The 69,714-nt window shown below is 52.4% G+C and overlaps 3 protein-coding genes across 5 annotated transcripts in view; 1 reads left to right on the top strand and 2 right to left on the bottom strand.

Moving 5' to 3' along the window:
• Positions 1–30,355: 30,355 nt before the first annotated feature.
• TNKS1BP1 (tankyrase 1 binding protein 1) lies at positions 30,356–54,779 on the bottom strand. Of its 2 annotated transcripts, none has more exons than XM_049646758.1 (12): positions 54,676–54,779; positions 51,570–51,678; positions 49,890–50,523; positions 48,430–48,499; positions 43,107–44,510; positions 39,052–41,135; positions 33,196–33,562; positions 32,788–32,938; positions 32,540–32,676; positions 31,634–31,791; positions 31,317–31,389; positions 30,356–30,807 (listed from the first exon to the last, which is right to left on the bottom strand). In XM_049646758.1, exons 2-11 carry the CDS (start codon positions 51,661–51,663, stop codon positions 31,329–31,331), a joined length of 5,160 nt encoding a protein of 1,719 aa, XP_049502715.1. In that variant the 5' UTR covers positions 51,664–51,678; positions 54,676–54,779; the 3' UTR covers positions 30,356–30,807; positions 31,317–31,328. The 2 variants fall into 2 exon arrangements, with proteins under 2 accessions (XP_049502715.1, XP_049502723.1); XM_049646766.1 differs by lacking the exon at positions 54,676–54,779 and adding an exon at positions 52,004–52,178.
• Positions 54,780–55,834: 1,055 nt separating this feature from the next.
• Positions 55,835–65,462, bottom strand: SSRP1 (structure specific recognition protein 1). 2 transcript variants are annotated; one of them, XM_049646736.1, is made up of 17 exons: positions 65,341–65,462; positions 64,715–64,850; positions 63,602–63,787; positions 62,964–63,069; positions 62,241–62,431; positions 61,906–62,136; positions 61,675–61,778; positions 61,444–61,572; positions 60,979–61,200; positions 60,206–60,278; positions 59,659–59,797; positions 59,446–59,491; positions 58,163–58,292; positions 57,565–57,735; positions 57,292–57,380; positions 56,574–56,760; positions 55,835–56,334 (listed from the first exon to the last, which is right to left on the bottom strand). In XM_049646736.1, the coding sequence occupies exons 2-17, from the start codon at positions 64,766–64,768 to the stop codon at positions 56,263–56,265; spliced, it is 2,130 nt and encodes a 709-aa protein (XP_049502693.1). In that variant the 5' UTR covers positions 64,769–64,850; positions 65,341–65,462; the 3' UTR covers positions 55,835–56,262. The 2 variants fall into 2 exon arrangements, with proteins under 2 accessions (XP_049502693.1, XP_049502685.1); XM_049646728.1 differs by lacking the exon at positions 65,341–65,462 and having other exon boundaries at positions 64,715–65,196.
• Positions 65,463–66,117: 655 nt separating this feature from the next.
• The window catches only part of P2RX3 (purinergic receptor P2X 3), a 28,055-nt gene continuing 24,458 nt past the window's right edge, over positions 66,118–69,714 (top strand). The window contains exon 1 of the mRNA XM_049646749.1: positions 66,118–67,502. Within this exon, the coding sequence (XP_049502706.1) occupies positions 67,384–67,502 (119 nt within the window). The 5' untranslated portion in view covers positions 66,118–67,383. The remainder of the gene's footprint in view (positions 67,503–69,714) is intronic.

Genomic DNA, 69,714 nt, shown 5'->3' with positions numbered 1-69,714 from the left:
TTGAGGAGAAGGCTGGAAAGGAAGAAATATAGAACTTTTACTAGAACTTTGACAGTGAAACCAAAAAGAAATAGAGCAGGACAAAAAGAAGTTAGAGCAGGACAGAACTTTTTTAATGGCAAAGATTTGAGCTTCTGCAGAAGCCAATGGAGGCCTCTGGGATGGCAGGGTGAGGAGTGCCACAGACCCACTCCCCAGGAAAGAACCATCACTGGTGACAATGATTACACTCAACCACTTAAGGTCTCTAGAAATTGTCGTAAGGGAGTATAGCACACGAATAAAGATTTCAGAACTAAATCTCAGTAGGTACAGTGAGAGTCTGTGAAACTTGGGTCTCCTTCACCCACTCTTCATCTCAACAAGACAATGGAAGCTCCAATTTGGGCAGGTTGTCTGAATAAAATGAGCCTCCCTCTCCCCTAAGTTCCCAGCCAAGGGATAGAGTATTTCATGGGTAAAGGCAGACCACTAGCATTTCTCATTTCCTCAAACTCTAAGGTGCAGAGGCTAACCTCCTGGCAAAGGTGGTCAAACTATCAGGGGCTCACTCCCTCCACTTAGTCCTCACTCATAGATCAGGGGCTTAACCTCAGGCATAGCAGACTGAGAACATGGAGGCTCTGATTGCCCTTACCCCAGTTTAGTCGTAGGGTGGAGGTTCCATACAAGGAGAAGCAAGCCAAGAAAACTACAGGCTACCATCATCATTCAGTGCTCTGCTCGTTGTCACTCCTAAAGTAACACTGTCCCAGCCCTCATCTCTGAAGAAATGGTTCAAAGATTTTGTCCAGGAGGGGAAGCAGTTAATACAAATGGAAACCTCCAAAGTTCTTCCCAGAAAGACTGAATATATTTGAAATGGAATGTGGGGAATTTCAAACCTAAGAGTGCTCACAAAAACAATGAGGATTTTGGTGGTAAGTAATTAAGAAGCTAGTAGATCCATTAAAGCAACAAGCTAAACCATAGGCCAATAGCTTACCAGAAAGAATCAGGGTAAGAGACAGCCAAGAAGGGCTCTCCTGGGTCAGAACAAACCTCAAAGACTTGCCTTTAAATCTACCTCTGCAAAGATGCCCAAACCTAATTGGATCAGACTGGAGAGCAATGTATGCCCCAAGGCATTGTCAGCAACAATAGAGCAATCAGAAGAAAATGAGTGGAGGCTAAGAGTGGGATGTGATAATAACAGAGGCAAGCAGCTTAATAGAGATACCAGAGAAAGAGACCAGAGAAGAGAATCCTGCTAAAACTAGTCATCCTAGGGCAACTATGTGCACGCCCAAAGCTATACTCTGTGAAGAGCAACATAAGAAGCTTCATGTTAAGGGTGAAATATAATTTGCTAAAATAGTTCAACCATGTCACTAAACAAACACATGAACAACAACAGAAATAAACCAGGGAGGGAGAGGGTATCAGTCTCCAGAGTTTCTACAATATATTACCTAAAATGTCCAGATTTCAAGAAAAAATTACAAGACATGCAAAGTAAAAAGTGTATGCACTTTTTCCATTCCTCCATGCAATGGGGGAAGGGAAAGAAGCAGCAACAGAAACCATCTGTGAGACAGCCCAGATGTCAGATGTAACAGACTCCAAAGCAGCCATTATAAATATGTTCAAGGAAGTAAAAAGAATCATGCTTAAAGAAGTAAAAGAGATATGATGGCAATGTTCCATCAAAAAGAGACTATCAAGGGGCGCCTGGGTGGCTCAGTCGGTTAAGTGTCCAACTTCAGCTCAGGTCATGATCTCGCAGTCCGTGAGTTTGAGCCCTGTGTCGGGCCTTGTGCTAACAGCTCAGAGCCTGGAGCCTGTTTCAGATTCTGGGTCTCCCTCTCTCTTGGCCTCTCCTGAGCTCGCACTCTGTCCCTCTCTTTCTCAAAAATAAATAAACATTTTTAAAAATTTTAATATTGCATAATGGAATTACTAGAAGAGGATATAAAGAAGAAAAAAATGCAAAGACATAATGCCTGAAAACTTCCCAAATTTGATGAAAACCCTCCAGGAATCTCAACAAACTCCAAGTAAGGTAAATGCAAGGAGTTCTACACCCAGACACATCATAATAAAAATGTTGAAAGCCAAAGGTAAAGAGAAAAAATGAAAAACAGCAAAAGAAAAACAAATAATACTAATTCTCCATAGAAATTTCAAAAAGAAAGAAAGAAAGAAAGAAAGAAAGAAAAGAAGAAGAAGAAAAAAGACAGTCCCAACTCTATGAGGTCATTATTACTCTGATACCAAAACCAAACAAAAACATTACAAGAAAAGAAAACTACAAGCCAGTATCTCTTACAAATACAGACAACAAAACCCTCGCAAAAAAAAAACAGCAAACAAAATACAACAACATACAAACGTTAGCCAAAACTGGGATTTATCCCAGGAATGCAAGGTCAGTTTAACTTCAATTAATGTAATGCACTATTTCAATAGAGTGAAGAAGCAATACTGCACAATCATTCCAATATATGCAGAGAGACCATCAGACAAAATTCAACACCTCAGCATGATCAAAACATTTCAAAAACTAGTAATAGAAGGGAACTTCCTTAACCTGAACAAGCATCTACAAAATAAAATCCACAGTTAACATCATATTTAATGGTAAGACTGAATGTTTTTCCCCTAAGACCAGGAACAAGACAAAGATGTCCGGTTTTGCTATTTCTACTCCAAATTACACTATAGACTCTATACAGAGCAATTAGTCAAGAAAATGAAATTTTAAAAGAAAGAAAATGAAATAAAAAGCACCTATATTGTAAAGGTAGAATAAAACTATCCTTGTTTGCAGATGGCATGATCTTTTATTTAAAAAATCCAGTGGCTCAATCGGTTAAGCCTCTGACTTCAGCTCAGGTCATGATCTCACTGGGTTTGTGAGTTCGAGCCCCGCGTCGGGCCCTGTGCTAACAGCTCGAGCCTGGAACCTCCTTCAGATTCTGTGTCTCCTCCTCTCTCTGCCCCTTCCATGCTCATGCTCTGTCTCTCTCTGTCTCTCAATAATAAATAAACATTAAAAAAATAAATTAATTAAATAAATAAAAAATCCTAAGGAATCCATTTTAAAACTATTAGTCCTAACAAAAGACTTTAGCAAAGTTGTGGGATACAAGATAATATACAAAAATCAATTATATTTTCCAAATGCTAACAATTAACAATCTGAAAATAAAATTAAGAAAACCATTTACAATAGTATCAAAAGGAATAAACACTTGAGAACAAATTTAACAAAGACATACAAAACTTACACTCTGAAAATAACACATTGTTGAAAGAAATTAAAGAATATCTAAATAAATGGAAAAGCATCCCATGTTCATGAATTGGAAGACTTCATATTGTTAACACAGCACTACTCTCCAAACTGATCTACAGATTCACTACAATCATAATCAAAATTCCAGTTGGCTTCTTTTCAGTAATTGGCAAGATGATCCCAAAATTCTTATGGAAATTCCAGAATAACAAAAGTTGAACAACTCACACTTCTTGATTTCAAAACTTACTACCAAACCACAGTAATAAAGACTGCATGGTACTAACATAAAGACAGGATGGATATACATCTCAGTGGATTAGAATAGAGTCTCTAAAAATAAACCCTCACATTTATGGCTAATTGGTTTTTGGCAAGAGTGCTAAGACAATTCAATGGGGGAAGAAAAATCTTTTCAACAAATGCAAGGACAACTGAATATCCATATGCAAAGGAATGATGTTGAATCCCTACCTCATACCACAGAGAAAAATTAACTCACAGTGGACAACACTTAAATGTAAGAGCTAAAACTATGAAACTGTTCAAAGAAAACACAGGTATAAGTCTTCATGACCTTGGATTAAGCAATAGTTTCCTGAGTATGACACCAAAAACCACAAGCAGCAACAACAAAAAATAGATCATTTGGACTTCATTAAAATTGAAAACTGTGCTGCAAAGAACACCATCAAAAAGGTAAGAATACAACCCATAGAACAGGAGAAAATGTTTGCAACCATATACCTGATAAGATACTTTTATCTAGAATATGTAGATTATAACTTAATAATAAAAAGACAACCCAATTAAAAATTGGCAAAGGATCTTAATGAACATTTTTCCGAAGAAGATATACAAACGGCCAATAAGCTTGTGAAAAGATGATGATCATTAGCCATCAGGGAAATGCAAAGCAAAATCACAGTGAGATACCATTTCACACCCACAAGGAGGGCTGTAATAAAAAAGCTGATAACAAGTGTTGGTGAGGATGTGGAGAAATCAGAAAACTCACACACTGCTGGTGGGATGTAAAATGGTGCGGCCACCTTGGAAAACGGTCTGGCAATTCCTCAAAAGATTAAACACAGAATTACCATATAACCAGGCAATTCCACTGCTAGGTATATACCCAACAGAAATGGAGACATGTCCATACAAAACACTTGCACACGAATGTCCATATAAACATTATTCCTAATAGCCAAAAAGTGGAAACAACCCAAAGTCTATCAAGTAAAATGACGTGTCACCAGAATATTATTTGGCAATAAAAAAGAATGAAGTGCTGATATATGCTACAATCCGGATGATTCTTGAAAACACGATGCTAAATGAAAACAGTAACAAAGAATCACACATTGTATGATTCCACTTATTTTAAACATGTAGAATAGGAAAATCTATAGAGATAGAAAGTGTATTAGGGCTGGGAGGGGAGGTGGGAAGGGGTACAATTATTGAGTGGGGGGGAGGTGGTCAGAGAGTTTTAACTATGTTCTAAAATTGGGAGCACCTGGGTGGCTCAGTCCGTTGAGCGTCTGACTCTTGATTTCAGCTCAGGACATGATCTCACAGTTCATGGGATCAAGCCCCAAGTCAGGCTCTGTGCTGACTGCACGGAGCCTGCTTGGGATTCTCTCTCTCTCCTCGCTCTCTGCCCCTCCCCCCGCTGATGTGCACATGCTCTCTAGCTCCCTCTCAAAATAAATAAACATTTAAAGACTCTGAAAATAAGCATTTAAAAGACACAAATATATATTATGTTTTAAAACTGATTGTAGTGATGACTGCATAACTCTGGATACATTCAGAACCATTAAATTGCACACTTACGTAGGTAGGTGAATTGTATGTGTGGGATGGGATGTATATCTCAATAGAGCTGTTATTCAAAAAATAGAAGCCAACAGAAAGGATCCTGTTGAAAGAAGGAGTGAAACAGATGAAGGCAGAAAGGGATAAATGACAGTGTAGGGCAAGGGAGGGATCCTAAGCAGAGGTGGGAGGACTCACTTTCTGCAGCAGGACAGCAGCCCTGTCTCCCTGGGGGGTTTGGGGTCAGTACCGGTGTTGGAAGGTCTGAAGACGTGGGTTTGGGAAGATGTATCTTCTCATCTGATGGACAAACAGGAAGACAGAGGGGAGCAGGTCGGGGGTTTGAAGGGAATGGAGAAGGTACGAAGCAGTTGCGGTGGAGAGCGAGAGTGAAGGCTGTTGGAAATGCCATAGCCCTGATGTCGCCTCACAGTCTTGCCCCTAGCTCCCCTGTTTCCTGCTTCTCCCTTTGGTCCTGCACCCAATTCATGGAGGACTTCTCAAGCATAAGCATTTATGGGGGATGGGAGGGAAATGGTCGTCAAGCCCATGAGAAATGGACGGCCTTGCACAACAGAGAAGAGAAAGGCTGAGTGAAAGGCAGAAGAGAGGGAAGCTCAAGCCAGCCGGGACTTGATGGAACCAGAGGTCACCTATATGCAGGGCCAGCTTCATGAGTGTGCAACTGGTACAGTGGCCCAGTGCCTACACTTAAAAATTCTCCACGCGTGGTTTTCTGCTTTGCTGTCACTGTCTTGAAATTTTTAATCATTTCCAAACAAGGGGCCCCACATTTTCATTTGGCACTGGGTCCCACAAATGAGGTAACCTGTCCCACCCTACAAAGAACTATCCAGAACATGGCTAAGAATGGCTACACAAGCAAAAGTGGTTTCTGTACTGCTGGGGTTGGGGGCAGGGTTACAAAGCTCAGACTTAGATTAACCCAAGAATGTCTCCCCAGACCATCTCTCCCCCTACTGTCTATCTCCCCGGTCTGCTGCGTCTTACTTTACACAAAATTTCAGTAAGACACTGTGGTAGTTCTATCGTTCGAATAAATTTACTGGGAAGGGGGAATTATGCTGCCCCACCCCACTGACATCTGGCTTGGCCGTGTGATTTGCTTTAGCCAGGAAATGTGTCACTTCTAAGCAGAAGCTGTGAGTCCCAGCATGTACTTTACCAGGGTTTTTTTTTTTTTTCCCCTCCGTTCCAAAAGCAGTCATGCCCCAGATATAGGCTGCCCTATCGGCCAGATCCTGGGGCGAAGATACCACGGGGTCATGCTACAGCCGAGCTGGGGTGGGACTTCAGTGTGAGCAACAGACAGATCTCCATTGCTTTAAGCCCCTGGAATCCGGGGCTGTTTGTGACTGCAACGTAATCTAACCTATGCCGACTAATCAGAGTGGCCTCTGCTTTCCACGACCACATCAACTTAAAATCAGCAACTTAGGAGATCTCCCAGGGCTTTTCTCTCACCTCTAGAACTCACTTGACACATGATATGTATTTGTCGAATTCATACTAGGGAACCCCTGTGTCCTCTGAGTGATATCCGAACTCCTCTGTGTTCAGAACTCCCCGCAACCAAACTTTACTGCTTCATCTCCCACTGACCACCCCCGCCCCCCCCAGATAACATCTGTTTGCTCATCTTCACACACATTTCATCTACTCATTCATTCATTCCGTTATCGCATATATACTGGTACCCACTCTGTGTTAGGTGCAGAAGTGTTTACCAGACCCGGTCTCCCTGCCCCGGTGAGTCCCCAGGCCTTGGTCATGCTGTTTCTCTCTGCCAGGAGCCTCAGTCTGACCCCTCTCTACCTACTGAAGCTGCTAACCATCCTTCCAGACACAACTGAAACCCCACCTCCTTCTGCTCAACCTGCCCGTCACCCCATTCAACTGGGGAGGAGCCTCTCCCTCTTCTCAAATCCTGCACTAATCGTTTTCTGATAAATGACTTGGCAATCAGTTATATCCTGCCTGACGGCCTCTCTCCTGTTGTGCTTTGAAGGGCTATTTAAATCTCATTAGTAAAACATTTATACCTTTTCCCCCCCAGGTCCTTAAATAGGCGCATAGAAACAGCACATTGCTTAACGCAGACTTAATTAACTGAAGTCGAGGGAAATGGCCTTATTTATTTCGCGAGTCTTGCTTACATTCAGCCAACTTGTGACCTAGAAAAATGGCCATTTCGTCTTGTCCAAGCTGATAGTTCCAGGGAAAGTAACCTGTTATCTTTGGAGGACTTTCCTTCGCTTGGGTTCCAGGGAAGAACACGCATGGCGGGTCCTCGAAAGAGGCTTCCTCGATGCCTCTTCGGCTCTCGTCCTAAACCTCAAAGGCCCCAGCACCCCTAAACTCTACACCACTCAGAAGAGTCCTGGTAGGTATTAGGGGAGAGAGCTGTTTCGGGAACATCAGCTCCTTCCAACCTCCCGACCAAGTCCTTCCCTCTCCTCCCAAACTAGGAATGTCTCCAAAGATCCAGCAGAAAGACGAGAGAAAACCAAAAACAGGAAAGTGCTATTTGCTCAGTGCCTGCTGTGCGCTGGGCACTTGGACGAAGCACTGTTGCACAGTGCTCATTCCGTCCTCCCGGACGACCTTCAGAGGTGGGTGGTCTCCACCTTCCAGAGAAGGAAACCGGCTTACGGACATGAAGTGCCATGCCCCAGGTCACTCAGCAGCAGGTGCCAGTGTCCCCCTGTCATCCACGCAGCCTGTCTGCTCTAGTTCCTTGGGAGTATTTTCCTGTTTGCAAAGCCTCTTGTTGACTCCTCGCAACCGTCTTTCTCAGTGAGTATGGTCTCCATCCCACAGATGCGGAACCAGGCCCCCCCAAAGACCTTGAACCTCATCTCTCCCATCACGCAGAGGCAGACAGCGCCTCAACGGGGCACACTGGAGTCATCCTGCTCAGCCTGGCCAACTTGTCACAGCCGAGCTGGCAACAAGATGCTCATGCCGGGCCGCTGAATGATCAGAAGCAGCGCGGCCTGGGCTTTCCCGCTATCGTTTTAAAGATTATTATTCAGTTATTTCAGCTAATTAAGCTTTGAGTGCCAGCCAGCTGGGCTTCCAGCTCAGAGAGGAAATGCAGGAGCTTGGGCTCCGCTTCTGCCTCCAGCTTCCCCCCCCCCCGCCCCCTCTCTTTCTCTCTCTCGCCGGGGCAGCTCAGGGCCTGGAAAGGTGAGAGGTAAGGAGATCCAAGAAGGGTGTTCAGCCTCCCCTGCCACCACCCACCAGGGACATGGGAGGTCTGGTCTCTGTTGCAGAAAAATCCTCTGACCCTTTCTCAGGGAGGGGCAGTCTGTTCTCTACAGCACCAGCAGGGAAGAGTCAGGACTGGCTTGAAGCCTGGGTTCAAGGCCAGGAGCAGTGCATTGCAACATGGCTCAGTAGCTGTGGGGGTCTGGAGAATCCCCTGTTTACTCACTTGCATGCCACCTGAAATGTAGCGTTAGCACCTCAATCAGGAAGCAGTATAGCCTAGTGCTGCGTCCGTCTAATACAAGAGCCAGGAGCCACGTGCAGCTATCGAAATTCTCGTTTTAATTAGTTGAAAGTTCATTAGATTACAAATTCAGTTCTTCTGTCACACTAGCCACATGTAAGGGTTCTAGGGCTCTAGGTATCGGATAGACAGCTATGGAACATCTCCGTCACCGCAGAGGGTTCTACTGGACAGCACTGCCCTGTGGTTAAGGGGTGTGAGCACCCACGTTCGATGCACGGAGGCAAATCCCAGTTTACGGGTAGTCTTAAGCAAATTACTGAACGTCCTTCTCCTCGGTTCTCCCATCTATAAAACGGGGGATTATAGGGCCAAGTTCACAGACTTCTTCAGAGACTAAATGCGAAATATACACCAGACATGCAGAAGAATGCCAGGTAATGGTAGAGACCCAAACACTGGCTCTTATCATGTTGGCATGAGGCTTCAGTCTTACCAAGCGATTTCACACCTGCTACTTTATTTGCATTTCACCATGAGTATGAGACAGGCGGGGACATGAGTCAGCTGAGCCATTTTATAGAGAGGCAAATTGAGACCCAGACAGGACGTGACTTCTCCCAGGGGTGACAGAGTCACGACTCGAGCTGAGTGACTAATTCAACAACTAACACTTGTGGATTCTCTCATGTCCAACATCTTGAAACATCTCAGGACGTCCTACTTCAGCCTTAGCCTAATCTCAAGAGGCCAGGAATGTTCCTCTCATTTTAAGAGTGAGGTTCTAAGAAGGGAGTAATCCCAGTGCTCTCTAGCCCTTAGTCTGTGCCCAGCACTGCGCTAAATATTCATTTAATCTTAACAACAACCCAGTGGGGTAGATATGCTTATTATTCCCATCTCAGTGATGGGAATCACTGAGATGAAGCACAGAGAGGGTCAGCAGCTTTCCCAAAGTCACACAGCCAGGAAGTAGTGGAGTCAGGACACGAGAACCCAGGATGTCTGACTCCAGCCTGCTTCGAGAGATGTCCCACTTTACTGACGCACGCCCCGGCACAGGTGAATGAAGCAGGAGCAGGACAAAGCCCCTTTGTTCCCGAGGCCTCTGTCTCTCTCTCTCCTGCTCTATCACTGTGTCCCAGGGGAGGAGCGTGCCGGCTCCTCTCCCAGCCTCAGGTGGAAGGTGGGAGGTGAAGCATTTAGGAGGTGGCCGCTAGGTGAGCGGCCGTGACCCGTGGGCCCAGCTGCCTTTCTGTGCCTCTCCCTCCGCCTCCGTCTCAGTCTGCTCAGGCGGCCGTGACAAACGGCTCAAACAACAGACATTTCTTTTCTCAGCCTTGAAGGCTAGGAGTCGGTGAAAATCAAGGCATCGGTTGGCTCGGCTCTTTCTGGGGCCTTTGTCCTTGGCTTGTACGCGCCTGTACGTGTCTGTGTCCCAATCCCTTCTGCTCATGAGGACACACATCCTCCGTTAGAGCCCACCCTAGTGACCTCGTTTTAAGTTAATTACCTCTTGCAGGCCCCTGTCTCCTCACATGCAGAGGTCCGGGGCGATATGGATTTGGAAGTGAGGAGACACAGTGCAGCCTGTAACACACCCTGCCTGACCCATTTCTTGGTCCCCAAAGGGCCCCTGGGCGCAAGGGCCCCTGGGGGCAGAGCTGCAGGGAGCCAGTGAATGGGGAGAAAGGCCCCCAGAAGGAAAGTAAAAACTCTGGGAACCCCAAGACCGCCTAAACCAACCTCCACCACGGTGATCTGGTCGGGCCTGAGCGGGAGGAGGACACTGGTGATCGTCCCTGTTTGGTGACTGCCTTCCCTCTGCCGGGCCCTTTAAACACTTCTCCTCAGTGAGCCCCCGCAACAAGCCTGAAAAGCGGGTGTTGTTATCCCGAGTCACAGATGAGAAAAGTGGTACTCAGCTTGATTTAGAAACCACCTGGCATGACGGGATGCCTGGGTGGTTCAGTCGGTTAAGCGTCCGACTTTGGCCCAGGTCATGATCTCATGGTTGATGAGTTCAAGCCCCGCATCCGGCTCTTTGCTGACAGCTTCAGATTCTGTGTGTGTCTCTCTCTCTGCCCCTCCCCCACGTGTTCTCTCTCTCTCTCTCTCTCTCTCCCTCTCAAAAATAAATATTAAATACATTTTTAAATAAATTTTAAAAATAATAATAATAATAAAAAACTACCTGGCATGAGAAAGCCGTTGGAGTTAAGAACCATGGGTCTTAACTTCCCAGTTACACAGCCCAACAATCTGTCCTGTTTGGTTGGTGGCCTCACCCCTTTCCCACCACAGACCTTCGCACATGTTCTTCCCTTCTTCCAAGGATGCCTCCCCCGCCCCACTTGTCCCCCTTAATTCCTGCTCCTCCTTCCTCTTTGGAGAAGCCTCCCCTATACCCCAAAGTCAAGTCTAGTTTCTTGGTTATTTGTTCTAACAGCTCCATGATCCTGCCCGGTACGCACAGGTTATTCTGAGAAGTCAGGTGCCCCCGCTGTCACCAGACTGTCGGCTCTTGAGGTCAGGCACCGTGTCCTTACGTCCCCAGTGCCTGGCAGAGTATATGGCACACAGCAGATAGCCTATAAATGCCTGTTGAACAGAATGAATATTACCTCCTCTCAACAGCCTTACTTAACACGCCTCTCCCGCCAGGAGTCAGGTTTCCTTTCTCCTCTTAGTTCCCCCGACAGCACATCTTGCACTGAACCATTCTAGCTACATTTGTCACCCTCTCCCGACTATGACTCTCTGGAGATGAGGCCCAAGTCCTATTCATGTGTCAATCCCAAGAGCCCAGCTCACAAGCAGGTGCAGAGTAAGCAGTCCACTGTGAACTGAGAGCGAGAGTGGAGAGTGGAAATGCACCCTGGTGGTGAGACCCGTCCCCCCCCACCCCACATCTGACAGTGTTCAGACAGCCAGAGATGCTTTTTGGAGAACCACTGTAACAATCACGACTCTCGAATAACTGAAAAGTTCCATCAGCCTTCAAGCATGACCGGATCCGGGGACTCACACACAATGGCATCAGGATACAGCGCTTTGCTTTGCTATATTAGCCTTAGGCAGATTTTCTCCCTGGCCTGAGTAGCTTCCAAAAGGTCCAGGCCCATATCCTTCCCCACTGTGAGTCCAGTGAAAAGAGACAGTCTAGTCCTCAAGAGTTCAAAAGAAAGTTCACAAATGGAATCCCACTGGACAAGTTTGGTCACATGCCCACCCCTGAACCAATCACAGCAGCCTGGAAGAATTAATATGGAGTGGGTGGTCAGGCCTAGACCGCTTGCCCTGCCCTGGAGCTGGACAGGGAGGCGGCCCCGCTGAACCCAGGGATTTAGAGCTGGCTCCGTAACCAGGAGACGGGAAAATGGATGCTGAGCAGACAAGACCCACCATGTCCGCTGTGACCAGCCTTTCCAATACAACTCAGTTCACCCGTGCTCCTACGAGGCTGCCAGAAATACGGTTGCAGACTCACGGTACTTATCCCCACCCCCTGTGGCTCTGAGATTGAACTTCAGTAAAGCACCACCTGGTTTCCCACCATCCTGCTCCCCTGCTCACCCAGGCCTGTGGATTGCAAGCCCGAGAGCCCTGGACCAGAATTCCCCAGGGACAGAGATTCCACCACCCTCCCCACCAAGCTCCTCACACAGCAGGGAGCCGGCCCCAAGGACAGGCACTTCGCCTTGATGTAGTTTCCTGTTGCTGCCCTTCCTACCAAGATATCACTGGCCTTGGCTCCCTTCCTGACTTTGCTATTTTTTCCAACAAAAAAAGGAGGCAGCGGGACTAGAAAAGGGTTTCCCCAAAAACCCCAGCATTTCAGCCTCTATTGTGCCGTTGGCTAGAGACTCCTTGACAGATTCAGAGAATGATGTATTTTTTTTTTAATTTTTTAGTTTGTTGGAGGGATGCAACGCAGGGTAATGAATCACTTCTAGGTGCCCGCAGGACTCCCTATGTCCTTGTCTCCTACTTTTCACCATCTTAGGCTCTAGGTTACTGTAAGAACAGAAAAAACACTTGTCTTTGCCCTGCAATCAGCTTCCCAGTGCTTCCTCGGCATAACAGTGACTGAGATTTACCATAGCTAATTTTTATCAGGCACTTACCCTAATTTAGGCACTGAGCTAAGCACTCACTCAATCTTCACAGCAGCCCCACGGCTGGTCTGGGTGCTGTTATTGTCTGCAATTTATAGTTAAGAAAACCAAGCCTCAGTAGTAATTTGCCCAAAGCACACAGCCAGTCAATGGCAGAGCCAGAACTCAAAGGCTGTGACCCTAACCGCTATGTTAGGAACCTCAACTCCATCCACACCAATGTTCTCCTTCTCCCATACACGGTATATCTTTACTCATGCTGCTCTCCCAGAATAGGGTCCTTCCTCCTCCTCTCTGTGTAGACCCATAGCAGGAAGTATATTGGTGAGGGCACTGCTAGGCTACAATTAACCCCCAAATCTCAGTGGCTTTATTACAACAAGGATTCATTTCTTGTTCATGTCATGTGGGTCAAGTGGCCTTCCTCTACCTTATAGATGGCCTCCAACAGGGGACAGGAGACACGAAAGGGGAACACTGGCTCTTAACCATCTCTGCCTAGGGGAAAACACACACACACACACACACACACACACACACACACACGTCATTTCTGCCTACATTTCACTACCCCAACCAAGAGTATGTGGACATTTGGTGAACATATTCTGTCTCTGCCACAAATTGACCACACAGCTCCTGCCAAGGGACAAGCAAAAGGTAAAGAGAGCCAGCCAATACAGATGGGAGTGGGGGTGAGGGCAAAAGGTCCAAGATCCAGGCTGGGGCTTGGGAAGTAGGGACGGGTGGGTAGGATTTGGGGACTGACCAAGTACCACCAACTCCAGACTCCAGCTCGGGGCGGGCGGTGCCATATTTCTATCATCTTGAGGATTGCCCAGAAGAATTCAGCCACCACTGAACTTGGCTAAGACTCGGAACTCTCCTTATCTAGGTCTGAGGCTGCTAATTACAGGATTTGACCTGAATCAAGGGAACAATGAAATAAGAATAACAATCCCTGACTTTCTAAGCCTTAGAGTTTACAAATCATACTCACAGCCAAAATCTCATTTGACCTTCACAATAACCCTGTGACGTGGGTATTTCATCTCCATTGTCTGGTAAGGAAACACAGAGAAAAGATGATGTAATGAACCTAAGTCACACAAAGCCTGTGCGTGCTAGAGTACTTCTCACTGCCAGCTTTCTGAGCCCACGCTCAGGACACTTTCTTCTGCAGCTCAGCTGCCTCCCATGCAAATTTCCAAGGGAACTGACCACATGGAAGTGAACATTAACAGAATTTGGACTCAAGAGCTCAGGTGCTCCGGGCGTGGAGAAATACAGGTGCTGGAGGCAGACAGCCTGGGTGTGAGTCCCAGCTCTGTCACCTGCTAGCGCTGGGCTCACTGTCCTCGCCTGAAAAATGAGGATGAACGGTACCTAACCCATAAGGTTGTGGTGGAGATTTAATGAAATAAGGAATATCAAATGCTCAGCACAATGCCTCACTCAACATTAGAGCTTAATAAACACTGAATGATGCCGTCGTCCTTCTTAGAGATGAAAGGATGCCAGTATCCTTTCCTTCCTCTCTGGGGCATGATCGTGTGTCACTACATTACACTCTTGGCTTCAGCCAGAGAACAATCTGACCCCCTAACCCAGCTTCACATGTAGCTTCCTACAAAAAGAGACTATTCCTTTTTAAAAAAAAAAAAAAAAACAAACTCTTTACTTAGGTATGATTGGCATACAAAATGCTGTACATATTCAAGGTATACAATGTGATGAGTGTGGGGGTAAGTATATACCCATGAGACCATCGCTCCAACCTGTGTAAGCCATAAACACATCCATCACGTCCAAAAGCTTTCTCCTGCCCTCGTTTTGTGTGTGTGTGTGTCCCCGTGTAATGAGGACACTTAACACAAGATCTGCCCTCTTAGCAAGTTTTAAGGATACGATAGAGTGTTACTAACTAGAGGCACACTCTGACATACAATAGATCTCTAGTACCTACTAATCTCGCATCATCTTGACTCTGTACCCCTTAATTAACACTTCCCCATTTTCCCTTCTCTCCAGCCCCCGACACACACCATTCCACTCTCCACCTCCATGTGTCTGACTACTTCAGATTCCTCTTATAAGGGATATCATGTAGCATTGCCCTTCTGTGTCTAACTTGACTCACTTAGCATAATGTCTTCCAGGTCCACCCCTGTTGTTGCAAATGGCAGGATCTCCTTCTTTTGTAAGGCTGAGTATTCCATTATACATATATACCATATTTTCTTTATCCATTCATCTATGAGTGGACATTTAAGTTGATTGCATGTCTTGGCTATGATGACTAAGGCTGCAGTGAACATAAGAGTTCTGATATCTCTTTGAGATCCTGATGTCCAGCCCTTTGGTTGCAAGCCCAGATGTGGGATTGCTGAATCAAGGAAAAGTTCTCTTTTTAACTTTTTGAGGCACCTCCATGCTGTTGTCTTTGTCTGGGGATCAGCACTGGCCATCACCACCAACCCCCTGGGTCTTCATCTCAGTTTTGCTGCCACCCAGGGGCCATTTCACGCCATGCCAGGGCTACCGTCCAAGCGTCCCTTTTAGGACAGTGGTTCTTGAAAAGGAAGTGGGGGTGGAGGAAAGAGGAAAGCACATCTGACTCTCGGGGAGCCAGGAGACTGTAAGGGTTGCAAAAGTCCCGCAGGTGATTCTGACACTTCCCCTCCATGCTGTGCCGTTAGAGACCCATGGACCGAGGCAAAGCTCCAGAAACAAGAAATGAGGGGAAAAGAGAATCGGGATGATCCGGTTTTCACCAACACCAGGAATGCATGTAAGCTGTTGCTTCCAAAGCTTTTCTGCTCTGCCTTGTGGGTGAGCTAATATTTCACTTCTGGAGCAATTCTGTAGCCAGTAAACAGGGAAGCTAAGAAATGACCTTTCCTAAAGATTCTTAAAAGTAAACCATGATAAGGGAATTGAATCAATTGAATCAAGAATATATAAAGAACTCTGACAACTCAAAATAAAAGACAAACCCGAAAAGGGTCTAAAGAGACATTCTTCCAAAGAGGATATTCAGGAGACCAATGTGCAAATAAAAAGATGTTCAGGGCACCTGGGTGACTCAGTCAGTTAAGCGTCCGACTTCGGCTCAGGTCATGGTCTCACAGTTCGTGAGTTCGAGCCCCGCGTCGGGCTCTGGGCTGACAGCTCAGAGCCTGGAGCCTGCTTCGGATTCTGTGTCTCCCTCTCTCTCTGCCCCTCCTCCTCTCTCTTTCTCTCTCTCTCTCTCTCAAAAATAAATAAACACAAAAAAAAAAAAAAAAAAGAAAAAAAAAAAAAAAGATGTTCAACGTGGGGTGCCTGGGTGGCTCAGTCGGTTAACACATTGACTCTTGATCTTGGCTCAGGTCCTGAACCATGAGATCAAGCCCTGCATTGGGCTTTGAGCTGACAGTGTGGAGCCTGCTTGGGATTCTCTCTCTGCCTCTCTCTCTGCCTCTCTCTCTCTCAAAATAAATACACTTAAAAAAAAAAAAAAAGATGTTCAACATCATTAGCCATCAGGGAAATGCCAAGGAAAACCGCAAAGATATATACCATTGCAAACCTAGTAGGATGGCTAGAATCAAGAAAACAGGTGTTGGTGAGGATGCAAAGAAATCAAAACCCTCACGACACCACTGGAAAAGGGTGCGACTGCCCAAAAAACAATCTGGAAGTTTCCCAAAAGATTAAACATCGAGTCAACATATGACCCAACAATTCCACTCTTTGACATAAACACAGCAGAAATGAAACCTATGTCCACACAAAAACATACACACGTGTTCATATAAGCATTATGGGTAACAACCAAAAAGTGAAGGCAGTCCACGTGTCTATCTAATAAAATGTAGTAAAGCCACACAAAGAGTATTATTTGACAATAAAAAGGAATGGAGTGCTGGCATATGCTATAACGTGGATGAATCTTGGAAAGATTATGCTGAGCAAAAGAAGTCAGTTCCTTGGTTTGTCTCTTTTTTCCTTGGCTCATTTGTTTTGATTCTTAAACTCCACATATGAGTGAAATCACGTGGTATTTGTCTTTCTCTGACTGACTTATTTCACTTAGCATGATACTCTCTAGCTCCATCCATGTCATTGCAAATGGCAAGATTTCATTCTTTTTTATGGCTGGGGAATATTCCATTTCCACATAGACATATACATCTTCATTCGTTCATCTGTTAGTGAGCACTTGGGCTGCCTCCATGATTTGACTATTGTAAATAATACTGTTATACACAGAGGAGTGCGTGTATCCCTTTGATTTAGTATTTTTGTACTCTTTGGGCAAATACCCAGTAGTGCAATTGCTGGATCATAAGGTAGTTCTAATTTTAACTTTTTGAGAAACCCCCATACTGTTTTCCACCGTGGCTGCACCAGTTTGTATTCCCACCAACTATGCCCGAGGGTTCCTTTGTCTCCACATCCTCGGCAACATTTATTGTTTCTTGTGTTTTTTATTTTAGCCATTCTGACGGGCGTGAGGTGGTGTATCATTGTCGTTGTGATTTGCATTTCCCTGATGACGAATGATACTGAGCATCTTTTCACGTGTCTGTTGACCATCGGGATGTCTTCTTTGGAGAAATGTCTGTTCGTGTCTTCTGCCTATTGTTTAATTGGATTATTTGTTTATGGGGTGTTGAGTTGTATCAGTTCTTTATGTATTTTGGATACTAACCTTTGATCAGATCTGTCATTTGCAAATACCTTCTCCCATGGTATAGGTTGTCTTTTAGTTTTTTGATTGTTTCCTTCACTGCGCAGAAACCCTTTATTTTGATGTCTTAATACTTTCTTTTTGCTTTTGTTTCCCTTGCCTCAGCAGACATATCTAGAAAAATGTTGCTATGGCTTATGTCAAAGAAATTCCTGCCTGTGCTCTCTTCTAGGATTTTTATGGTTTCAGGTCTCACCTTTAGGTCTTTCATCATTTTTGTGGATGGTGTAAGAAAGTGGTCCAGTTTCATTCTTTTGCATGTGACTGTCCAGTTTCCCCAACACCATCGGTTGCAGAGACTGAGTGACAGTGTTTTGTTACGAACATCTTTTGAGTGTGCTGGGGGCCAGGCTATACATTTTTCTTGCACATACGAGACTGTACTTGAAGATAGTCCATGTGCTTCCCTCTTCAGGAGGCTCTGATAGGGAGGCAAAGATGTGTGGGAGGAATCACACCCTTACAGGAGATGCCTTTTGTTTTGGGGGCGATGCGGAAGCAGAGAATTAATTAGTTGACAACTGGCCTAAAACAGATCAGAGCAGGTCTGAAGAAAGGAGCAAGGATGAGGTCACGGCAGGGCCGGGCGGCAGCAGTGAGCTCAGGAAAGGAGATTCTCTTGCCATTTCCCAACCAGTGAGAAAGCTTAACTCTGCCTTCCCAGGTCCAGGCACTTCTCACTAGTTATTATCAGGGTAACAAACGATCCCCAAACTTAGCAGCTTGCAACAGTCATTTTATTATGCACCTGTACTCCATGGGTCAGGGATTTGGACAGGGCGCAGAGTGCACAGGTGACTCGAGGGATGACTTGTCTCTGTCCCATGATGTCGGGGCTTCAACTGGGTAGATCTGGAGGTGAGGCGTGATTGGACAGCTGGAGGCTGGAATCTTCTAGGAACCATTCCCTTGCACGTCAGGTGCCCTGCCTGGGTAGGCTCAGGATGGACTAACAACAGAATGCCTACGTGTAGTCTCCCCACGCGGCTTGGCTTCCTCAGAACATGGCAGCCTCGGGGTAGGAAGCAGTCTTCTGAGGTGGCCCAATGCCCGAAGCCCCAGTGCTCCAGCACAGGAAGTAGAAGCGACACCACCATTTGTGTCTCAGCCTAGGAAGTCCCAAGTAGCCTCCTCGCATGCTCTATTGATCAATACAGCCACAAGCCCACCCAGATTAAAGATGTCCTGATGGGAGGAATATCAAGGAATTTGGGCATCACGTTTTAGGGAAAAGGCAAGTTCAGGGGCATATGTGGAACAGACTGAGGAGGATCTTCCCTGTTTCCTGAAGGATCCTTTCACCCCGTGAGGTTCTCTCCTCTCCTCCCGTGGGAGAACCTCTCAGGTGTTGTTAACAGTGAGCAAAAGAAGCAAGACACGAAAGAGTGCATACTGGGACCTGAATGGACATTTCTCCAAAGAAGATATCCAGATGGCCAACAGACACATGAAAAGATGCTCAACATCACTCATCATCAGGGAAATGCAAATCAAAACCACAATGAGATATCACCTCACACCTGTCAGAAGGGCTAAAATTAATAACTCAGGCAACAACAGATGTTGGCAAGGATGCAGAGAAAGTGGAACCCTTTTGCACTGTTGGTGGGAATGCAAACTGGTGCAGCCACTCTGGAAAACAGCATGGAGATTCCTCAAAAAATAAAATTAAAAATAGAATTACCATATGATCAGTAATTCCACTTCTGGGGATTTACCTGAAGAAAACGAGAATACTAATTTGAAAAGATAACGTACCCCCTATATTTATAGCGGTATTATTTATAATAGCCAAGATATGGAAGCAACCCAAGTGCCCATTCCTAGATGAATGGAGAAAAAGGATTTGGCGTAAGGATGCCTGGCTGGCTCAGTCAGTAAAGCATGTGACTCTTGAGCTCAGGGTTGTGAGTTCAAGCCCCATGTTGGGCGTGAAACTTCCTTTTAAAAAAAGATGTGGTGTGAGGCGCCTGGGTGGCTCAGTCGGTTAAGCGTCCGACTTTGGCTCAGGTCATGATCTCGCGGCCCGTGGGTTTGAGCCCCGCGTCGGGCTCTGTGCTGATGGCTCAGAGCCTGGAGCCTGTTTCGGATTCTGTGTCTCCCTCTTTCTCTGACCCTCCCCTGTTCATGCTCTCTCGCTCTCTGTCTCAAAAATAAATAAATGTCATTTAAAAAAAAAAAAAAAGATGTGGTGTATATGTGTAAAATGGAATACTACCCACACAAAAAAAGAATGAAGCCTTGCCATTCACAACATGGATGGATCTACAGGGTATTATACTAAGTGAAATAAATCCAACAGAGAAAGACAAATACCATATGATTTCACCTATAGGTGGAATCTGAAAAAACAAATGAACAAAACAACAACCAAATAGAAACAGACTCATAAATATTGAGAACAAACAGGTGGTTACCAGAGGGGAGGGAGGGTGGGTGGAATAGGTGAAGGGGGGAGGGTCAAGAGGTACAGACTTCCAGTTACGAAATAAATAAGTCACAGGGATAAAAAACATAGCACAAGAAATATAGTTAACAATATTGTAATACCTTTGCCTGGTGACAGGTGGTTAGGTACAGTTCTCATGGGGAGCATTTCATAATGTGTATAATTGTTGAATCGCTATGTTGTACCCCTGAAACTAATATAATAGGTCATACTTCAATTTAACATTTTTTTAATAAGCGCACACGGTGTGATTCTATGTACGTGACAGTCAAGGACAAATCTAATTGAGGGTCAGAATAGCGGTTTCCTGGAATTGGGGTTCGAAGGGATACAGGAAGGGAGCCTTCTGAGCTCTGGTATGTTCTATATCTTGATGTGACGGGTGGTTTCACAAATGTATTCCTACCTAAAACACCATCAAGCTACACACTTCGAATTCATGCCCCAGACACACGAGGTCCATAAAGGATTTTAAAAAGAATTATCCAGCAGGAGCACCCGCGCTCCATCGCGCCCCAGCCAGCTTTACACGCCCTAGAAAAGTAGATTCCCAGGCCTCCCCATCCAGGCTGGTGGGTGGAGCGAGGAGGCTCTCCCCAGGGGCCAGTCTGTTCCACCCCAGGCCCCAGACCTTCTGCCCCCTCTTCCTTCTCAGTTTCAGGATCCCCAAGTCAGTGCTGGAAGGGCCAGACCCTCAGGGAGTTTATTCCCCGGTATTTTATGGAGGAGGAAAGCAGGAAGCAGAAGGGTGGTGGGGCTTGCATGTGCACCCGGAGAGGCATCTAGGCCACAGACCTCTTGGACTCCAGCCGAGGGCGGCCACACGGGAAAAGGCCAGATAGCAGAACTCTGCTTCCTTCCCTCCCAGTGTGGAGGGTGGGGGGCAGGGGGAGGGGGAGGGGTATGGTGCTGAGCTCTCCGTGGCCCATCAGACTCGGATTAGTGGGGTCTTTGTACAACCACCCCACCCACATGGGAGTTTCTGGAAAGCAGGAAGGTTTACTACTTACTAGATATGATGCTGGAACCCACCCGGCTGGGCGGGGCTCCCACAGGGCGGGGCAGAGAGCCCCTCTTGGCCCCTCCTTGGGGCGTGGCCCCGGTGACCAGCCCTGAGGGAAGTGGGCCTGTGCAATCTCACCAATCCCAGCATTTCCTTAGGGGACAGGAAGAGGAGATGCTTTCGCTTTCCAGCTGGCCTCCGAGGCCAGAGCAGGTGCGGGCATCTTCAAGTTCTGACCTGTGAAGCCCAACCCTGAAGGTCGAGGCCTTTCTTGATCTGACTCCTCCCACCCCCACCTCCCCTCCCACCCAGGCCCATTTCTCCGCATCCCACCGCCAACTCCTGTTACTGGCTGAATTGCGTTCCGCTCCAAAATTCATTTGTCCAAGTCCTAACCTCAATACCTCAAATTCAACTACCCGTGTTTGGAGACAGGGTCTCTAAAGAGGTGATTCAGGTAAAATGAGGCCATATGGTGGGCCCTCACCCAGTAAGACTGGTGTCTTCATAAAGAAGAGTCAAGGACACACAGACTCTCACAGAGAGATCACGCGAAGACACCAGGAGATAGCGGCCATGTGCAAGCCAAGGCGAAAGGCCGCAGCGGAAACCAACCAGCCAGCTCCTTGATCTCAGACCTCTAGCCTCCAGAACGGTGACAAGTTGTTTAAGCCACCAGCGTGTTGTAATGGCGGCCTGAGCAGAGGAAGACAGTGCCCATCAGCAAGACTGTCACATAATCACACCTGGTCTTTCACTCACGCTGGCCCCCGACCCTGCCTGGGGTGCCGTTCCTTCCCTCTTCCTCCCACGCTCGGACGGACTCCACCTTCCAGACCTCCATAGATGGTCTGTGCATTTCATTTCCCTTCCAGAGCCCACATGTCAGCAAACTGCTCTCCGCAGCCTAGCTCTGTGCATATGTCATCATCATAATCTCTCTGACGCCATATTTTGGGTTCTCCTCTGTAGTCATTGCCTTTGCCAGACTTTTACCCCGAGACAGGGGCTGTACCTGACTCATCTCCACCTGCCCAGTGTGAGTAACAGATGGCTCCATAAAATGCCTGTTGGACTGAACTGAATCAGGGAGTTTGCTGAATGTCTTAGCACAGCTCTGGCAGGGTCTCCGGCAGTCAGACCCCGTGGCCTCCCCTTCAGGGCCTCTGCCCTGCTCCCTGCACAAACTCTAAGAAAGGCTTTAAGGTCAGAAGAATTAACACTTCTTTAGAGATAGAAGACAAAAACCCCAGGAGGGGGCCGGGGGGCAATGCTTAACCCCCAGATATGGGTTGTTAGTGATGACAATACAGACTGCCAGAAGCTGAAAATTGGAGACTTTCAGGAAGGGAAGTCCTTTGCCACCTTCCCAGCACCCCAAAACTTGAGTCTATGGCTCCTTCTCATGCTGGGTGAGACCAGCCCTAACCTGTATGTGAATCTGAAGGAGTGTGTGTGTCTGTGTGTGTGTGTGTGTGTGTGTGAGAGAGAGAGAGAGAGAGAGAGAGAGAAGAGATGGGGAACGGGGATGGTTATGTATGGATCTTGGGGTGGAAAAGTCCCCAAACCCACCTGTGCCGTGAAGCAGGGATACAGGCTTCTGGTCCTCTGAAGAGAACACAGCATTTGAAGTCCAGACAGGCCCGAGGCTCAAAGTCTAGCTCCTTTGCTGCCGGCTGATGCAGTGAGCCAAACCTTGAGATGAGAGGACCCAGCATAGCCGCTGGCTTTTGGTGGGTGTCCTTCATCCACGGGGTGCCACCCTCCTCCTGACATCCGCCTGGACCTAGTGCCGAGCCCGGAGCACATCCTGCGTGGGGCCAGACTAGCAGGGGTTAACAAGAGAAAGGCGGGTTGCTTCTTGAACACAAAGGGCTGGGTCAATAGATCTGCAGCAGCAGCTGCTGATCGATGAGGGCAAAGGCTCCGCGGGTTCTGCCAGCCAGTCTCTGAAACATCTAAAACAGAGCAATTCAGGAAAGCCAGGCTGAAGCTGGAAAGGCCCTGTGGCATGTCTGTCCTGGGGCCAACAGCCTCAGAGCCCAGCCCTCTCCCCACCCACCAGACCCCCGGGGATCACACTCACATTTATGAGAGCTGGAAGGAACCCCAGGCATCCTCCAACTCCGTTCTTAATCTGGGGTCCGTGTTAACAATTCAGCCATCTGCGAACTTGGTCTGAAGGAAAAAATGTTCACACATCTATAACTGAAATTTAGCGTTTTTTCCCTATCTTGAACGCAGACATCAAACCACAGTAGAATGCGGAGTACCTAAGGCTTTGTCACTAAAAACGATGACAGGTTTTCTCATCGCTCATTAGTCATCGCAGCACTAATCTAGTGTGTGGTGTGTGTGTGTGTGTGGGTGTGGGTGTGTCTGTGTCTGTGTGTGTGTGTGAACACTAGCACATCAAAATTGTAGTAGATCTTGTTTTATGCGTTACTGAATAAACACATATACCACAAATTTATTTTAATATTTTGATAGCTTTATTTCAGTATAGTTTCCTTTGTGATCCTATGTTTTGTCTTGTTTTACCAGTTTGCCAGAAGGGTCCATAGTGGTTCAACACCCACTATAGATGGGAAACTGGGGCCCAGAGCAGGCAGGGTTTTTCCAGGATGGATGGATGGATGGATGGGTGGACAAATGAAAAAAATACCACAGTGATAGCGATAATAATAGCCCTCACTGACTGCCTACCCTGGGCCAAGCTTTTTTTTTTTTTTTTTTTAAGTAATCTAAGCCTCACAACAGTCCCATCTGGAAGATGTTGTTGTCCCCACTGAACAGATAAGAAAACTGAGGCACGAAGAGACTTACCCAAGGCCACACAGCTAGTAAATGGAAGAGCTATGATTGAAACTCCTGAGCCTGCACCCGGAACCCCCCTTCTCTGTGACTGCCTGTAACCAGCTGTGCATGGTTTAGTGCTGAGTCCTGAGGTCACAGACCAAGGTCTGAATTCCAGCTCTGCCATTTGCAAGCCGTGTGACCCCGGGCAGCTTGCTTCACTTCCGCACGTCAGAGTTTTCTCATCCATAACATGAAGACAGTAACATCATCCCTGTGACGGGGTCATCTGCAGATTAATAAGGCGTGGAATGCATTTAGCACCAGGACTGGCACATAGGAAGTACTCAACAGTTTGGTTTTCATTGATGAAACTAAGGCACAGACACGTGCAAAATGGTCAGACGTGCCTACGTCTAAGATTTCCAGAAATTATGAAAATAAAAGTGTCAAGGCTAGAACCCAGATTCCAGCTTCTGACAAGACCGATAGGGGTCAGGAATTCACAAGTGCCCGTTGGGATTTTGCTTTCATGTCGTGGGAGAGGGGAAAGGCTGAGACTGGAAGGCCATCTGTGAAAATGCCAGAGCTAGGGTCTCCCTTCCAAATACAGTACGGAAAGGGGATTGAGTAACTTTACAGCAGAGACTAACACTGCCTCGGCCAACGGACAGGGATACAATGAACAAACACTAGGTCATGATGAGAGCGTGTATCTTCAAAAGGATGAGACTGATACTTTACCTCAACGTCCCAAAAACCTTAATCCCTGTCGAATCACAGGAAAAACATCAGACCCTCTCAAAACGAAGGACACGCTACAAGTTACCAGACCAGGACTCCTGGACACCATCAAGGTCACAAAAACAAGGAAAGTCTGAGAAACTGACAGTCTAGAGGAGTCTAAGGAGACATGACAACTAAATGTAAGGTGGTGTCCTAGATGGGATCCCGGAACAGAAAGGGGGACATTAGGCAAAAACAAAGGAATGTGAATAAAGTGTGGCTTTTCATAAACAATAATGTATACTATTGCTTTCATTGTTTGTAACAAATGGACCATACAAAGGTAAGCTATTAAAATTAGGATAAACTGGATGTGGATTTAGAGGAACTCTCTGTACCATTTTTGCAACTTGCCTGTAAATACAAATCTAAAATAGAAAGTATTCTTTTAAAAAAATGTCAGCAGTATATCTGGGTGGTGACATTCTAGGAAAATTTCTGAATTTTACATCTCTGTGTTTTCTAGGTGATCTACCATGAATGTTTTGCTTTTTTCCATCAGAAGAAGATTCGATAAACTTTGTTTAAAAAAAAAAATGAATGGGGGCCACTTGGGTGGTTCAGTCAGTTGAGTGTCCGACTTTGGTTCAGGTCACGATCTCACAGTTCATGAGTTCGAGCCCCATGTCGGGCTCTGTGCTGACAGCAGGGAGCCTGCTTCAGATCCTCTGTCTCCTCTCCCTCTGCTTCTCCCCAGCTTGCACACTCTCTCTCTCAAAAATAAATAAATATTAAAAATAAATAAATAAATGAATGGGGAGCCCTCTTGCACTACTGGCAGGAATGCAAACTGGTGTAGCCACTCTGGAAAATGGTATGAAGCCTCCTCAAAAAGTTAAAAATAGAACTACCCTATGATCCAGCAATTGTACTACTAGGTATTTACCCGAAGGATACAAAAATACAGATTCGTGCCCCGATAGCACAATCAAAGATAGCCAAACTATGGAAAGAAACCAAATGTCCATCAACTGATGAAGGGATAAAGATGTGGTGTGTGACCACACACTGGAATATTACTCAACCATCAGAAAGAATGAAATCCTGCCATTTGCAATGACATGGATGGAGCTAGAGTGTATTATGCTAAGCAAGTCAGTCAGAGAAAGACAAATATCATATGATTTCACTCATATGCGGAATTTAAGAAATAAAACAGATGAACATATGGGAGGGTGAGATAAGGGGGGGGAACAAACCATAAGAGACTCTTAACGATAGAGAACTGAGTGTTGATGGAGGGAGGTGGGCAGGGAATGGGCTAGATGGGTGATGGGTACTTGTTATGATGAGCACCGGGTGTTTTAAGTGATGAATCACTGAATTGTACTCCTGAAACCAATATTGCACTGTATGTTAACCGACTAGAATTTAAATAAAAATTTGAAAAGAAAAAAAAAATGCACTACCCTAGGGTCGAGAAGTAACAACACCCCAGTGACCAGCACAGCTAGCACCCAGACCTTGGTTTCTAATACCCTTCACCAATACAAAGAACCAAGACTACTTAGAAAATGGTTGATTCTTTAACTGGAGCTGGAAATACACAGGAGGAGCCTGGAGCGTTTTACAGTGCCAACAAGTAAGGAAGTACTCAAAAAAAAACCATGATGATGAGAGCACATCAAAGAAACACAGGGGCCAGGGCGCCTGGGTCGCTCAGTCAGCTAAGCATCCAACTCTTGACTTCAGCTCGGGTCATGTTCTCACGGTTCTCATGTGATGGAGCCCCACATCCGACTCTGTGCAGATAGCACAGAGCCTGCCAGGGATTCTCTCTCTCTTCCTTTCTTTCTGCCCTTCCCCTGCTCACACTCTTTCTCTTTCTCTCTCTCTCAAAATAAATAAACATTAAAAAAAAAAAATTTAAAGGGCCGACTAAAACATCTCCCAATGGCCAAAGCTAGGATATTTGCACAATAAAATAAATACGTTGAATTATAATCCAAAGTATAAAATAAATATCCATGAAGAGGTGGAAAATAACTCCCTACCACTGAAGTGTGGGCTGCTCATAGGGAAAAAGAGTAACTTTACATGGGAGAAACCCAACAAACACTACCAGGTGATCAAGACTAACTTCAACAGGATTGTCAGGCTGATAATATACACATATTCTTGGCATGATGAGAATGGCACTTCGCCTCTGTAGCCTTCTCAAAAAACCATAACCTCAATCTAATCATGAGAAAAACATCACACACATCCTGACTGACATCCCACAGGACAGCTAACCAATATTCTTCAAAATGCCCAAGTCCTCAAAAAGAAGGAAAGTCTGAGAAACTGTTACTGCTGAAGGAGCACAAGGAGAGCTAACAACTCATTGCAGTGTGGTATCTTGATGGAGTCCTGGAACAGAAAGAAAGAGTATTAGGCAGGGGCGCCTGAGTGGCTCAGTCGGTTAAGTGTCTAACTCTTGATTTGGGCTCAGGTCATGATCTCAGTTTGTAGGTTCATGGTCGCGCCGGGCTCTGCACTGGTAGTTCAGAGCCTGCTTGGGATTCTCTCTCACTCTCTCTCTGCCCCTCCTCTGTTCTCACTCTCTCTCATAACAACAACAACAAAAAACCTTAAAGAAAAAAATAGAGGACTCTCATTTTAAGAAAAGAAAGAAAAAGGGGCACCTGGGTGGCTCAGTCGGTTAAGCATCTGACTTTGACTTGGGTCATGATCTCAGTTTGTGAGTTCGAGCCCCGCATTGGGCTCTGTATTGACAGCTCAGAGCCTGGAACCTGCTTCGGATCCTGTGTCTCCCTCTCTCTCTCTGCCCCTCCCCCGCTCATACTCTGTCTCTCTCTCTCTCAAAAATAAACACTACAAATAATAAAAGAAAAAAAGGAAGAATATTAGACAAAAACTAAGAAAATATGAATAAAGTATGGAGTCAGTCCAGAGTGTCTAATGTCTAAATAGGAGTATTCCATAAAGAGAAAAGCGGGAAAATAAAAGGGAAGATATTATCAATAATTCAACAAAATTTCCCAGAAATGAAGGGCATGAATTCCCAAAACGAAAGTGGTCTCCAAAGTCCTGGCACAGTGAATGAAAATAGACTCGTACTTTAATTAATAATAATAATAATGTATCAATATTGATTCAGTCTTTGTGATGAATGCACCATATACTGTAAGATCTTACTATTAGAAGAAGCTGGGTGTGGGGGTATACATGGGAACTCCCCGTACTATCTTGACAGCTTTTCTGTAAGACTAAAACTACTCTAAAATAAAAAGTTCACTGCAAAGTTCTTAAAAACTAAAATAAAACAGCTTTAAAATAAATAAATAAAAAGGAATGAATGGGTGTTTGGCCCTTTGGAGGCAGAGTGCGATATAAATAAAAGTATAATTAGAGCCGTTTCTTGGGCAGCGATTAAGACCCACTTTATCACTCTGCGCCCAGGAGGCTCTAGCCGCAAGGGCCTGGCGCTCTCCCCAGGGCAGGGTGTTGTGCCTCTGAAACCTGCCAGCACTTTTCCTGTCTGTGATCAATCAGCACTTTCTGGCAGAGGAAGGGAGGGAGCCAGAGCGGCTGCTGCAGAGGCCAAAGGGCTTGTCCCAGGTGAACCTATGCTTCTGGGCGAATCAGCCCCCAGGAAGTCCTGTCCACCAGCTTCAGCCTTCTCTGAGCCATCGGCAAGGGAGTTACTGCTCCATCAGAACTGGCCTGTCTCCAACCCTCTCAGGACAGGCAGTGACCTCGGCAGAGGGCTGGACCACATTTGGAAGGAGGAAGAGCTAAGTGGGCAGCAAAACCCTTCAGAAGACCACCGCCCAATACCCACCGCTATCACCCAGATCCCAAGGGCACTATGGGCAAAGGCCAGCTTGTTCTCAGGCTCAGTCCCATCCCAAACGCCAATTCCAGCTTCTGGATCATAGGGAAATGTGGGACACCTCCCTGGGCTCGGCTCCTGTTCAGTTTCCAAAGGCTTCCCCCCGTCATCTGGTATCCAATTCCATCCATCCATCTGGATGGGCTCTTGGTGAGGGTCCCGGAACCAAGGAAGAGGGGAGAGACGGTATTGAGACATTTCTACCTGTAATGGGATTGAGACAAGGTTCTCTGAGAAGGGACACCTCAGCTTTCTGTTATGTAGGAATAGGGTTAAAAAAGGTTTGAGTCCTTGGTAAACACATTGAGCTGTTGCCTTCAGCCTGAAAGGCTGTACACAGATTCTAGTAACTCTTCCAGAGTTTATTCAACTCTTCAGAAAATGCCTTCAGAGCCACCTTTGATCAAAATTGATCAGCTCTCTTGATTGCCCAAAGTATTCCCCAATCCAAGCCTCCAAGTGACTTTCAGCTGTTTCCAAAAGCCAAACCCAGGTTCAAAGACCTGTCCCCCTGAGGCCACTCCCAAAGAACCCCAGGCACAGTCTGGAAACTGGCAGCATCTCAAGAATGTTACTGCCCCTGTTGTGGTGTTTATCAGACACCTGCCTTTACGGTCAAAGCTTGCGTGGGCTGCCCTCTCTCCTGGCCTCCCAACAAAGGCCCTGAACTGTCCCCCGGACAGAGAGAGAGCGTGGGACACCTGCACCCACACACCAGATCTGGCTTGGCTTCCCTGGGAGCGGGCCCATCTCTTCTCCCGCCCAGCAGAGCCCGGGCACTGGGACAGCCCAGGCTCCATTTGTCCCACTAATGAGTCTTAAGTGTTTGGCTTGGGCTCCTGCCAGTCCTACTCCTACAGGGAAAAGAGAATGGGAGAGAACAAGACAAAGCTCATGCCAGCTCGGCTCTGCTGGGCCCTGGGAGGGCTGGCGCAGGGGTTGTCCGGCATAGACCCACCCAGGGGTGCAGCCGGGCACCAATGTGAGGCCCCCTGCCTTTCTGTTCTTGTCTACTTCAGGGGTTTCTCGAAATGCAGATTCCTGGGCACAACCACTGGATTGGCAGCCTGGAGGTGGGCCCAGGAATGTGCATTTTAATAAGCACCCCAAGGAGATTGCGATGCGTGGTCAAGGTTAAGAACCACTGCTCTGGGAGGTCTACGATGGGAATTCCGGGCTGGTGTGTGAAACTGTGTACCCATGCATTTTTCTAGACAGTCCACAGCTTTGGTCAAATTCTCAAATTGGGTCAACAGCCCCCAGACACCTTAAAATAAAATAAAACAAAAAACTAAGGTGGTGAGTGGGATGATTTCTAAATTGAGGTGTAGCTCTGACCTCAGTGACTCAGTCCAGGCCCCATCAAGGCAAGCCTCTCCTCTCACCAAGCCACAGAGAAAGAGGCTGGCAAGTCTGGGGAACCCAGGATGACAGAGAACTAGGCCGAGGGACAGTAGGATGCCGGTGGCCAGGGCCCAGTGGACATTCTAGAATGCATGGTCTGAAAGGGCCCTTAGGGATCACAGAAGTCAAAGCCCTGGCAAGAAGGCCGAATCTCCACCAACGTCCAGTCCTCTCTGGCCACACAGCTGAACTACACTTCCCAGTATCCCCTGCAGTTAGCGGAGGCCGTGAGCTGAATTCTGGCCATTGGTCCTGTGGTCCTGTGGGAAGGGTCTCCCACAAGACCCTCCCCGCTCCACTGTGTGCCTCAGGGAACGCCGAGCCCCTATAGATAGCTGAGCCACAACAGCGAAGCAGCCTGGGCTCTAAATGACTATGGTGGCCCCCCGACCACCAGCCCACCCCAGGCTGTGCCATGAATGGAAAAGAACCCTTTGAGGGTTGAGTTACTGAGATTTGGGGGTTGCCTGAATCAGCAGTCAGCCTACTTGAAAGCAACCCGCCCTCCTCAGGGACACTGAGCCTACGAGCCAAGGGAAGCAAGCACCAGTATCATGGTGAGCTCCCGGTACAGGGCCGGGACCAGAACTTCCCAACTATGGCCTTGGATGGGGGACAGGGCACCATAACCACACACCACAAGCTGGGCAGCACCAATTCCCAAAAAACTTTATTGTTTCAAGTGGCAAAATGTTATTGGTCTCTGTGGGGCACCTGGCAGGACGGAGGGAGACCTGGGGTGGGGCTGGGGCAGGGCTCCGCCCATTACAAAAATCAAAGGCTTTTATAAAAAATGCTATAAATTGGTATCAAAAGAAAACCCAAGGGAGGCTGGAGGAGGAAGCAGAGAGGGAGGTGTGACGAGAGCAAGGCGGGAAGGGGGGACCAAAACCTTCAACCACTAATGCCTGAATCTGGTCAGTTGGGGAGGGGGGGGGCGGTGTCAGGAAGGGGATACAAAGTGCATAAATGTGCCTCCCCAGACGCTCCTCAGAGGTGGAGGGGGACAGAGGCTGCAGCCTGGGGCATGGTGGGGCTCCAGTCATCTCCTCGCCGGGGACCCCACAGGAATGGGCACTGCCTGAGACTGCCAGATGGGAAGGACCTGCAAAGGGGGAGGGGGGAGAGGTCAGAGCGGGAGGGACGCAAGGGGCGGGCAGAGGGGCCTCTTCAGCCCTGGCTTCCTCTCCCCACATCCATCCTGGCTCTCCCAGCTAATAGGCCCAGTTGTGAGGAGGGTCCCAGCTGGGGACTTTGAGCCTGGTGAGTGCCCCCAGGAGTCCCAGACCAGAAGGGTCCCAGACCAGAAGGGCTGGCTGACCCCACTCGGGCCAGCCGCTGGGAGGAGGAAAGACTGTCCTTGGGCCCAGGGAGGAAGGCAGGATGGGCGCCCTCCTCCCAGTCCCTCCCAGGCCAGACAACACCCTGCTCTGTGGGCAAGATCTAGGGGAAGCCAAGAGGCCCACCAGGTCCTGGAGCTTGGCTCCAGCTGCCTGCTGCCAGCCTCACAGAGAAAGCCCTAGAACAAGGTACAGGGCCTCCTGAGCCATCCAGGGCAAGCCCTACTCACCCCCAGGTCCCAGACAGGCCCCAAGCCTAGGAACCCGCCCTCACCTCGATGACTTCTCAGACCTTCTTCTTCTTCAGCTTCAGGGCTTGTAACCAGTTGGGCGATGATCCTTCGGACCTAGATGGTACAGGGCAAAGGTCACAGGCAAACCTCAGGAAAGGTGAGCAGAGGGAGGAGTGGTAGGGAGAGCAATCCTCTGGAAGAGGCAGGCTGAGGCCTCGCCGAGGAACCGGAACTCTCGTGCCAACTTAACAGTGAATTTAGGGCTTATCGACCCCTTCTAGAGCCTCAGCTTTCCTCTTCCATAAAGCAGGGTTTCCCTTTTCAGGCCAACCCAGTGAGGCCAGTCGAGGTCACCTACCCTGAGGATTTCTCTGGCTTGGGAGGTAACGCAAGGGGCTTCCCCAGCCCTGGGACCTTGCAGGACTTGGATCGCTGCACTGCGGACTCCTTCTGGCTCGGCTTGCTCTCCACAGGCTCCCCCTCTTCAGCTGAGCGGTTCCGGGGGCGCAGCTTGGCCTATGAGTTGAGCCCGAATGCAGAGACATCAGAGGAACAAGCAGGGGGATTCACGGAGGACAAGGCCTGCTCCCAAGCGGACGCAGTCCCCAGAAACGGGCATGGACCCCTCTGCAGTGCTTTCACCCAGATCGATGGGAAATCGTTTAAAGACAAGTTTCCAAGAAGGGAGCCGTGCCTTGCGCCAAGTAGGTCCTCGAGAAGATACTGCTACACTCGATTCAGACTCACCGGGCTGGACAAAGCCAGTGGTGATTTCTCACCCCTGTGCCTTTGCTCATTCTGTTCCCTCTGCCTAGAATACCTCCCCATCACCCCACCCTCCACAACCAGCTCCTATACATGCCTCAAAGCTCAAACACTTATGTGAGGCCTTCCCCAACATACCCTCTCATCCCACACAGTGTGGCCGCATGAAGTAACTCCTCTGTCTCTGAACAGGCCCAGCCCCTTATCTGTGCCTCCCCAGTCACACGTCTCCCTCTCCCTCTCCCTTCACCAGAGCTAATCAGAGCCAAGGCTTGTGTCTCCCACACCCCGGGAAGTTCTGGAACACGAATGCCCTGTGCTTCCTTCCACCACACTCAGCCCGCAGCACAGGGGCCAGCAGGGAGAGCAGGATGGCAGGAGGAACGGGAAGAAGGGGCCAGGGGAGGGATGGACGGATGGATGAACGACGGACAGAAGACAGGCTGGACGCAAGGTGGCTAGCTGGGCTGGACGTGCCGGCTGAATGATCAGATGGTACCTTCAGGGCTGACGGACTCAGGCCAGGAAAGAGGTTGACTTTCAGCCCCTTGGTGCCCAAGGACATGCGTGTCCGGCGGTTCTGTGGCTCCTCTGCCACCTCCTCGTCTGAAGACGGCACCCGAGAAGCTCGTGGCTCTACGAGGGCCCAGAGGGGGGACTCAGCACAGACAGCAAGCCCACAACACCCCTCCCTCGCACGGCTCCTGGACAGCGACACGGGCATCAGGAAACAAGACAGGGACCTACCCGTGGAGTCCTGGAACAGGCGTGCCTCCGAGTCTGCCGCCTCTGACAGGCCCAGGGTGCCCCCAGGCCGGATGGCCGGGGCCCGGTGCCCACGCTTGCGCCCCAGGTTGGCACGGCTCCGGTACATGGCGCTGTCCAGGACCTCGGTGTCCTGCTCGGGACAAGGGCAACACCACTGGCACCGCTGTCCCATCCCCAAGACACCTCAGCAACAGCTGCCTATGAGCTGCTCCCCCCAGCGGCCTAGAGCCCCTGTTCACTTGATTCACTTGCTGCCCCCTTCCTGCCTCCCAGGCTGACAGCACTCAGGGCTCTGCTCGGCTCAGGCTCCAGGGACGAGGCTCCGGCTGCGTCACCCACCTGCCCCCCAACAGCCCAACCACTGCCCTGGGCTCAGCCTACACTGACCTCAATGAAGGAGAAGTCCTGACTGGGAGAACGGGGAGGAGGGCCTGGGGGGTGCCGCCGAGGGGGCCGCGTCAGGCCCTGCTCGCCCTGCCCGACCCCTGAAGGGCTCCAGGTGCCGTCCACCTCTTCTGTCTGGCTGGCTTCACCGTCAGGCTGCGGCCTCCAGGAAGGCAGAGGGTCCCCACCAGGCTCCAGGGACTCCCCTTGGACGGCACCTGCTGTGGCTCCTTCCTCCTCCAACGGGTCCCTGGGGCCTGAGGCTGCCGACTCCCTACGGGCTGCCGCCCTGGAGCTGCTGGCAGTCAGCATCCCCTCCAGCAGGCCCTGGGAGCCAGAGGGTGGGGAGCGGGCCGGGCACCTGCCAGGACTGCAAAAGAGACAGACCAGAGGCCAAGGTCACCCATGAGGTCACACCTCTCTCCCCCAAAGCTCACTTCACAGTATCTGTGCCCCCTACCCGCACCTCTCTTTCTCCCTCCTTTCCATGCTTTCCCAGCCTCCTCCCAGAAGGACACGGTCAGAGCCTTGTACAGCACAGCACAGAGGGGACAAGCTGGGCAGCCTGGCAGGGTCAAATCCCGGGTCTGCCACTTACTAAGGCTTTCTTTCTTTCTTTCCACCATTTTATTTTTTGAGAGTCGGAAAGAAACAGCGCACGTGCAGGGGAGGGGCAGAGAGAGAGGGAGACACAGGATCCGAAGCAGGCTCCAGGCTCTGAGCCGTCAGCACAGAGCCCGACGCAGGGCCCGAACCCAGGAACACAAGCCGAAGTTCACGACCCGAAGCCCGAATGAGCCACCCAGGTGCCCCACTGAGGCTTCAGATGAGTCCCTCCACCTACAAAAGTCTCGGGGTCCTCTACCTCTGTAGTCGCTGGGGCGTGAAATGGGAACCACAGCACAAAGTGCAGCACCTGGCACTTGGGTGGCAGCGTGCACCCATCAAACAAAGCCAGCCGTCGTTACTGCTGCCGCAGCTACTGTTCATGCTGTCAACGTGCCCCTCCTGGGGGTGCCTGCCTGGACAGCCAACTCTCCCTGGGATGAGCCAGGCACTGGCTGGTCTGGCTGTGCAACATCTTCAGCCCTCAGCCCCCACTTCCTCCCTTCCTGTGCCCCAGTCTCAAGGAACAGCCAGGGACTCCCAGAACACGCCGGGCCTTCCTGGACCGCTGTGTGTGTGCGTGGACAAGCCGTTCCTCTGCCCGGAGAGCTCCCCCACTGCCTCTCCACTGGGTCTCCCTGCAGTTCCTCTTCTGAAGCTGGCTCGCTCCCCTCCCCCACGCCTCTACCTTTCCTCAGCCCTGTGAGCCCCCCAGTGACCAACTAGAGGACAAGAAGGGCCCCTTGTGGGCCCGGGGCTGGCCAGGAGGAGCAGGACAAGGCAGATGTTTGCCCAGTGATGAAGAGGCTGGGCCACCTTGCCTCTCAACTCGGCCTGTGCATCTTCTGCCTGCCACTCCTTCAAAACACAGCAGCACCAACACACGGGCACATCACACACGCTCACCGACTCGAGGAGCTGGTGTGTGGGCCAGCCGCCACCCCCTAAAATATGGACACACCCCACGCACACAACGCCCCTCCCTCAAGGTACATCTAGGGCCCAGCCCCCATAAGCACAGCCAAGCCACTCCCCAACATACACACACACACACACACACACACACACACACTGACACCACACACACACAGGGCGGGGGGCGGGCGTGGGAAAGGCTGGCAGGGGCAGTGCCTGGAAGCCAGGCCTCGGAGAGTTCCCCAAGGGGAGGGGAGTGGGGCAGGTGAGTCAGAAATGAGCCGGAAGAGGGGAGGGCAGGAGAGAGAACGTGTGTCAGTCTGTCTTTCCACAAGCTGCTGACAGATGGAAATTAAAGCGGTCTGGGCAGGAGGGAGGAGGCGGGGGTGGTGGCAGAACGGAGCAGCCCTGGACGGGGGCCAAAGCCAGCTCACCCTGCAGCTCCGAATCAGGGAGGCTGGAAGGGAGGGGGCAGCGGCGGCACCCCACCCAGCCTGAGGAGGCCCTGCCCAGAGCCTCTCCCTGGGGTGAGGCCGAGACAAGGCTGAGGGCAGGCCCTGAGTGAAGGGGATGTGAAACAGCGGATGGGTGGATGGAAAGATCCACATCCAGAGCAAGATCTGGCCCTAAGTCCCGTGGGCAGAGGGCAGGGGATGAGCTCAGTGGGTTCTGGGGGTGGCCACGAGGAGGGGAGGGTGGGAAGAGCACTGGGGAATGTGGTATGCCTCATCCCTGTGTAAACCCCCATCTCAGGAGAAGCTTTCCTGCCTCTGAGCACCCGGAACACCTATAACCTCAGCTCCTCCCTGGCAGGGAATCAGGAGAGAACGGTCAGGAGCCTGTGCTGAGCGCTTACACTGGCACAGATCCGGGCTCATCCCCCACTACGCCCGCGGTTACCTGTCCACTCTGAGCCTCGGCGTCTTCATCTGCAAAATGGGGAGATTAAAAGCGGCTACACAGGGACACCTGGCGGGGACTCAGTCCATTAAGCATCCGACTCTCGATCCTGGCTCAAGTCATGATCTCTCAGTTTGCGAATTCGAGCCCTGAGTAGGGCTCTGCCCTGATAGCACAGAGCCTGCTTGGGATTCTCTCTCTCCCTCTCCCTCTGCCCCTCCCCTGCTCCTACTCTCTTTCCACCCCACCCCCACCCCCCATCTCTCAAAATAAATAAACTTAAAAAAACAAAACGTAGCTATACTTCACTGGGTCTGCAGGCAGTACGTTGGAAACGTGTGCTCAATTTTGACGAATTTTTACGATAATCATCCTTCTCAACACAGGCTCCTGGCCTGAGGACTTATCTCATTTTGCACCATCTATAACCCTCACCCCATCTGGACTTAGGGTCTCCTGACTGCTGCTCCAGGTGCAAACCCAGGGGATGGCATGTGGTAGATGTGCACAAAATCAGCTTTCCAGGGAGCGCGTGGGGAGCGAGGTCAGTTAAGCCTCTGACTTCGGCTCAGGTCATGATCTCTTGGTTCACGGGTTCCAGCCCCGGCTCAGAGCGTAAAGCCCGTTTTGGATTCTGTGTCTCCCTCTCTCTCTCTGTCCCTCCCCCTCTTGCTCTGTCTCTCTCTCCAAAATAAATAAAACATTAGGAAATTTATTTAAAAAATAATAAAAATAAATAAAAATTAAAAAAAAAAATCAGCTTCCCAGTATTCAAGGCTCTAAGGCCCAAAATGAGGGAGGCTTAAGCCTGGAGCTAGAATGATGTGTCTAAATGGGCAGAAGCTGGCTTGGACCCGCGAGAGACAGGAAAAGTGCCCAGAGAGGACGACAAGGCTGGGGCCTGAGGGAATACAAGGGGGCCATAATCACCAGCTGTGAACCTTGTACGTGTCATGCTGCCTCCCTGGGCCTCAGTTTCCCCACCCATGAAGTGAGGGGGCTGGCCTCAATGATCTCTCAGGATCATCTCAGATTCTATGAAGACCCCAAAATGACAAAGAGGTCTCTGTACCACTTGGGGCCCCAGGGAGGGACAGCAGATGACCAGGAGGCCACAGAGAGGAGAGGACAGTGCATGAGCTCTTGGGGGACCTAAGAGAGCCACTCCCACCAGGAAATGGTGGCCCTACACACAGAGGAGAGGCCTGGGAGCTCCCCATGACCTCTCACCCCCATGCTGGTCTTGTCACAGCTGTGCTGGACAGGACCACCTGCCATCAGGGGTACCTTTTCCCCCCACAGAGATGATGACAAAAATGTCCCCAAGGGCCTCACTTTATGGACAGCTCAAATTTACAATCCAAATTTGCACATCAGATACAATTACAAGTAGCAAGCATTTTTTTTTTTTCAGTGTTCACCCACGTGTCAGGCAGGTTTCTATCACTTTACATGTGTCTTCAACTCTTAACCCTGAGAGTCTGCGGAGAAAAGCACTCCCAACGTACAGACAAGAAATGGGAGGCCCTGAGGAAGAGAAGGAACATGTCCAAGGTCACAGAGGTGGTGGCAGAATCAGTACCCAAGCCTGGCACATGGTGCCAAACCCAGACTACTCGGAACTGTCCTCAAGGACTTCCAAGGGGAACCTCCAAAATTGCCTTCCAAGAGCAATTTTCCAGGGTGGAGAATTTCCCTAAGTCAGATGCCCGGAACACAAGTTCTTTGGATATTAGTCAAATAAGCTTGGGAAACCTTGCACTAGAGAAAGGCGAACAGGTTTCCTTGTGGCTGTGCTTTCATGTGCTACCACATGCCCATACACAAACACTCGAGGTCTCCGACAGGGCCACAGAGTGCACAGCATTCCTCAAACGTACAACACAGACAGAAAACCAGAGCGTCTTAAAGGTGTGATAGAGGCTAGGCTACCTGAGTGTTAAGGACTCCCTTCCTCCTCGGCTCCTACCTTCCTCTTCCCCAACCCAGATATTCCCGCTGTCCCCTTCTCAACAGCCACCCAACCGGAGGGGAAAGGTGGAGGGCTGTGGGTCCTGCTCCTTGGTAATCTGAGAGTCTTGAACATAACCACACCTGACAGCATTTACAATGTGCAAATCAGAAGGAAGCCCTGCTGTGCGGCCGTAAGCAGGTCACACCCAGTTGGAGATGATAAAAATCCCTTTCCACGTCTTAGGGCAGCTGTGAAGGTCAACGAGGTAAGATGTGCAGTTGATACTAAGCCCTGTAGAGTGGAGTCTCGGGAAAAGAAACCAGGAGCAACCACAGGGCGTAGGAATGGTAAGGTTTCCCGAAGCTAACCTTCGAAAGCCAGGCTCAGAGACGTCCAGGAACTCATCCTGGATCCCAGGGGCCTCCGCACTCCCCACCCTGTACACCCACCCCTTCCTGCAGCCTTCATCACCAACCCATGCTCTGCCCACCTTTCTCTCTCTCTCTCTCCCTTCTCCTTAGCCGCAACTAAACCTGTCCACACCCCATGATTCCCTCTGGACCCTTCCCTGTCCCCTCCACTACCACCAGCCCCTTCCACTTACAACACAGCCCCCACCCGACTGCCCAGTGAGAAGATCCAGCTTCTTCCGAAATGTAGAACTTTCTACTCGGTCAAGAGAATAAAACCAAATCTCAATAAACAGAAATGTTAAGGAAATAGACGCGATGGCTTTTTAGTACCCTTTCTAGGGGTGAAATCACCTCCACTGGTTTCAGAACGTAAAAATCCCTGAGACAGATTGCAGCTGGCTCGTCAACAACTACCAGTCTGTTCCTCTGGAAAGCTCCCTTTCAGGAACTCCATGCATGGAGGCCAAGATCATGGGGTCAGGAACCAGGTCCCTATGACCTTCAGGTTCTTAAATTGTCTGCTCTTCTGGGCCTTAAGACAGGGCAGGCAAGATGCCCCTAATCTCTGCAAGAAACAAGCGCCACTGTGCACTCCAGTCCTGCCCTGCAGTAGCCCAGGCCACGGGGACACGCAGAATCCTCCTTCCGACACCCATAAAAGCATCCATATCCCCCGGCCTGGGAAAACCCACGGCTTTGGGCCAAGAGGCCTGGGGAATAGGTGCTGTGCACAACCTGGGCACCAGAAGACAAGACACACCCCCTGTCTTCCAGGATAGTCGCGATACGAAGCACCGAGGAAGCCTAAAGCATGGGCAGCAAATGAACACCACCTCAGACATCATAATCATCATCAAAAAAAAAAAAAAAAGAGAGAGAGAGAGAACTCACCTGTGGGTGTGTCACATTTCAATTCTTAAAAAATTTAAAACTTCACAGTCCAGACCATCTCCATTTTCCAAACCCTAAATGTCCTCAGGGGAAAGCGGTTTCTTCCCTCCTCAAAAAAACTTGCAGGGTTTCATACAGCGGCTGCACCTTCCCTCCCACACAGGGATGGGGCTCCCTTACCTGGTTCCAAAGCCAGGGGTTTCTCCCATCTCCATCCCGGGTTCTTCAGGGCAGTTCTCCAGGGAAAGGAGGGAATGGTCTTCACCCTGGGTCTCTGGCCCACTGGTCCCGCCAGGTCCCAGCTCTCTGGCCTCCAGGCCCGGGGACGAGACACCATTGTCCCTCAGCCCCAGCTCTAGGCACTGGCTGACCTCTCCTACCCCGTGCTCCCTGGCTTCGCTTGGGGCCCCTGAGAGCTCTGCGTTCCGGAGTCCCAAGTCCTGGGTCCAGTCCATCCGGCCCACTCCGCACCCCCGTGAGTCCTGAGAACCTCCAGACTCTAGGTCACATGGCACCTCCAAATTCTTCAGGCCCAGACTGCTGCCCCAGTCTACCTGGCCCGCCCCAAGCTCTCTGGGGCTGCAGCCTGCCCCCGGGGCCATGCTCCTCAGCCCAAGGTCTGGGGTCCAGTCTGCCTGTCCCACCCCACGCTCCCTAGATTTAAGGAACTCTCCGGCCTCCACACCTGACCAGTCAGTCTGCCCCACGCCACTCTCTCTGGCCTGGCTGGGGCCCCCTACATCCCCGACACCAGCCAGATCCCTGCTCCTCAGGCTGACATCGGAAGTCCAGTCCTTCTCCCCAACCCCAATGCCCCTGGGCTCCTCGGATCCCCCAGCCTCCAAACGGCTGGCCAGGTCCACGTCTCTCAGGCCCAGCTCATCTGACCAGCCCATGTGTCCCACGGCTTCCTCCCTGGCCTCACTTGCGCCCCCAGAAACCACACAGCCGGACACCTCCAAGTTCCTGAGGCCCAGCTGGTCGGTCCAGTCCACAGGCCCGGTCGGGGTCTTCTCTGGAGGCACAAAGGGGCCACCTGCCATCTGGCCAGAAGGGCTCAGGCCAACACCTCCCGCCCGATCGTCACCGATGATGCCAAACTGACGGCCCCTCTCGGCAGCCTCCACGCAGAAGTCGCCTCGCCAGTCTCGCTGCCCCGGGCTGAAGGTAGCCTCCGGCTGGGGTACGACACCAAGGCTGAAGTCGCCCGCCCAGCCTCGCAGGCCCACCTCCCTGTCACTCCGGCCAGCATCGCTCGGGCTCTGGCCCCCTGCCTGCTGCGCCCCCTGCAGCCCTCCAGCATCCTGGCCAGCCCCGCCACCGTGCCAGCTGCCCTGGTCTCTCTGTCCCAGTGGCCCGTCCTGGGACTGAGGGGTGCTGGGGCTGAACAAGCCCCCTGATTCTCTCTCTTCGGGCGGGCTTGCATCCCTGCTGGTCTGGCCCGGGCCGTCTCTGCCACTCGGAACCTTCTTTTCAAACTCCTCATCCTGCTGTTGGGCTTCCTCAGGGCTGAAGCCAGCGCTCAGGGCTCTCATTCCGAAGCCTCTATCCTGGGGGCCAGGGGCTGTGGAGCTGCCGCGGCCACTATAGTCCCTCATCCAGGCGCTCTTCCCGAAATCCTGATCTGGCTGCTCTGCAGAATCTCTCTTCCCAAACTCCTCGTCCTGCCCATCTGCCAGGTGGTCCTTCTTCCCCAATTTCTGGTTCTGCTCGTCTATATCCCGGCTGGCATAAGCACCCAGTGAATCTCTCTTCCCAAATTCCCAGTCTTGAAGGCTTACATCCCGACCGCAGTAAGTACCCAGCGAATCTCTCTTCCCAAACTCCTGGTCTTGGAGTTCTGCATCCCGGCTGGAGTAGGTGCCCTGGGAATCCCTCTTCCTGAACTCCCAGTCCTGAACATCTGCCTCCTGGCTCTGCTGAGTGCCAAGCTGGGCTGGCTTTCCAATCACCCAGTCCTGGGCCCCGGGCCCCCCTGGGGCAGACACTCCACTCCCATCCGGGCTGGAAGCCTCGATCTCCTCCTGGCCGATGCCACACCTGCTGGCCCAATCCCTGGAACTCGCTTCCCCAGCTCCTTGCCCACGCTTGCTGGTCCAGTCCCCCTCTCCAAGGCCTGTGTCCCCTCTAGGGCTTGTACCACCAAGGCCATAGTCCTGAGAAGTGTCTTGAGACCAGTGGGAAGGACTAAAACTGCTGGGAGAGGGGTCTGCTGTAATTCCAAATTCACTCTGCAGATCTTTCTGGGCCCAGCCAAGGAGTCCCTAGGAATCAGAAAAAGAGAGAGACACAAAGAAACAATGCTTAGAGTCAATCAGGGTGGGAGTCCAGAATGAGAATCAGCATTGCCTAGTCCAGAGAGCCCCATGTTAGCAAGAGAAACCCTGGGTTTAGATCCCAGCTGTGTGACCTTGACCAAATCACTTAACCACTCTGGGCCCCAGGGTCCTCACCCTTAAATGGGAAGAATTCCTACTGCCTGGGGTGGTTTGGGAGAATTAAGCAAGATCATTTTAAGCCAAATCTCAGCACAGTGGCTGGCATGCAAGGGGCACTCAATATGGACACTCAATCAATGATCCCATGGTCATGTTTACAGGCCCTTGGGTAACACTTGGCCAAGCGCCAAGAGAAAGGCTGCCAGCAGAGTGGTCTTCACAGGGGTGTGGAAGGAGTGACGTTTCCATGAAGGGTGGTCAAGACTCAAAGCCCCTCCACAACCTGCTTTCCAGGTGGAGAGTCTGACCCTGCCCCTGCCCCTACTCGCCCCTGTAAGTTCCCAGGCCCTTCTTCCCTAAGGAAAGCGCCCTTCTGCCTGGCTCCTCCCAGGAAGACCTCACAGCCCTCGCCTTGTCCCTGGAGGAGACAGGAGGGACAGGAGCTGCCACAGGCGGAAAAAGCCGGTCCAGGGCCCCCTGCACCACCCCCCCCTCAACCCCATACTCCCTGACTCACTCCTTCAGGCGGGTCAGCCCTGGGCTCAGGGCTGCGGAGCCGGCCCGCCTCGTCCCGCAGCGCCGCGTTGGCTAAAAGCCTCTCCAAGACAGACATGCTGGGCTCCTGGTCCCCGAGCCGGGCCATGGCCCCTGCCCCCAGCCCGCCCCGGGCTGCTGGGTGCGGCTGAGCTGAGTGCAGGGACGGGACTGGGCCGCTCCCCTCGCCTGGACCTGTCCAACGACTCTGGCTCCCGCTTGCCCTGGCCCGGCTCCCTCCACGGCAGCTGCAGCTCTGGCAGCCCCGCCCAGAAGCCAGTTGAGTCACCCAGCGCTGGACAGACACACCTACCAGGAGCTAGCCCGGTCTTAACTCCTTCCTGCTCCTCCTTCTCTACCCCTCCAGCCCCTGCCCCCAGAGGCCTCCCGGCTCCTCCTTCCTTCTAGCCCCGCCCCTACCAGCCCAGGCTGGCCTTGAAAACTACATTTCAAAAGCCACCTGGACCCCAGCCCTTAAATTCAGAGGCAGCCCGGTAGGAGAAAGGGCACTGGCCAGGGAGCTGGCGCTCTGATCAAGGCCCAGCCACCAACTTGCTGGGCAACCCTGCACAAGGCTCTGCCCTCTCTGGGCCCCGAGCTTCCTATCTGCAAGGCAAGTCTTGAGCTCAAGGGTAACAACGGTCATAAAGCCAACACTCAGTAAACACTCTCGATGAGCCAGGTGCTATTCTTAGTACTTTACAGGTATTACAACTTATTTAATCTTTGCCATCACACCGTGAGGGAGAGTTCATCATTGTTACCCCCATTTTACAGAGGCAGAATCCAAGGCACAGAAAAGTAACTTGTTCAAGGTCACATCTGGGCCAACCACAGAGAACGCAGGCAGTCTGGTTCCGGAGCCCAAGCTCTAAACAGCTGCACTGCGTTGCCTTCCTCGATACCGTTTGTAAGGAGGCACTTTGAACGCTCAGTATATGTCAAGCATTGTGCTCAGCACACTTCATATTCCCTGCGGTACCACCCTAAGAGGCAAATGTTCTTATGGCGAAAGGTTTCTGCAGCTTAGAGGTTAGGGTTAGCAAGACGACTCAGCCGGCGGAAGCTCGACTTGGATACGAACTCACTCTAAAGCCGAAGCATCAATCCCATACCCTCTGCTCTGTCAGCTCTGCCAGACTGCCCAGCCATGAGGAGCACATCCACAGGTGCCTTGCTCACGGCGGCATCCCGGGCTCTGGACACCGAAGCCCTTGCTTCCATCCCCTGAGGCCCCCACCCTCCCTGCGGCCCTGTCCTCACCTCGGAGCAGGCACTTGGGGCCTGCGTATCCTTCAGCTCAGACCCGGCTCCCCGCCTTGCACTGCCGGCACTAGGTGGTGGCGAGGCCAGGAGGTCATCCAGCCAGCGGGAGCTGCTTTCAGGGCCTGCGGGCTCGGGGGACGCACTACAGGGATCTTGAGCTTCTGTCCTGGGTTGGGTGGCCTCAGCCTGGGCCAAGGTCATGGCCTCCTCCTCAGCAGGCAACGCCTGCTGGGGGTCAGGGATGCCAGCAAAGAGGACGCAGGGCTGGTCGGGGGGTGCTGGCTGCTGCTGCCCCAGGACCGGCTCCAGGATGGGCAGAGCAGCCTCCCTGGTGGCCAGAGGGAGCAGGGACTCCTGTCCAGCCACGGGCTCCCGCTCCTCATATCTCTCCTCTGCCTGCAGCAAGGCCACTCCAGGTGGGCCCCCTGGTGTCGGTAAGGGCTTGAGGGGAACAACTGGGGACTGAGGTTGACTCTCGCCATCACCCTTCGGGGCTGGGGAGATGCCTGGATCATCCACCTGCACCCAGGAACCAGGAATTCCTGGCCCCTCTGGAGCCGACTGGGTCTCTCGCCCCTGCTGGGACACTCCTTTCTCTCTGCTGGATGCAGCCCAGTCACCAGCCTCAGCAGCCTCGGCAGCCTCGGTGGCTTCAGTGATGGGGGAGGGAGGTGGGGAGTCTAGCCGCCACACCCCAAGACCCGAAGGCCGAGTGGGGAAGGTCCATTCAAAGGACTGTGACAAGCTCCAGTTGGACTCTGTCCCACTCCCGAAGGGACGATCCAAGGCAGACTGGCTCCCCTGGGTTTGGGGCAGGGCAGCCAGCGAGCCCCCCAGCTTCTCCTGGTCTTGGCCAGGCGGCCGGAGCACACCCTCAGAAAATCGGCGCTGAGCCAGGCTGATGGGACGGAGATCTATGTCACCCTTGGCCGCCACATCCCCAGATGGAAACGTCCGAGGAAGATCCGGCAACTCACCCCCCTCAGTCAGGGGCTGGGCAGAGGTAGCCGGGGGCTGCCCCAGGCTGTGGTGCCCTGAGACCTTCTCAAGGGCCGGGCTGCCAGCTGCAGGGGCCTCTGCGGCTTCCACAGCAGGGAGCCCTAAGCTCGGGGCGCAGTCAGTGCTCTGACCCTCATCGGGCAGGGCTACAGTTGCGGCTGCTGGGGTCACAGGGGGGCAGGGAGAGGGCCCAGAAACTGCAGGACTCTGGGCTTCTGGAAGCTGAGAGTGGCGGGGAGAGCTCTCATCAAGTGAGTGATGTCTGGGAGACCCCTCAGCAGGTGAGTGAAGTCGGGGAGACTCTGGGGCTAGGCCTGAGACTTCAGTGGGGAGGCTTGGGCTGGCGGAGCCTCCATTCTCTGAGGCGGAGCCTGGACTCGAGGGGCCCCAGGGCTTGGAGACCTGCAAGAGAAAGGTCAAGAGCCATTACTCCCCTCCCACAGAGACCCCAGGTCGGCTGCTTCCTCACACTCTCAACTCCACAGACCAGAGGAGGAAACAGGAACTCAGAAGGCGGGCCTCTCAGGGCAGCTAAGGGAAGCCCCGAGAATTATTTTGGGGCATCTTATGCTTCTTAGGGTCTGCAGACCCCACCCCCAGGCCCTCTCCCCAGAAAATGCACACAGCCTCACTCATAGCATCTCCAGTGGTTCAGATCTTCCCTCCCCGCCAACTCCCAGAGCTCACCTAAGGATGTAAGAATCTGTGGTGCATCGGTCAAGAACCCCGGCTTGACAAACAGAGAAGGAAAATGGGGAATCTGCCACCTGGGCAGGCGGGGTGTTGCCTCGGAACAGGTCTGTAAGCCCAGGGTGGAGCCAGACCACCCACAGGAGCAGCTACAGGGGGCGCTGTGGCGCTCCCCACCCCGTTCTGTGTATCCACACGTCCCAGCGCTACCCAAGGAAGCAGGCAGGTCCTGCCTCGGGATCCAGGCAAAAGGCACCAAGGGACATGAAAGCACATGGCTTGGAGTCATCGGCACTGCCTCCTATGAGCCGTATGCCCTCCCATATGGTGGTGAGGTGGTATCTCCGAGCCTCCGCTTTCCCATCTGTACACTGGGGCTAACGGCAACAACATCCATCTCAAATAAATAAGATCTGTGCACAGGGCCTCTCGGGATAGGACTCACGGAAAAAATAGATGCTATGGGATAGGGGTCTGGGAGAGGAGGAAGGGGCAGAGCGCCTGGCATCCTGGCATTCCACTGCAACACTTGGCCTGTCCCCAGACAATGAAGGAAGCCTTGCTCCTTTTGACCTGTGCCCTCCCCAGGGGTCACGCTTCCCCTGCCACCCCCTCCAACGGGGCGGTTTCTCCCGCATCATCGCCCACTGGGTCTGGGAGAGAGAAGGTCCCACTTGCTTCTCAAGTCCCTTTCCTTTGCCCCCATCCTCCCTCCTCTCCGTACAACTCCAGTGTTCAACCGCACGCCCTAAACTACACCACCCACCACCCCTCCTGTCTGAGCACCTACAGAGCCCTCCAGCATCCTGGTTCTCCGTTCCTTGACCCCTTCTTGCATGGTCACTTTGTGAGCCACCTCTCCCAGGTCATACTCTACTCCTTGTCCTCACTGGTAACTGCAGCCCCTCTATAATCTCCACTCCAAGTGTCTGCTCCCCGCTCCCACCTCCTATGGGTCCCGCTACCTCTTTCCACCTCGCTGATCCTTCAAACGCCTCTGCCTCCAGGAAGCAGAGCCTACTAACCCTCCTCCTTCTCATGGTCCCTGTTCCCCTCCTGCCCTCACTTCTCGGTGGTGTTTAAGTCGCTTCTTTCCACAATTCCCCCACCAACCTCCATGCAACGTTTCCACCCAGCTCTCCACCTCCCCGCAGCTGTACCTGGGGCTGGACGTGGCTGCAGGACAGGAAACAAGCCAGATGCCCGATCTCCCTACCGCCTGATCAGCTCTCAAACCTCCAGGACCTCAAACGAGCCCCGAGCCCCCGGCCGTCCCCTAATGCTTCCCCTCGCGTGCCCACATTCCCAGGGGATGCTTCTGCGTCTGGTGTTCTCAAACCCCAACACCACCTGCCGCCCTCATCAGCCACCAGCCCTCACACCCTACTGCCTGCGTGTGAGCCCAAGCACCATGCTCCCCTCCTATGCTTGTGAGCGGTCCTGGCTCAGAGCTCTCTCTCTCTCCCCTGCATCATTGATTTTTCCTTCTCTACTGGCTCATTTCCACCAGCACACAAACTGCTCTTATGTCTTCTGTCTTAAAAAAAAAAAAAAAAAAAACACTCTTGACCTCACCTCTCTCTAAAGCTTACCACCAGGTTTCTTGAATGCGTTGCCTACATTCACTCTCTATCCATGGAGTTCCTCTTGTCTCGCTCTCTCCTGAACCCCCTCCAGACAGGCTTCTCCCTTCACCCGGCCAGCTAATGCTACCGTCAAGGTCACCAATGACCTCCCTGTAGCTGAATCCCATTCCCAGGGCTCACCTGCCTTGACTTGATAGCAGCATCTGACCGTGGGTCATGCCCTCCTCAAGCCCCAAAGGTGGCTGCTAGCTCTGTGTGGCCTCTAGCACCCCAACCTCCCCAGTCTCCTCCTGGTCTCCCCTGCTACACATGGGGCCTGGGCCCCCTGCCCTCCTGTGCCTCCCCGGCTCCTCTGGTGACCTTAACCCCCCTGTTGACCTGCCCTTCTTAACTGCCACGTTGTACGCTGACAACTGTCCAGCTGTCCCCTCAATATTTCCACTGGGGTATCGAAGAGGCATCTCAAACTCAGCAAATCTAGAAACAAACTCCTCATATCCCCCCGATCCTGCTTTACCCTTCCAGGTGCCCACCTGAATGAACGGTAACCTCGCCACCCTTCCACTGCACAGGCCAAAGGCCCTGCCGTCATCTGTGACTCTGCACTGGCTCGCTCTCCTATCAAGCCACCTGCAAACCCTGCCCGCCTCACCTTTAAACCCTATCCAGAGTCGACCTCCAGGGTCCAGCCACCAGGCTTATGCCCCCACTGGTCCCCGCTGCCGCTCTTGGCTCCTTGCAACCAAGATGACGCTTCGCGACCAGGCCAACACCAGGTCGTTGGTCTCCTCCAAACCCCTCAGTGGCTTCTTCCCCTCACTCAAGGCCAAGTGTTTCCAGTGGCCTGTGAGGCTCCACACCATCCAACCCTGCACCCGACCCACCAGCTGTCAGACCTCGCTGGCAGGCAACTCCTCCTCTCTCACTGCAATCCAGGCATCCTGGCTTCCTTACCAGGAAGGTACTAAGTCTCCTGTACTTAGTTCTTTCTGCCCAAAACGCTGTTCCCCAAACGCCCATGCAGCTCACTCCCTCACCTTCGCAGCAAGGCCTCTCTCATTGCCTTGGGCCCAGAGCTCCCTGCCTCGATGGGACTCCCGCACTTGTGACACACTGCAGCCTGCGGGTTCAAGGGATGCCTGTGCTTGTGTCTGCCTCCCTGCACTGGGTGAGCTCCCTGGGAGCAGGAGGCCGTGCTCTTTGTTCTCTGCTGTGTCCCTGGCACTCGACTCACGGTAAGTGCTCAGTAAGTATCTGTCGGATGGACGAGGGAATGTGGTCGGGTCTCCATCGAGGGGGAGACAGGACAACCCTTGGCCAGAAGGGCCCTATGAGCTAGAAGGGGTATCAGTTACTTGGGAGAGCAGGCTGACCATCCTCTGAGCACGCTGTGGGGAGCAGTGAGGAGGAAACAGGGAACACCCGCTTCTGACCCCCTTGTCCTCTAGGCTGCCTCCAGCCGCTCACCTCTCCTCAGGGGTCTTGCTCTGCTCTTCCTGGCACTCGTTGGGAGACATTGCTGGCCCCTCCTGGGACCATCCCCTAGAGAGGGTCCCACTGTCCTCATCTGAACCCCGAGAAGACAGCCCAACCAGGGAGAACACTGGAATCAGGCACTTCAGATCCTGCGTCAGCCCCTGGGTGCCAAACCTTCGTGAGCCGTGGCGTCCCCACACCTCACACGGGACCAGGAGGGCCCAGCAGCCAGAGTTCTCATAAGGACTAAGTTAGTCACCGCTCCTGGGACGTGCCTAACACGCCGCAGATACCTGATCAGGGCTGGTTGTTATAAATACTATAATTACTGCTTGTAACGAGTAGTTTCACAGCTTGAACCACACTTAACCACCTCGAGGACTGAAAACAGTGGCCTGGGAGTCAAGAAATCAGAGTCTCGGGGCCAGACCTGGGTGGGGCACACCACCTCCTCCACAGGCCTCAGTTTCCCCATCTACACCACAAGGAGGTCACACAAAGGATCTCAGAGATGACCCCTCCAGCTCTAAAATACTACGATTCTGATTCATAACAGGAGGCTAACTCACATCGGCAGGTGGGTCCAAGCTGGCTGGCTGAGCCAGGTCCCCGTTGAAGGCCAGGTCCAAAGGGGCATTCCTGTAAGGGAACAAGAAATGGAGGCAGAGAATAGAGCAGTCTGCCACTGATGACCAGGGGGAGACTGGATGGAGAGTCTGCCGAAGTGACTTCAATAGCCCCCAAAGTCAAACCCCCCAGGCATCTACTACTGAGCCCCACCTGGAATCACTGAGGACAGAGAAAGTGTCTCTCGTTTCCAGAGAGAAAGTGCCCCGGGAGACAGTGCCCATTCCCTACCTGCACATCAAGGGTTAAATGCCCCCCACCCACTCCTCTAGGAGAAGCACCCTGCATGCCCAGGCCCCTCAGTGGTTCCCAAAAAGCTAACTTCTCCTTCCTCTAGCCCATAAGGGGTTAACGTTCTCCTCCAGCCAGGAAGAGTGCAGCTGGTCCCGGCTGCCCTGCCAATGCTTCTTGAAGGATTGCAGGGGGAGGAAGAGGGGGAAGAGTGATTTTCCAAAGTTGAAGTTGCTCCTCTTGAGTTCTGCTTAGAGCAAGGAAGGGGAGGAAGTCTGAGAGCAGACGGGCCTGGGCAGCGTGTGACCTCCTGGACGCCTGGGACGAAGAAGGATGAACTAGGGCCCCTGCCCTCCAGGCAAGTTCAGGTGAGAATGGGGCCAGGCTGGGGGGCAGGGTAGGGCAGGGGCCTTCAGCTTGGGACTCAGCCCAGACCACAGGAGCCCTACCCTTCACAGCAGTAGGAAGGGGAGGGGAGCCTGTGCCCACCACTCCCAGGGGCACCTCCTGGCCAGCCCTCCTTGACACTGGCACCAACCCCAGACAACTGTAGCACGTCCCACAGTCTCCAACCTGGCCGTGACCTCTGTGCACGGACGCTGGCCGGCCTGGCATCGAGGCGTGCTCGTGTCATAGCTGTTCTATCAGACTCCTCCTTGTGGGCAGACTGCACCCTGCTGATCCTATCCTCGCCCTCTGCCCCCCCCCCCCAACACACACCAGCACCTGCACGCTGTCCCAACCTCAGTAGGAGCTAGCACTAAAGAGAACAAGCTTTGGAATCAAATAGACCTGAATTCAAATCCTAGCTCTGTCCCTTATTTGCTGAGGAACCACGGGAAGTCGTTTAGAACCTCAGTTTCTGCATCTCTAAAACAGGTCTAATATTCTCTCCATCAAATAGCGGTGAATCACATGAGGCAAATTCAACTCTCCGGATAAAAAGACCCAAAAATAAACTTCCATACAGTGCATTGAATTCCACCGTTAACATACATCAGCTCTGTAAAAGAACACAGCACTGACACCATCTACCAGGGGAGTGTTTTGTGACTTAGACCAGGGTCCGCCTGCACTCATAGCACACTGACCCCAAACTAACCTGACCGTGAAGGTCACAGTCCCAGATAAAGCCACCCCCTTGTCCTCCAGGATGCCTCCCTCCGCTCACCTCTCCTCAAGGGTCTTGCTCTGCTCTTCCTGGCACTCGCTGGGAGGCTTTGCTGGCACCTCCTGGGAGCATCCCCTGGAGAGGGTCCCGCTGTCCTCATCCCTGGGACCGGTGGCCACACCATACGTCCTGGGGCCATATCTTGAGCTGCCATCATGGTTAAAGGTGAGGCGGGAGCCCCAGAGGCGATCAGGGCTGGCAGGGACCTCCTTCCGAGGCTGCTCCATCTTGGCCAGGATCTCTTCCACTGTGGTGGCTGCAAAGCGCTCTGAGGCCGGACGGAAGGGGGCAGGGGCCTTCCGCACGCCTCCTGGGGCAGCACATCGAGCTGGGGGTGTCAAAGGTGGCATCTCTTCTTTCCCGGCCTCCTCTTTCCCAGTCTCTCGAGTGGCTTCTCCTCCAGTAGAGGTCTCAGGCGTAGGCCTTGGTGCAAAGGGAAGGGGACGCTTGCTGCCACCATAGGGCTGGGGTCCTGCGAGCATGTTCATCTTCCGGGCAGAAGGCAGCTCAGCCAGGGGGCCCCGGGGGGGCCGAGGCCCAACAGGCACCAGCAGGCTGGGCTTGGCAGGCAGGGCTGGCTTGGCAGGCAGGGCCCGAGGTTTGGGCTTGATGGGGGGTTTGGCCCGAGGGTCACCTACCGAAAGGAAAGGATTGGTTGGGGGTCTGTCAGAAGATCCAGGAAGCAGAACTTCATCTCCCACCCTGTACAAACTCCGAAAGTTCACATCTTTCTAGGTACAGGGTAAATGTCACCTCTTCCATGAAGCCTTCCTTGATCATCCATACACATCTCAGAAGCACCTTCACCCATCTCCAAATTTCAAAAACATTACTCAATCTCCCTTACAAACTAAAGCTACTTAAGGGCCCAGCTGGCATGTAATTTCTCCTTATAGCCCCCTTTGCACCCTAGCACATGTTCTTATCAAACGAACACACTAATGAATGAACAAAAGAGCCAATAAATGGATGCCTGCCTGCCCACATCAAGCAGTCAGGCCACCATGTCCCCAGTCCTGTCCCTTCCTCTTACATGACACTGTACTGCTCCACCACCCATAGTAAACCTAGCTCAGCTTCTCCACTCTGGCTCCCTACTCCACCCCCCTCCCAGAGTACACGCCCAGGCCACCTTCCCACTGTCATCCGGTGTGTGATCAGGAATGAAACTTACTATTGACCTAAGCCAAACAGAAGTAAACCTGCTACAGGAAAAAAACAAGACCAGAAACCTACCTTCTACATAAGGCATTCCACTGCCAAATAAAAGACTTGGAATTACTCATGGCCATGGCCCTGCTAATAGAATCCTGTATCACCCACTCATTGGACCCAGCCCAAGAAAGGAGTCTAGACACAGAGCCAGGAGGTCTGGGTTCAAACCCCCCTAGGTGCACACCATTTCTCCTCTAGGCCTCAGTTTCCTCCTCTGCCGAACACATGGTTTAATCCGCACCACACCTCGAAGGGCAGTCTGCTCTCATGTGCTGGGGACCTAGGTTCTCAAACCTGGTCTGAAAGGGCTCGACGGGAGCGAACGACCTCGCAAACTCATCCTGCGTAGCCTCAGTGTGCCTCCCACTCTCGCTCCCCCGCCCCCTCCAAGACAGAGCAGGGGTTCCGCTGCTGCGCCCCCACCCTCCTCCGGGCCACCCTCCTCCGCCCAGCACCCATGGGTACCTGGCTCCGAGCCAGCAGACACCGGCTCCTCCTGCATTTCCCGGGGCGGTGGGGAAGCCATGGCTGCGCCTTCCCGGAGAGCCGACACTTTCATCACATGCGGCAGAACCTGCGTGAGAATTGGGGAGCCGAGGGGTGTGAGCGGGGTGGCCGGAGACCCAGGAAATGAGAGCAAGAGACTGAGAAGGCACAGGGGCTGCGAGCTGGCAGCAGGCTTGGCTGAGGGAAGCGTCCTTCCAGCAGGGGCAGAGTGTGGGACCGGAAGCGGGAACTTCAGAGGGGGCTGGGGGAGGTCAAGGGAGGTCCCCCGCAGCCGTATCCTCCACTCGTCCCAGACGGCTCTCTCAACTCCGGTCTCCTAACCCCGGAGTCCTGGAGCTTCAGGGACCCGCCCACTGCTCCCTCTGGCAAGCTCTCCAAGACACCCCACTTACCGTTGCCAAGGCACCCCTTGGGTCCGGCAGCCCTGCCTGAGGTATCCACTCAGGGCCGGAGCAAGAGGGCCGCGAAGTCTGAGGTCTCTCCGTGAATCACCTCATGGGAGACGGGAAAAACCCGCTCCTCCCCAACCTGGGGCTCCGCCCCACCGCCTGCCTCCCCCCTTCCCGCTCACCCTGCCCCCCCCCCCTCCTGCAGCTGGGAGTGGTTCCCTCTCCCCCCTCTTTCCCCTCCTCCTTCCACATCCCTGCCCCACGCCCGCCTGCCTGCCTCGGAGCTGTCTCATCCAAACACGGAAAAATAAGGAATAAAAAGTAAACATCTGGAATACATTTTTTTTTCTTTAATTTCTCAATCGCTTTGGCTTCAGCTTGGAATTTGATGAGGTAAAGCCAGGGCCTAGTCCTGTTGCCATAGCAATGGCCTCCCACTGGATTTCCAGAGCCTCGCCAAGAGGAAGGAGGAGCCGGCCCAGGCCTGGGCTGGGAGAATGGGACAGGACTTGAGAACATCCGGGGGGTGGGGTGGCTTGGGGGAGAAACTCCCTGGGGTTCCCCTCTGGGCAGTCAGGGCGGGATAACCAAGGCAGATGAAAAGGGGATATTGGGCATCACTCACCAGCCCAGGGTTGGCCTGAGGGGTATTGAGGGGGACAGAAGAAGAATTTTTAAACCAAGAGACACAGCCCTTATGGCAGGGACCAAATGATGCCCTTCCTCTAAGCCGGTAGCAGGAGCTTGGGGGTCTGATATACCAGGATTCAGACGCTGGATGGGTCTACCACTCTCCAGCTGTGTGACCTGGGGCACACTGCTTCCTTCTCTAAGCCTGTTTCCCTCTGTAAAAACAGGAGTTAACGAGACAGGTGGGAAGCCCAGGTGAGAAGGTACATGCAAACTTAGCACAATGCCTAACCCGGAAAAAGTATCCAATAAAGGTCGGCCACTATCAGCATGATTCCATTGGGTATCACCAAGGAGGGAAGATCCTTGGTAACTACCTCCTCCTTTCCCCAGGGCACAAGCTGCCAGCATTCCAGACCATTCTTTCACTCCCAAGGGCCCCAGTCTGGTCACCTGCTCCTCAGACACTCCACTACCTCCTCAGTTCCCATTCTGACTCCTGGAGCACCATCCCACCCACAAGAACCCACCGCCACCACCACCGGGCTCCAGAGCCCCCTGCCTGCCTCATTCCAAAGGAAGGAAGAGGTTTCCTATCACCTGGTATGCACACAGCCCTGAGGACCACCCAACACTCTCCCACCTGCAAGGGGCACTGCCTTCCTCAGCACCCACTCCAGCTGGCCTGGGAAGGCAGCGCCAGATGCCAAGAAGGGACCTCTGTGGCCCAGCCTTTGCACAATTCACCCACCCCTCACATGTGACCCTGCCCCGGCTTGTTTCTAAGACAGGAGAGAACACGAAGAGCATAAAGAGAAACCCAGTACCATCCATCCTCGGTCAGCCAACTACAAGGGAGGGTTGCACACCAGGGGTGGATGAGAACCGTGCAGAGCCAGTCCCAATGTGCATGGGGGAGGGGCACACGGCAAGGAAAAAAAAAATTAAAAAAACACAAGATTGTTTCCTTGTCCTTGAACACTATTACAAGGGACATGGTGTGGGTGGTTAGAAATAGGGGCAAACTGACCAAGAAATGTAAAACCCTTTTACCTGGGGCCCTGATGGGCACCTCTACAGTATGAGGGGCTGCAGCAATGAAGTGGGGCCTTCGGCTTCCCCAAATGCGAGGGCCAGAGAAGCTCAGAGGCCCCGGCCAGGAAACCCAGGTGACCAAGGCCATAGCCAAAAGCTGAAGAATCACAGCGGCACTGAGCACTCCCGCCCCCAGCAGTCAGGGGATACTAGCTGACCCCCAGGAGCAAAGGCCGCCAGAGGGGCTAGAGAGAGAGGCTGGGCAGCTCCAGCCGGATGACAAGGGCCCAGACAGCCACCGGCGCAAGCGGGGTCGCCTCTAAAGACCCTGGGATCTCCGGCCGGATCCGGGACAGAGAGGTCGACAGGGACAGCACGTAAACTGCTGGAGGAGGGAGGGCCAACGAGAAGACGGAACAGCCCGGGGCGAGGGGCCGTCTGGAGGGGCCCAGTGGGGAGCTCTGGACACAGAGGGGACGCCTGCAGCCGAAGAGGAGGAGAAGCGGGTGGAGGAGGAGGAGGAGGAGAAGGAGGGGGCGGCGGCGGCAGAAGCGGAGGACCTGTGCGCTGGATATGAAGCAGCCGGCGAACAGACGAGGGACTGGGGACGCGGACCGGGTGGGGGCGGAATGGGGTGGCTGGGGGCGTGCCGAGGGAGCCGGGAGAGGGGGCGAGCACAGGCCCGGGGAGGGAGAGGCGGGGGTCCCTCCAGCAGCTCCGCCCGCCCCCGGCCCCGCCTCAAGCCCTCGCCCCCTCCCCCCTTTCTTCTAGCTCGGGCAGCACGAGCTCCAGACCGTGCACCCTCCGCCCCCGCGCACACGCGCCAGCTCCCCAGTGACCCCCGCTTCCCCTGCACCCCCGGCCCCTGCAAACTTTCCTGATGACCCCCCCCCTTTACCTCAAACCCGAGGTCCCGGCAGGAAAGCGCCCACTCCTTCCATGCCTCTCCCCCGCCCCTATCCCGGACCCCGCCCCCTCCTTCGCCCTCCTGCCCGCCCCCGCGCACTCACGCGCTCCCCCGGGATCCGGCTCCGCTCGGCTCGGGCTCGGCGCCCCGACGCCAGTCCCCGCCGCCGCCGCCGCTGCCGCCGTCACCGCGGGACCAAGCCAGAGCGAGCCCCGGCGGGGCCCCGCCCCTAGCTCCGCCCAGGCCCACGCCCCCAGAGCGCCTCATGAATATCCATGAGCCGGTGGAAACCGGGAGTGGGAAGCCCGGGCAGAAAGCACCGGGCCGTAAGCACCGGGCCGTATGCAAATAGGCGCAGCCCCGGTACCCAATTATTTATGAGTCTTGCAAATAAGGGGCCTGCCCCAGGCTCATACCCCGGAGAAACTGACGCAACTAGGCTGCTAGGAACACTCAGGCAAAATGCAACCGAGACGGCTGCCTAGAGAGGCTGCCTGGGGACGAACCACTGGGGCCCGGCGGCCGGCACTGATTGCAGTACCATAGAGTCACGGCGAGACAGAAGGGAACCGTTGGCCGACTGGAGAGGCTTCCTGTGGCAAACACCTGAGAACGTACCAACGTGGCCGCTCCACGTGTATCAGTTCGGAGGTAGAGCCGCGGTGAGGACGACTGCAAGCTCTATTTTCCTAGCGGGTCCTCGTTTATCTTCTGATCTGCCCCCTTCGCGGATGGAAGTTCCTCTCGACCTCAAAATCTGGTATACCCCTTGCCTCCCATAAGAACAAAAGCTTCACACATACTGCACAGCTTTCCTGCACCCCTACCCACACCCCCCTCAACACACACACACGCACACACACTCACGCACGCACCACTCTCCAGGCTCAGGTTTCCATTCTCCCCGCTGCAAGGGGGCCAGTCACTCCTGATTCCATTATCTAAAGCCCTGGAAGACCGTTGACTCCTAGGTGATTGAGGACTGCGCCAGAAGCTGCCTCCCCTCAGCTTGGCTAATGGAGTGAACTGTGAAAGTGACTTCCTAATCAGATCAGCTCTCATTTCTAGACTCTCAGGTGGCCCATCCCGGCAGAAGAGAGTGAAAACCAATGCTTGTCCAACCGGGAACAGAACAGGATGTACCTGGAGACTTGCTTCCCGGCTGGCCAGCAGAGCCCTGCCCAGTCACAACAGCACGGTAAACACCACCAAAAACAATGGGGACAATACAACAGGGCTAGAGAGGAGGCATAAGGACATGGTTTCCAAAGTCAGTTCCCTTTATTAAATGTTGAATTTTCACAGACCAGAAATACAAAATAAAAGTAGAAATAGACCCCAGTTAGGAGCTACAGGCCTGATCGCACATGACCCCTGCCGCAGCAACTTGAACAGGAGAAGCAGCGGCTACATCCCTAAGGTCGGGAGAGCAGGCCAAGTGTTTCACCCTGCACTGCCCTGCCCCCCACCCAGTCTCTCCCCAAATTATAAAGAGCCATCCTCGGAAAACAGTAGAGGGAAAACGCCTCCCCTGCTGCCCCAGTTGAAGTGCACATCCCACCAGAAGAGCTTGTCCAGATGGCACAAAATCCAAGGACTACATTTCATAGGAGAAACTGGTACCAAAACACGGGTGGAGAGACTGCAGGTGTGACAGGGCAACCTCCAGAAGAGAGAATTTCCCCCTGCTCTACTCATCAGATCCTGATGCTGAGTCTTCTGAGCTGGGGGGAGTACTGGCCAGCTCCTCCTCTTCAGAGTCCTGAAAATCAAAGGTCTCTTAAGGAGAAACGTTGCGTCCTGGTTGCCCTCCCAGGGAGCCACTTTTCAGTGATGGAAGGACCCCTAATTCCCTACTCCCTCTCCCTGAGCTGCAGCACTGGCCTTCGGACCTCCAATCTGCACTCCCTTCCCCCCTCATTACTCTCACAGACCTACCACAGCCCCTGGCCCCCAGCCAACCACCCCTCAGGGGCCCCTCATCCCAAACTCCTGCCTCACCTCGCTCCGCCTTCTCTTCTTTTTGCTCTTGTTCTCTCCAGAAGAGCTCTCATCACTGGACACAAACTCTTTGCTCTTAAAGCTCTCACTCAGCTGCCTTGACGACGACTTGGATGATGAACCCCTCGAGGGCGTTGATTTCTTTTCCACCTTCACCTTTACTTTCTTCTTCTTCTTTGACTTGTCCCTATAACAGCAAGAGGGAGAAGGGTCTGGGCCTTCAGGCTCACCCACCAAAGCCAATCCACCCTAACTTTTAACAGAACTTTTCTCACTCACGGCTGCACTGCTATCTCACTATGAACGCAAATAGCCAGCCAGGTCAGCCCCAAGAGCCCCAAGGGAGGGCGTCCTAAGCAAATAACCAGAAAAATCACAGGCCGGAGCCTGAAGCAGTTGCACTCACAGACTTATCTGGCATCTCTTGCTTTGTCTTTAAAAGTTCATGTGAATGATGTTCCATCGTAATTTTTTGTTAATTCCCCCATACCTTTGAATAAAACTGACCCTCATGAAAAGGGCCCCCTTTATCCTGTGACTTCAGCAATTCCCTAGCAAACTGCCCATACTTGGGTAATTGCCTACCCAGACTTGAGGAGCACTGCCCTATTGCGGTCAGAGCATACCTATTATCTTCAGCACCCTGATTCTCAACCTAGACCTGCAAAAATAGATGTCGAAAAAGCAATCACTGGGCCATTTTGTTCCCAACACTCACCTCTTAGAAGACTCACCCCGGCCCCCTTCATATTCTTTCATGGCTTTTTCATATTCCCTCCTGGCATCCTCAGCCTTGCGATCCCACTCCTGTCTCTCACGCACGCGCGCACACACACACACACACACACACACACACATACACACACACGAAGAAAAAAAAAAAAAAAGAGAGAGAGAAGAATGAGGCCTCTTCCCTGACACAGGCAAAATCTATACAGAAAAGTTTCACCAAAGGCCCATCCCTGCCCCCTCTATCAATGCTACCGCTCACCTCTTTCTTCTCTTTGGACATTCCCTTCCAGATCTCGCCTGCCTTCTTGGAAAGATCTGTGATACTGATGCCGGGATGGTCTGACTTGATCTTCTCTCGGCTGGCGTTGAGCCACAGCATGTAGGCAGACATTGGCCTCTTGGGGGCATTGGGGTCTTTGCCCTTCTTCACCTACATAAGAACCCAAATGCCTTCAACCATCTTTTTCTCACAGACACCCCCATGTTCTCCGAAAGAAATTACTGACAACACCGACTTGGGAGGAAAAACGGGGAGAAGGACTAAATAGGCATAGAGCTAAACTAAGGGCTCCCAATGACAGGAACCCTGTTTTCCTCCCCCCAGTACCCAGTGCCTAGCTCACCAGGGGCCCCTTGTCTGGGGCTGCTGGGACAGAAGAAGCCAGTCTCCTAATTCAGATCTCCCAGAAGCTAATTATCTCAAAGGCCAGAGAGAAAACTTTCCAAGAAGATACTCCTCAAGGCCATATTCATTGGCCACAAAAAGCAGCCCCAGGCCCACCTGACAGGCCCCACTGGTGGTGGACGGAAGGCAAAGGGAACGGCTTCCCCAACACCCTCCCAACCCAAGCGTGTACCTCCACAGGCTTCTTGCGGCTCTTGCGGTCCTTGGCCATCTTGGCCTTTTTAAGCTGCTTCCGTTTCTTCTCGTCCCGGTCACTGTCACCCTCATTACTGGAGGAGCTGGCAGAGGCGTTGCTGTCAAACCTGCCGGGGGGAGGGGGGGCTTAGACCCAGGAGTGAGGACAGCACCCCACAGCCTCAGGGCAAGAGGGAAATGAGTCTAAAGCTCCCTGCCCAGAAAAGGGGAGGCGGGACCACAGGACAGCCTCCACCATTGGTCTCCACCCTGCTTCCTCCTCTCCACTGAGGTGGCTTTGGGTCCCCTCCCCACACCGGCCCTGCCTCTTCACACCCAGCATGGCATCAGTCAACCAGTGAGACACCAAGTAACAAAGGCTTCAGCTGCTCTCCTTGGTCAAGGCCTAACCCACGACCTCCTCCACCCCCATACTCTTGGGGACAGACACTTGGTCTCATCTTGCCCAGAACATGCCCCAAGGCCTCTTCACTACCTCCTTTGAGCTACTTGTCTTAATCCACCCTAGAGTCTTTTGTGATGAAGGGACAATCATTATAGAAAAGGGAAAATTTTTTGTAAGTAAATATAATAAAATAAAATCTAGGGCCGCCCGGTGGGCTCAGTCGGGAGAGCATACGATTCTTGATTTCAGGGTTGTGAGTTCAAGCCCCACACTGGGTGCAGAGATTACTTTAAAAGAAAAAGAAAAGAAACAGAAAACTAACTTCAGTCCAAGTCCATCCATACCCATATAATTAGGTTCTTTAAAATACACAAGGAGGAGCACCTGGGTGGCTCAGTTGGTTAAGCTTCCAACTTCAGCTTGGGTCATGATCTCACAGTTCATGAGTTCAAGCCCGGTGTTGGGCTCTGTGCTGACAGCTCAGAGCCTGGAGCCTGCTTCAGATTCTGTGTCTCCCTCTCTCTCTGCCCCTCCCCTGCTCATGCCCTCTCTCTCAAAAATAAATAAAACATTTTAAGAAATAAAATAAAATACACAGATTCAGCAACCGACCCCAACACTCCCAGCTAGTGAGTGGGCAAGCACTGGCTCTCAGTGCCATTTTCTCCCCACTGCTTTTTTGGCTTTCCGACGTGCCTTGCACTTGCAAAGCCCTGGACGATTTTGAAAGCATTTCCGGGTGTTACCTCATTGGAAGTCACGTTCCCACCCTGGGTCAGTAGCTAATGCTGGGACACGAGAAATGTCCAGATATCTTCTGGTCCCTCAAGCTTACAGGCCTCCACCTCACCCCCATGAATGGAACCAAAACTCACTCCTCTGCTACGTCTTCCTCCTCTTCACCTGGGTTGAATGACTCATCTGAAGAAGAACACGGGATGCATCAGCATCACCCCATACGGAGACCCCAGCCCCTACCCAGACACCCAGCTCTGGCCCCAGGCAAGAGTCTGACCGCCCCCAGCCCCAGCACCGCCGAGGCTAGCCCACTGGTACCCCCAGCCCCAGCACCGCCGAGGCTAGCCCACCGGTTTCTTCTCCTGAGTCATCGCTGCTGTCGTTGGCATTCTCTTCCCGGATCTTGCCCTCCTCCTTCATCCGCTCCAAGTAGGCATCATGCTGGTCCTCATCAGAGTCGGCATACTCGTCGTAGCTTGGGTTCATACCCTAGCCAGAGAAGAGAGGGGAGTGAGGGCCGGCTCACCCTGGTGAAGAAGCCCTGTACACTCAAAAGCACACCCCCATGCCTGTGAGTAAGACCAGCTCCCAGAAGACCCTGGGGCCGGACTGTCCACACACAGCCAACATGCAGGGCCGATGCCCGAGGACTTCCTGCCAACTGGGTTAGTCCCAGCCCCTCCCACTCCCGGCCCCGCTGGGGGCTCCTGAGGGGCTGCAGAGGCTGCTCTAAGGTCATGCTGAGGAAACCTGCACCAGGAGGGGGGAAGGGTCACACGCACCTCTTTTTTCTATAAGGGTAAGAAGAAAAGAGAGAGTGAAGAAGAAGCCAGGAGAACCCATCCCTGCCCACCCCCGACAGGAGAAGAGGGTCATCCTTTCCACACACACAGATACCTCTTTTAATCCTCGGTTCTTGATGTTGAGTTTTTTTGCGTTGACAAAATCAAACAGTTTCCCATACTCCTCCCTGTGTGGGGAGAGGCACCGTGTTATTAGATGGAGGGGCTGACGCAGGGGTGCACCATGTGCTGGTCTGACACCCGTCGGTCAGGGCAGACCGTGGGGCCTAGAGCTGGTCTGACACCCGTCGGCCAGGGCGGACTGTGGGGCCTGCAGCTGGCGCGCACGCTGCCCAACCTAACAGCCCACAGACCCCTGGGGGCAGCGGTGAGGGAGAGTCAGACACTAGTCTTCGAAGGAACCTGCAGTCTCAAGCATCTGGGAAAGAAAGAATGGGGAAGGGTGTGTACCTAGGCACCAGATATGCCCAGGGCAGGGGTAGAACGTCAGGGAAAGGGACGTTCTCATCTTTGTACTAGTCTGAATTTCGTACTTCACAGGGTTGTTATGAAGACTCAGCCTGAAGATGTTTGTAAGACGCTCAGCCCACAGTGAGCACTCAATAAACATTAGCTACTCTCTTCCCGGGCACAAAACTCATTCCGGGAAAGGGAGAGATAGCATTTCCATCATAGGGGGAGTGGAGAAGAAGGGCTAGTACCGGACACCTAATATGGGAAACAATCTAAGTACAGAAAGTGATAGGCTTTCCTCCAAGGAGGACCAAATCCCAGGGACGCAAAAGAAAAATTCTGCTCAAGGCTTGAAAAGTTGGGGAAGAGTCACAGGCCCAGAATGCCTAGGAAGTGACTGGCGGAAGCCCTCACCTCTCAATGCTACTGAAGGTGTACTGGGTGCCCTGCTTGGTCTCAATTTCAAAGTCAAAGGAGCGAGTGGTGGTGGTGCCGCGGGCGAAGTTGACAAAGGAGATCTCATCGAAGCGGATGTGCACGGGGGGCTTGTGGACGTAGATGAAGCCCCGCTCCAGGGGGTACAGCAGTCCTGAGCTCGCCTTGTAGGAGCAGGTGATGCACTGGGCCCCTGAGTGCCTGGCGGAGGATGTGGGGAGCCCAGTCAGTGCCTACCTCAGCAGCAGGTGGCACAGAACCAAAGGCACCTCTCTCAGCAGCGACATGAGTATCCTCAGGCCCTCGCGTGAGGAAACCTCACTAGGCTGACCCCTAAGCAGACAGCTGACACCCATCATGGTCAGACCCAACCTGACCTCCAAGAGATTAGGTTCCCAGCACGGTGCCCCCTAGGCGGGCCAGAGCCCAGACCAGCACTCTCACCCTTGGAAGTTGCCTGGGACTGTAATCTTGCGGTTGACCAGGGCTTTCATGACCCGGCTGACCATCTCGTACAGGGATCCTGACATGTTCTTAGTGAGCCGCCCCTCAAAGCGCTTCTCCACCTCTTCCCTGCAAACAGAGGAATGCGAGGTCACAAGCACTGCTGCCTTCTAACAGCACGCCGGTCTCCTGCCAGGACAGCGGGGGACAAGAGTTCGGGGACACACTCACTCGTTCATGTTGAGAGTCAAGGAGATGTCCTCATCCTTGGAGAAGAGGAGGATCAGGAAGTGGTAACGGGTTTGGCCCTGCTTGATGGGGGGATCTAGGCTGATCTGGTAAGGAAGAGCCGACAAGGTTTAGCACCACGAGAACTGCTGACGAACCGAACACCGGCAAGATCCATCTACTAAAGACTCGGGCACAAACCAGGCCGATCCACCCCCAGGGGCTTCTGCTTACCACAAAGAACATCTGGCGCTGGTCCTTGTGGGGCAGCAGAAAGAGACGCAGCACGGTGGTATAGGGGATCTTGTAGTCGAAGGTCTTGCCGTGCAGGTGCAGAAAGGTGGGGTAGATCCGAATGTCATAACGGCCTCGGGGAGTCAGACACTGCAGCTCCCGGAAGATGCAGATGGCGTCTCCAGTGGCCTGGATCACATCCGCCTTGGACAGCACGTTTTGGGCAAAGGCCTGCAGAAGTGCACCCTGGTAGTCAGGCAGCGGCGACCTGCTCCCAGGCCGGCCAGGGCCTGCTCAGCGCCATATGCTCCCAAGGCGAAGAGGGGAGGCCTCACCTCAACAGGGTCCACGCCATCCTCCTGGGTGGGAGGCACATAGAAGCGCACCTCCATGAGAGAGACCTCTGCGTCGTCGTTCTGGTGGAATTCTAGTGTCACCTCATTCTTGCCTGTGGTACACTGGGACACGTTGCTCAGGGGGATCTCGAAGACCGGCTGGTCGCCGATGTCAAAGGAAAGCAGCTGCCCTGAGGGGTAAGGGCTTATCAGCCACAAGCTCCTTCCCTCAAGGTGTGCAGAAACAGCCTTCCCACCAGACTGCTGACCTCCTGAGGGTAGGACCTGGGGCTGTTCTGTTCACACTGTCCCCCCAAGACGAGGCACAGTGCCTCATACCCCCTTCGTCCTTGATAAATATATGATGACCTATAGGGGCACCTGGGTGGCTCAGTCGGTTAAACGTCCAGCTCTTGACTTTGGCTCAGGTCATGATCTCACGGTTCGTGAGTTCGAGCCCTGAGTCGGGCTCTGTGCTGGCAGCAAGGAGCCTGATGGGGATTCTTTCTCTCTCTGCCTCTGTCTCTGCCCCTCCCCTGCTCGCGCGCTCTTTGCCTCTCTCTCAAAATAATTAACAAACATTAAAAAAAATTTTTTTGAATATATGATTAATTACAAACTGACAAGAAACCATAAATAGTAGCAGAAAGGAGTAAAACAAGGTAAAGGCTGACATCCTTCATCGGACCTTCTCTTCTAAACCTTAGTCTTCCCAGGACTCACCACCAAACTTCACCGTTCCCCAGTTCCAGCCCTTCACACAGAGGTCCTTCTCCATAAGCTCAAGACGATAGTGAGTTTTGAAGAAATCTGAGAGTTTCTCAAACTCCTGTGGGTAGAGGGGAGAGAGCAATCCCTGTAAACCCCGGTGGCCTTAACACAAACTTAAGCATGCTGGGATTATCTGTGAGAAACTGCTTCAGTATCCTTTCTATCAGAAACCCAGGCTGTTGAAAGAAGTTGTTGCTGAGGACCAGACCCTCAGACTAGGGGAGGAGGAAAATATATGAATAACGTTTCTGGTTATAGGCCTCACAGTGCCCTCTGACTTTATAGAAGTACTGCTTTAACGAGAGAGAAAATAAAAAACGGAGTAAGACCTTTGACTCGAGCAGTTCAAAACGGAAAAAGAAAACTCAAACTAAAGCACTAAGACTCTGAATCTGGATAAAGGCAATGAGCAGAAACCACCAAAAATTTATAACGGTAGAAGAGCTTCTGGAGTCAAAGCACAAGACACCCAAAGCTGAACACTGCTTAACGGCCTCGAAGGCCCTGCTCAAAGAAGCCCCAACTCTTTCTAGATCAAAAACAAACAAGACGGCATAGTAAAAAGGGTTTATGGCCACAGAACATCTCACCGATTCTCGGAAGCCGTCATACTTGTAGACATGGCCGTTCTTTGTAAGCAGTTTCAGTCCGTGGCCCAGGGCAACACGGCGCCAGATGCCTTCTGTCAACTCCCCAGCCTGGATGTTGTCCACTTTGCCCGTCTTACTATTCTTGAAGATGATACCCTGGCGGCTCAACCTCAGCCGACCATCATTCTGTTGGAAAAACAGGCCCAAATGGAAGGGTACAACGCACAGGTGTACCAGGCTCAGACAGTCCCACCCAACACCTATCCTGGGCTGGCCAGGTACAGATGTGGGACCAATAGCTGCAGGGGCGAGAGTCAGAAAGAAGAGACAAATAACCAGGAAATCTGGATGCTAACACCAAACGCCGGCATCTAAAACCCTTGCGAGTCCTCGGTTTCAGCGCTCGGGACTGAGCGGGACAAGCGGTCCCTCTCAAGCTCAGATCCTGGGATTCCTATACAGTCGGTCTTTGAATTACGATGGCTCTGCTTAACAATTTTTCAACTTGACGGCAGTGTGAAAATGATACATGTCCAACAGAAACCGTTATCTGAAGTTTGAATTTGTGTCTTCTCCCAAGCGAGCAGCATGTGGTACACTCTCTCATGATGCGGGGCAGTGGCAGCGAGGCATGGCTCCCCAGTCAGCCCCCACGATCACCAGCGTCCACAACCAACACACGCGCTCTGACTGACCGTGCTCTACCCATTGTTTCACTTTCACGACAGTATGCAATAAACCACGTGGGGTGTTCAAACTTTATTATAAGGTAGGCTCTGTGTCTGAGGATTCTGCACAGCTGTACGCCCATGTAAACATTCTGAAACCCTGCGTAAGGTAGGTTAGAATAACCTAGGATGTTCATCAGGTTACACGTATTAAGTGTATTTTTGACTCAAAGGGTATTTTCACTTTACAGTGGGTTTGGAGGGACATAAGGGAAGTGGAGGAAGATCTATACACACTGCTTTCTGTTGGCAAAACACCGACTACGTTATATTCGGACTCCTTTTCCAAAGTAGCAACGTCAGCAAAGCAAGCTCTTGCAAATGGACAAAAAGTCTACTGTCCTTCCCTCTGTTGGCCTGTACTAAAAACCCAAGCTCTTCTTACCATGGAGCCTTTCACCTCCTGATAGATGTCGTTGAACTCCAGTGTTTCCGCCATACTGATGTGCCCCTGGTGGCCTCCACTGGGAGCTGGGCCCCGACTCCCGGCTGAGTGTGCAGATACTCAGCAGGCTGGGAATCTGAATTCAAGAGGGAGACGGAGAAACATCAAAGACGACACCTCACTCGACCCATGGACGGAGCCAGGTGGCAACCCCTGGCTGAGCCTGGGATGTCTCAGGATCTCCTCTGCCTGGGAACCCACAGGCAGGCCCTGCAGACTTCTCAAGGAGTCAGGCCCCGCAGGGGCTGGAGAACCCGGCCTGGAGGAGCGCTCACACCCGGGCCACAACCCGCTCCGGGCGCTCCGGCGGGAGCCATGGCAACGAGTAGTAGAACCCGGATCCTGCCCGGAGCTTGCACTTGGCCCGCGCCCGGACCCAGCTCCGAGCGCAAGGTTTCTCTCCCAGCGGTCCCACCGCGCCACGGCCCGGGACCCACGGTTCCCCCTCCCCCTAAAATGGATTCGCCCGCTGCCCGTGGATTCGAACGCGGAACGGTCCATCTTGAGCGTCCCGCGGGGGAGCGGGGCCCGCGCCCTCCGGGGACACAGGGCCGGAGACCACCCACCTTCTCAAGATGCAGCCTCGCTACGGCCCAGGTGCGGGCGGTGGGCGCGCTGGGGGACGCGGGAGGGGGGGCGGGGACAAGGGGGACTTGGGGGGGACGCTGGGGAAGCTTTTCCCGCGTGCGCGGCCCCGCGTCCCGCCACCGGAAGCCGTGCACGGACCATAGAGAGGACGAGCTGGCTAGAGAGACGTGAGTCCGGCCCGCCTACGAGGGTGTCGTATAGAGCGTCGGCCGCCCTGGAGGACCTGAGAGAAGGGGATCCGCGAGGAAGCAGCGCGGCGCGAACCTGACAAAAAGATGGGAGCGCTCGGGGCTCTTTTTTTAAAAATTACATCTCTCCAGTGGAGGACTAAGTTCTGGAGGGAAATTGCGTAGTTTTATCTTGTTAGACTTGCCACAGATTGCGTATGCCTGTCTGTCCCTCTGTCTTGCACAGGAGCAGTTTCTGTGGAGTAGAAAGGAGTCTCTGGGTACAAGAAGAAAAATATTTCGAGTTGCGGAGAGAGGTGACCCGCCCGGCTCCTGGTTGGCTCCTGGGTGTCGGTGTCACGGTGACTTGTACCGCTCTCCCCTGACGTCGGGGACTGGATGCTCTGAAAGGAGTTCACGGCGCCCAAAAATTTCACACCCCAGACTGCAGTATAGGGGTCGCCTGGAAGAGACTGGCACGTGGCAGTATCAAGTTCAAGTGCTCGTGTTAGATTCCCCTGAGAGGCGGCGCTGATTCGAAACCCCAGCAGCGTGGGATCTCGGAAGCCGCGTCCCCCCCCCCCCTCCCCCAACCAATATAGTCGTAGGGCTCATCTGGTAAAATCAGAGGAGGCCTGGCCTCCTGACAGAGATGTTTGAGTTTGACCACTACGACTTCCCTTTGCAGATGGGAAAACTGAGGCCCAAAGAGGATTTGCCCAGGGTCCCAAATCTCCTTACCCCGGTCCACTTCCCTTCCCTCTTAATCACGGTGACTCTACATCCGGAATGATTGGTAAAATGTGTCCTGCACGAAGACGTTAGGACAGAATATTTAAATTCAAGACTTCCCCGCTAATCTGACTTAGTTATGCCAGTTTGCTAACTCAATCCTGGGATAAAAGACAGAATGCACTGTTGCTCCCTGAATTCATGACTTTAACCTCTGAGTAAAGGCCATTCCAGCACTATCTAGCAACATACATTCAGTAAATATATATTGAGCTCCAACTCAGTTCTAGGATTTGAGGAGACTAGGAAGCAAGATAGAAACAGCCCCAGCCTTCCAGGAGCATAATATGAAACAAAAGGTTCAGACAAATAAACTCACTGTAAAACAATGCAAAACAAAACACCCCAAGGTGATAAGGTCAGGCTGCAGATAGACTGTCGGCCACTGCCAGCTTGAGTTAGGAACGTGAACCATGTAACTCTTCACTCACTCCTCCCAGAAGGTCAAGAGGAATATTCAAGAGACCCTTCCCCCCTGACCCATGCTATTGGAGGCAACTCAAGAAAGGAGTAGATGGCTGCAAAACCGAGCGACTTTAGGAGGACACTCAAAAATGAAGGGGGCACTCAGCCCAGGAAAGGCTGCTGGATGCCTGGGGGATGGGATGTTTCAAGGGGCTTTAAGAAGAGCATGAAGCAGCTGGTGAGCTGGAATAAAGATGCGGCATAAGAGAACGGAACAGAAAGGGTAGACAGTGCAGATAAAACACGAATCCCAGAGGGCCCTAGCCAGCTGCATCCCAGGCAATCAGGAGCCTGGGACTGGAGACCCCACCCCTGCCGTGACATCACAGGGGAGTGGGGTGGAGACGAACTAAAAGGGGGTCCCCCCCTCCCTGGCCTTGGACTCTTGGCAGCCCAGAGTATCAAGAGCAGAGAGAGCCTGGGCACTGAGCTAGGGTTGCCTGACTTAAAGGAACAGGCTCCCCACCCGTTCCTCAAGCCCCCCCCCCCCAAGCTGTCCCCTCCAGGCTTTGATCTCTGTCTCCCTGTCCTGAGGACCTCTCCCTCCTGAGGCCACCATTGGGTCCCTTCTCAGTGGCCCCTGAGTGCTCTCTCAGCATGAACTGCGTGTCTGATTTCTTCACCTACGAGACCACCAAGTCAGTGGTTGTGAAAAGCTGGACCATTGGGGTCATCAACCGAGCAGTCCAGCTTTTGATCATCTCCTACTTCGTGGGGTGAGTCCTGTGGGCCTTCGGGTCCTGGCAGGGGAGGGCTGCCTGGTGTCCCCTCGGTGTTGTTGCTGTCCAGCGGCCTGGGCTTCTCTGTTGGAGGAAGCAGTCTCTTCTATGGAGCCGTGTCCCATGGACTGGACTCGGCCACTCCCATCAGGGATCTGGTCCCCAGATGAGTTCTTTTCCCCAGTAAATCCTCGGGAATCAGAGGGTGGTTTCTAGGCACACACCCCAAGGAGTGAGTTCTTGCCTTGGTACCACGCCCTCCACCAGGAGAAGTCCCAGGTGACCATCTCGCTTCTCCCTTGTATCCTGCCCCCACCAGAGAACAGACCCCCACACACACACATCTTCCCGTTCTCCTCAACCAGTGCTTTGGGGTCCTAAAAAGACGAGGGAGCACAGGAAAGGGGAAGGGAAGGTACTGAAATAGGGGAGACAGTGCTGGTTTGATCCGGTTGATGGTGGGGTGGGAAGGAGGGAACTGAACCACTTTGGAATGAGGGATTCCCTTCCTGGCTTTGGGGAGATGGTGAAAAAATGGGGCAAGGGGAGAAGCCCTTGCTCCTAGAGGGTAGGACAAAGCAGGGGGTCTGCTCTTTGGTGAGGAGGAGAGACACAGGCACAAATAACACTCAAGGGAAGAGTTGCTCAGGGGAAAGGTGGCCATTTGAATATGATACAGGGGCCCTCCTCATGAATCCAGAAACACTCCCCTTTGTCAGAAAGCGAATGTTCTCTACTGCTACCTGACTTTGTACCATATAACCCATCCTGGGGGCTGCTTAAGAGCCAGTGGTCAGAAGACTCCCTCCCAGTGCCCACCTTTAAAGGCATGCGCTCCCCCCCTGACACACACACACTCACACACATATATACACAAAGGGCCATGAAACAGACAATGGCTGGGGAGAAAACACAGGTTCTGTCTTTCTCGTGGTCATTTGCGCACACCGATGGGGCACCAGAAATGACAGGCAGAAACCTCTCAAGTTTTCTTTCCTGGTGTGCCGGTCTCTAGTCTCATGGTGTTCCTTGAGACAATGCTGTTCCTTGAGACAATGGCTCTGCGTGTGAGACAGCTAGCCAGTGACACCTGTCATGAGTGAATTCAAGCAAGTGAAAGGGGACGTCCGGTGCATGTGTGAGCTGGAGCTGTGCGTGCATGGGCCTCCTTGCCTGAAAGGTCAGAGCAGAGTGTGAGTGTGTGCTCGCAAAAGCGGGCAGACGCGGCTTAAGGGATTTTTTTTGCTTTGCGTGCTTTGTGGGAGCCAGTAGGCTTCACTTATGTGCCTGTTTGGACCAGGCTATGCATCCAGTGCTCCTCTCCGGGATATGACAGAAGGGGTAGGATAAGCAGTGTTGAAGTTTACTTACAACTGGGAGGTTTTGTGAGATACAATGTTTGCCAGCGTTCCATGTCCGCATCTCCAGAGTCTGGCTGGAAGTTGGTTCTTAACTGTTCCATGTTGACATGTATATACGATGCTGTGACTGTTTATAGCCACAAGACGAGACGGTATGGTGGTCCAGGTGGATCCCAAAGCTGCCTCAGCACATTCCTGGCTCTGTTGGCTCTGGCAGAAGGTCGATGGAGGGTAGACAGCGCCTCCTGGGCCAGTCTGCTCTGCTCTCCCCCTGCCCCTGTCTCTTCCTCATCGTGATACGATCTGATGCTCTGATCCTCAGTGCTGGAGCTCAGCCCGCAGGAACAAGCAGGAGAGGCTCTTCGGCGTCTTGATATCCAGCCCCATCCATCTCCCAGCCTGACAGCTCCCCATGGAGCAGCTCTTTCCAGTTACATCCGTGCAGTCTGCAGCCCAGCCCCCTGGCCTGAGCCCCATCTCTGTGCACATGATCCCATGCACCATTAGGACTTCATGATCCATTGTCATTAATTTAGCAGAAATTTACTGAGCATTTCTTCATGCCAGGCATTGTGCACCAAGGACAGAAAAGTGGGCAAAAGCAGACAGGGCCCTCACCCTCATGGAGCTTACAGTGCAAGAGATGGGCATTAATCAAACTATCTCCAAGAACAAATGTAAAATTTCAACCAAGGCCCATGATTTGAAGAAGAGGCACACGGTGCTAAGAGAGCTGCCAGCATGGAGGTATTTGACCTGGTTGGGGAGCTAAGACAAGGTTTTCTGGAGGTGTGGTGCCCAAGGCAAGGTCTGAAGGACAAGTAAGAACAACCCAGGGTGGGGGAAAG

This window comes from Panthera uncia, chromosome D1 (genome assembly GCF_023721935.1).
Source record: "Panthera uncia isolate 11264 chromosome D1, Puncia_PCG_1.0, whole genome shotgun sequence".
Taxonomy (NCBI): domain Eukaryota; kingdom Metazoa; phylum Chordata; class Mammalia; order Carnivora; family Felidae; genus Panthera; species Panthera uncia.
Note: the sequence above shows the minus strand (reverse complement) of the source record. Positions and strands in the feature narration are given on the sequence as shown.

Bases quoted from the DNA above. Each gene is read 5' to 3' on its own strand.
- SSRP1 (XM_049646736.1), bottom strand. From the start codon at position 64,768: ATGGCGGAAACACTGGAGTTCAACGACATCTATCAGGAGGTGAAAGGC. The intron at 62,137-62,240 runs GTGAGGCCTCCC...GCACTTCTGCAG, and splicing joins ATGGCGTGGACCCTGTTGAG to GCCTTTGCCCAAAACGTGCT. The intron at 56,761-57,291 runs GTGAGTGTTGGG...TTGCTGTTATAG, and splicing joins CGGGGTGAGTCTTCTAAGAG to GGACAAGTCAAAGAAGAAGA.
- TNKS1BP1 (XM_049646758.1), bottom strand. From the start codon at position 51,663: ATGAAAGTGTCGGCTCTCCGGGAAGGCGCAGCCATGGCTTCCCCACCG. The intron at 32,677-32,787 runs GTAGGTCCCTGT...GGGCCCTCGTAG, and splicing joins CCTGTTCCAGGACTCCACGG to AGCCACGAGCTTCTCGGGTG. The intron at 31,390-31,633 runs GTAGGTGACCTC...TGTACCATCTAG, and splicing joins AAGCCAGAGAAATCCTCAGG to GTCCGAAGGATCATCGCCCA.